The sequence below is a fragment of the Chenopodium quinoa genome, unplaced genomic scaffold (genome assembly GCF_001683475.1).
Source record: "Chenopodium quinoa cultivar QQ74 unplaced genomic scaffold, ASM168347v1, whole genome shotgun sequence".
Classification (NCBI taxonomy): Eukaryota; Viridiplantae; Streptophyta; class Magnoliopsida; order Caryophyllales; family Amaranthaceae; genus Chenopodium; species Chenopodium quinoa.
Genome location: NW_018743955.1, coordinates 3,007,409 through 3,079,497, shown reverse-complemented (window position 1 = coordinate 3,079,497; position 72,089 = coordinate 3,007,409). Strand labels below are relative to the sequence as shown.

At 36.6% G+C, this 72,089-nt stretch overlaps 5 protein-coding genes and 1 long non-coding RNA gene across 6 annotated transcripts; 2 read left to right on the top strand and 4 right to left on the bottom strand.

Annotated features, from left to right (window-relative positions):
- Positions 1–6,759: 6,759 nt before the first annotated feature.
- On the bottom strand, positions 6,760–8,939 carry LOC110689446 (ATP-dependent DNA helicase pfh1-like). Its single transcript, XM_021866236.1, has 2 exons — positions 8,657–8,939; positions 6,760–8,597 (listed from the first exon to the last, which is right to left on the bottom strand). Exons 1-2 carry the CDS (start codon positions 8,937–8,939, stop codon positions 6,760–6,762), a joined length of 2,121 nt encoding a protein of 706 aa, XP_021721928.1.
- Positions 8,940–8,966: 27 nt separating this feature from the next.
- LOC110689445 lies at positions 8,967–9,755 on the bottom strand. Its single transcript, XM_021866235.1, has one exon. It carries the CDS (start codon positions 9,753–9,755, stop codon positions 8,967–8,969), a length of 789 nt encoding a protein of 262 aa, XP_021721927.1.
- Positions 9,756–11,365: 1,610 nt separating this feature from the next.
- LOC110689550 lies at positions 11,366–11,739 on the bottom strand. The gene is made up of 3 exons (XR_002504914.1): positions 11,697–11,739; positions 11,481–11,571; positions 11,366–11,404 (listed from the first exon to the last, which is right to left on the bottom strand). It is a non-coding gene; the product is annotated as an uncharacterized LOC110689550 (long non-coding RNA).
- A 29,775-nt stretch (positions 11,740–41,514) lies between these two features.
- On the top strand, positions 41,515–44,133 carry LOC110689186 (BI1-like protein). The gene is made up of 4 exons (XM_021865912.1): positions 41,515–41,866; positions 43,261–43,374; positions 43,451–43,608; positions 43,700–44,133. Exons 1-4 carry the CDS (start codon positions 41,629–41,631, stop codon positions 43,904–43,906), a joined length of 717 nt encoding a protein of 238 aa, XP_021721604.1. The 5' UTR covers positions 41,515–41,628; the 3' UTR covers positions 43,907–44,133.
- A 1,340-nt stretch (positions 44,134–45,473) lies between these two features.
- LOC110689185 (transcription initiation factor TFIID subunit 7-like) lies at positions 45,474–48,718 on the bottom strand. The gene is made up of 6 exons (XM_021865911.1): positions 48,392–48,718; positions 47,687–47,805; positions 46,968–47,101; positions 46,767–46,886; positions 46,536–46,590; positions 45,474–45,843 (listed from the first exon to the last, which is right to left on the bottom strand). Exons 2-6 carry the CDS (start codon positions 47,799–47,801, stop codon positions 45,680–45,682), a joined length of 588 nt encoding a protein of 195 aa, XP_021721603.1. The 5' UTR covers positions 47,802–47,805; positions 48,392–48,718; the 3' UTR covers positions 45,474–45,679.
- Positions 48,719–55,477: 6,759 nt separating this feature from the next.
- LOC110689444 lies at positions 55,478–63,651 on the top strand. The gene is made up of 3 exons (XM_021866234.1): positions 55,478–55,512; positions 55,588–55,955; positions 63,638–63,651. Exons 1-3 carry the CDS (start codon positions 55,496–55,498, stop codon positions 63,649–63,651), a joined length of 399 nt encoding a protein of 132 aa, XP_021721926.1. The 5' UTR covers positions 55,478–55,495.
- The last annotated feature ends 8,438 nt before the right edge of the window (positions 63,652–72,089 follow it).

The following is a 72,089-nucleotide window of genomic DNA, read 5'->3' as shown; positions in this document are numbered from 1 at the left end:
GCATATCAGCTCTTATTTTTATTTTTTTTTAACAATTTCACATTGCTACAGGTTTATGAGATGTTGACACTTTAATGACATACTGAATTTGGCAGAATTGGTAATTTGTGTTGGACCGTGTCGTAAATTTTGAGTTTAAAAATCAATCAATGTAAGCAAATTTGATTCAATTACAGTAGTTGCTAATTAGTAAAGGTAGAAGAAGTGGACTTTTTAATATAGCTTTATAAAATAGCTAATGGCATCGTATTTATTAGTTGAATGTAATTAAAATGTTACTTTTTTATTTTTTGCTTTTATATGTTATATGTATAGTTTTCAAGGTACAAAGTTGGATTCTATAAGTAATCACTGGTTTTTACTTTTATTTTTGTGTTGCTTATAAGATGGCTATGTTTAGTTATTTATTTATTATATATAGAGGTGTAATATGCTTGGAAATTTTAGCTTAGTCGCTGTCGTAGAATTCCCGAGCTAGGAATAATGGTATTGGATCTAAAGGTTTCTATATCTTCTAAATTAGGTTTATATTTATTTCTGTTTGTTGTATTTAATTGGAATTTATTTTTGGTTTTAGGATTGCAATTATCCCTTAATGGAGTGGGTTTTAAAAGTGGAAGAAGAACATCAAAAAGTTGTGGTATAATTCTACTTTTTAAGAGATGAATGATAGAAGAATATTTATTTCTTAGACTTATTTACAGCTGCTGATTGTTTGTTTTTGTATAGGAGATTCCGTCTTTGTTTTATCATATTTTAGCACATCGCTGTGGAGGCTCTCGAATTTATCGGGGCAATAATGGAGTCTCATGGAACATAGTTATTTATAAAACCTGCATTGACAATCAGATTACTGGTATGTATATTGATGCAGGGTGGAAGGAATTTATGTCAGATAATGATATCGTAGTAGGAGATATTTTGGTAATCTATTTTATGAGTGATTTTGTTTTTCACTCTAAAATTTATACTTGTGATGGAGTGGAGAAAACTCATGTAAACATCCCTAATGCTGTTACTATTCCTATTCGAAGAAGGCTTCCCCTTAGTATTGGGCAAATGGACGCACATTTAACTCAAATGCAGGCAGAATGTCCTGAACCGTCGTTTAAGTATGTATTTGATCGTCAATCTATTCAGCAAGGCATAATTGTAAGTACTGTGTTGAATTTTAAGTTTGTTGAGAGTATTTTGTGCTTAAAAATTCACATTGTCTTATTTATTTGTGCAGCTTGTTCCTGTGCCTTTTTCTAGGGTTCATTTTCATGATATGGATTCGTGTATTATGGCTTTATTATGCCATAGAAAGAAACGGTGGCATGTTGAGCTTCAGTTAATGAAGGAGAACAATTTGATTACTTATAGTTTATTGAAAAACGATGTAAATTGGTTCTATGAAGATCAGGCTATTGTTGATGGAGTTGGGGCCATAATTGTTTATCGACATGGGAACCCTATTTTGTTTGAGTTGATGCTTGGACCAGTTTAGGCATTTAGGTTTAATATGTTTATTTAGGATATAAAATATCTAATAATTTTCTAATGTTAATGGCTTCTATAGTAGTGTGCTTTTAACTCTTGCCTTAGCTTGTATCCGTTGTTTCAACTTATTATATAAAAAGTTCTTTGATTGAATGTGAAAGTCTTATAATTTTAATATATTTTGAGATTCCTTTTATGTTCTTTGTAACTTTTGTATTTTATATCTTGAGCAGGATAATATCATGAAGGTAAAAAGTATATGAATAGCAATACATTTCTACATTTTATACTATATATATATATGTATACATATATATATATACATATATATATATATATACATATATATATATGTATACATATATATATATATATATATATATATATATATATATATGTATACATATATATATATGTATACATATATATATATACATATACATATATATATATATATATGTATATATATTATATATATATATATATATATGTATATAATATATTATATATATTATATATAAATGTACATAATAACATAATTTAAGTTGGGTGTTTGCCTGGAACACTTACTATTGTTAGTGTTCCTAGGGAACCCCTCAAAATATATTTGTCTGCAGCATCTAATTCCTATATACATGAGATTCTAGACAGAAAGCAGAGATTTAATCTTATGTGATGCTGGAGTTCTACATAAGATATTTGGGCAACTAAGTGCTGTACTGATAAATATTTTTATACGCAGTCTCAACAGAAGCAAAATGTTAATAATTGCCCATATACTTATAGCCTAGCAAAAGGTTTAATATTGAAAAGAGGTGCAGATAGTGCACCTTAGGTAGATGAAATTCAGTGCTTCAGTACTTTACTACATATTGCCTTAGTATATTAACTACTAAGTCTCCTTGGTTGAAGTGTATGATGGTGTTTTCTTCACCTTCTCTGTCTTCACTATCACAGGTGTGTCTAGCTTTTGTTGAGGCTGCGGAATCTGAGGTACATCATCGATACCCTCTCTTCCTAGAGAAATTCCAGGGTTTTGACCTCTAGTGTGCTTTTTCTGGGTAATTCCCCCTAAGCAAAGTTTTTTCTTGGCACCGGTTTGTGATGTCTGCAGTTCCAAATCGGTTTCCTGATCTCCGAATTCCATAGGGCTTTTCCCTGATGATTTTTTGCGCTTAAGAGTTTCAGCACTGTCCTGAGGTGATGTAGCTATTTCAGTGTAAATGCTTCCCTCAGTTTGTTCCTCTGAATATTTCTTCATTTTTGGAGTTGGAATAAATGGCTCAGATGGTCCAGATACAACGATATTTTCTGAATTCTTCTCCATTGAATCTTTTCCTTGATCGGTATTGGTTACAGTGTCTTGAATGTTCTGTTGTGTGTCAAGACTTTCTTTGAGCTCAATTGTTTTAAGAGTCCACTCTAGCACATTATTTTGACCTAAGTGTCGAGTAGGCCCTACTTTAATATAGAACGGAGTGCTGCTCAACATGTCTTGAATAGCTCTGAAAGCGTCTTGATCATCTTGTATTGATATTTTAGAATGGTTAGTAACAGAATGTACTCAAAATAGTATTCTTTTTCTTATTTCTATTTTCTGTTCTTGTTTTTTTTCCCTTATTATTCTGGTCTTAATTCATCTATAAAGTTTTGATGCACAAATTTGTTTTGTATAAAAATCATTATAATTAATTAATGTATGGTTTAATTGGTTTAAGAATATGTTTATTTTGATTTATAATTAGTGTGAAACTTATGTTCTGGTGCAATAGTTGTAAGTTATAGTGCATGTGTAAGTTTGACTAAAAGATTCAACTCACCGCTTCTTTCATGGCGTAGATTATAGCTACTGTTTTTCTGAACAATCTTTCTGTGTTATCATTGAATGTTGTGAAGGCCATTGTTCCTGTGTCATCTCTAGCTTCAAATTTGAAAGTTATCCTGATATAATTTTAAATAATATATGTTAGTAGTAGCAGCTAGAAATGAAGCTCGATGTAAATGTTTGCTGATATTATACCTCTCAGTACTGATGCATCCTTATTTGAACATGCGGAGCAAGAATAGCGTTTCTGCAAAGGAAGGTTGGTGCGTTTCCAGCAGTTTGAACATCCAGTATAAGCATTCACCTTTTCTAGTTCTGCGTTTTCAATGGTTACTTCGATCCAGAGGACTTCTTCTTGTAAGGTGTTGCTAGGATACATTTACAATATAATTGATGATGGTTTTGTTAGTGTCACAATATTAGATTAACTGTGAAGTTATTGAAATAGAGTATAGTGCATGACTTTTTACCTTTTTCTGCCTGAGTTCAGCAATGGATAGTATTTTCTTGTTTTCACTTGGATATCTGATTTCTAATACCCTTGCTTGTCTAATTATTACCCTTTGATAGCTAAGGTTAGCCCTTGCAAAATAGTAGTAGCAAAGAAGAAAAGATTAGGCTTGGTAAAATAATAGTAGTAAAGAAGATTATTTATGTATAGAGAATTTTTTTTATAGGTTTAGTTTAACAAATTACCAGTCAGACAGAACAGTTGCTCGATTTCCCTTGGGTTCATATACTATTCGAGTGGACATACCAAAATTCATTGAAAAGCCTATTTGCAGCATATAGTAGTTAATTATTGATAGCAATGAATCATTTACGTAGCTAAACTATAATTATTATTGTCTTAACACGGCGAGTATTTGTCTTAAGAGCCCTGAAACCAATAACCTTAAATGTTTCTGCCCAATTTGATAGCTTATCAAAATATTTTGGAGCTGTAAGGTCATTCCACATTGAGATGGTAAGTGGTTGATCACAGCTATTACAAAAACATGTATTTGATAAGGACTATAATATATAGCTTTTATAAAGAAATGTATATAGTGTTTACACCTGAACAATTAGTTTAATGAGAATGAACCTTTCATCAGTGATTACTATTTCGCGGACCAAGCTTTCTCACTTTCCCTCCCCGGGTTCAATTTTTCTTGGTTCTTCTTCAACAAATAATACAACACCCACTATATCTGCCATTTACAAAAAATTATATAAGTGGTTGTATTTTTTATTTCTAAAAGCACATTGTTAATTTAGAATATTATACCGTATTTTTCATCAGGATCTACTGCACGAGGTATACTTGCTAGTGGCTTATAGTCAGGTTGAACTGGTCCAAGTTCTGGATGAATGGGCTGAATAACAGTTTTACTACCAAAAGTCATTTGGTAAGGAAACTGATCGATCTCAGTTCTCCATTTTTCATCTATGAACTTAATTGGTGCAGCAGAAATGTCGTATTCTCCTAGATATTGTAATGCATCTTCAAAAGCTTCAATTTGATCACCAAATAAAGTACCACGCATCCTATTACCCTACAATATGCATAACATAAAACAATTTTAATGTGCACATTTATGATAATACAGTGGTAGGTCGAAGGTGGTAAGTGTATATATACCCTAATTTTAAGTAAGGAGAATAAAATCAGTGATTTTTTCCATCTAAGGTAGTGTTTATTTTGTGAGGCAATGTATGTACTTGTGAACAATAAAATGTTAAAAAGATTATTTGTAAAGATTCTAACACTATTAAGTCATATATATCATCATTGTAAGAAGAAGTCTTTAACAAGATGCTTATAATTAATTTCTGTTTTTTTTTCTTCCATCATCAGTACCTATTTATTTTCTATTTAAAAAAACCTTGCTTGAAAATGTTTGAAATATAGCATGAAATATATTATGGGCTGTAAAATTCTAATTATGCATGCAGATGTATTTTTGTTTTAATTATAATATTTCAACTATTTAAATGACTTAAACAGAATTAAGTTGCTTTACAGTATTTCTAAGTAATTTACTACACAGTTCATAATTTTGTTTGATATAAGTTAGATTACAGCTAGTCATGCTTTAAAATATAAATAATGTAACAATATCAATCTTTTTTACAGTATATTCTTTCAATTTGAATATGAAAATTGCAGATCTAGGATGCAATGATATCTAAAGCAATAAATCTATACCTTTTCATCTTTAAGAAGTAAAGTTTGGAATCTAACTGTTTTTTTTGGAAGATAGTATGTCCCTTCCCTTCTCAGCAACAACCACTCTTACTATATAAGCTTTGCTTGCTTCATTTAATTGATTCAAGTACACATATTCTGGCTTTTGTCTGACTGCTTTGTATTTGTGTTCTGTTGAAATAAATGTGTCCAGAGAAATTTGTTTAGAACTAACAGGTAATGTAAGTGTATAATTTTAGAATAAACAATAGCTAATCTAAATAGGAAATCATATTTCAAAGAATTTCAGTTAGAAAAAAAGGCGGCAAGCTAATAAAAATATAAAGTAGACAACAATTTGACAAAAAGAACTATACCTTCCATGGCTAATGTGCTCGCTGTAAGTTTGATCTTTTGAGTGAAAAAAACGAATGTTAGGATTGCATTTAGTTTGACATTACTAAGGACAGAATATAAGATTAAAAAATGCAAAACAGTGATGCAAATAATAAGCAGACTAAGGAAAAGCTTTTTTTCAACTTTACTGTTTACACTGTGCAACCCATACCTGTGAAAAAGAATTGTAAGGTACTCTATGTACCTGAAATAATTTTTAAAACCTTGTAGAATGCAATTTTTCATTTAAATAATAGAGTAATGGTAGATTTTTTTTTATGCACTACATATGAATTTAACACAGCCACAATTAGGCAAAAGAATGGGGAACAATATTGCTATTGTTAAGGAATTGGATTTTATACATTGGCAAAGGCTAAAATCGGATTACAGATATTGCATAGGTTTTAACAATTTCTTAACTATTTTTATTTTTAAAAACAAAAAAAGTCATACAAGTCATTTTAATATTCTGATTTTTAAGTATATACGTATAACTTACAAAAATTTGAAAAAGCATACTGGGTTTTTTGTTTTTTTTTTGTTTTTTGTTTTAACTTAAACCTAAACAATTTGTTGCTTTGGCCACATCTAATATTTGCCAAATACATGTTTTTGTCTTCATTAAATGCTACCTGAAATATTAATGAAATGAATTGTCAGCATAAACACAATTTCAAATTCTACTTAGTGCATATAAGATATGCTATTTATAGGTGGCTTCCTAATAAGGCAAAAACGTAACTTCATCTCCAAAAGTTGTTTTCTGCATCATAAAAACGATAAATTACTAATTAAATTATCAACTGACTACGAATAAGTAATGTAATGAAAACTGATATATAATAAGAGCTGAACTTACTTATTCTAGCTACTGCGTAGAAATCTAAATTACTCCTGCCAATTTTAGCACGGTATAGGAGACAATTTTTTTAACACAGTTCTTTGGACATTGGTCAATAGGAGCAACTAATATAACTTTCACTTTGTTGGCTGACCGTGCTCGTGATAGAGCAACATACAATTGACCATGTGAGAAACATGATCGAGGGAGATAAATTAACACTTGATCTAAGGTCTGCCCTTGTGACTTATTAATGGTCATTGCAAAGCTTAGTTTCATTGGAAATTGGCTTCTTTGAAACTGAAAAGGATACTTATGGGAACTTAATGGCCTGAGTTTAATTCTTGGTATAAAAACATGCTCTCCTTGATGTTGTCCAATGGAAATGACACACTCAATTAAATTAGGAAAAAAACGCTTGCATATAAGGCGTGTTCCATTGCATAGACCAGAAGAAGGCAAAAGGTTTCTGAGCAATATTACTGGGAAGTTTTCTTTTAGCACAAGGTTATGAGGACTGAGTCCTCCTGGGCACAATTTATTTAGAAAGTCTGTAGGACATACACTGCCAGTATCATCCAAAATAGTGTCATAGCTTGTATAAGTTACAGCTTGTCCCGGGAATCTTTCAATCATGAAAGAATTAATGTTATCAACATCTTCATTTATCGGTGTCAAAACAGCCCTTCTAGAAAATATTTGATGATCTAAAGCACTTGAATCAAGCTCTAGAAAAGAATCCTCAAGCACCAGAAGCATTGGATTATCATCAGGCTCAAAAGTATACACTATCTGCGCTGGTAACTCAATAAAGTCACTTTCTTTACTTTGCAATTCACCATTTCCTAATGCAAGTAAAAACTGAGAAAATGAAGGATCTTCTCTAGCTCTTAAGTTTTCTGTTAATCTGAATCTTCTCAAGTGGTGCCATATATAAGAACTAACAACGCTTGCTTCAACTTCTTCTTTCTGAGTCTTATTAGGAACAACGAGCAACACTTGTCGGAAGTCTCCACCAAAAACAATTACTTTCCCACCAAACAAAACATCATTATCACATATATCCCGTAAGAGAAGGTCTAGCGACTCTATATTCTGTTTGTTAGCCATTGATGCTTCGTCCCATATTATAAGAGTTGTTTCTTGTATCAATGCAGCCAGGCTACTTTGCTTAGAAACACTACATGCCAATGAATCATCATTATCTACCGGAATTTTAAATCTTGAATGTGCTGCTCTGCCAGATGGAATATTTGCAGTCGCTATTCCAGATGTAGCTGTTGGCAAAACAATTTTATTCATAAGACGGATCTCAGCATGCAACACATTATATAGGAATGTTTTACCCGTTCCACCAGGACCATCTACAAAGAAAGCCCCTGGTTTTCCTTCGACAATATGCTGCATTATAGAAGTAAATATTTCCCTTTGTGCTGAATTTAATAAGCTGCAGCGGTCTATGCATGCCTGAGGAATTGGAGCATCCAATGCATCCTGAATATCTTTTGTTCTATCTATTTCTGTATCGTTGTTGTTTATTAAAACAGCTAGACCACACTCACCTAACGATTTCCTCATGGCCTCTAGATATTGCTCCACTGACCTGACTGTTAGTTTCTTAATTTTTCTTTCAGCACCAGCATACTTTCTTGCAAAATCTTCTGACAATGCAGAATAGTACTTGTACCATAATTGTTCAGCATTGCTCGGTTGACAGAATATGAGAACAGTTGCAAATAAATGACGTAGGGCCACCGGTAGCTGAATTTCAGTAGCTTCAGCTAAACAAATACTTGCAGCATCATCTTCTTCCAAAATACCCGCTGCAAGACAAGCTTCTTTGAAACTTGCATACACATAACCTTTAACTATACGAAGATCTGTAAAGACTTTGGACTATTCGCATGTAATAGGAGCAATCGAAGATAAAAGCGCTCACCTTCAGAAGGGGCCACAAAAGCTAATTGGCCAATCATTGGCTTTTTAGACTGACTCTTATACCATGATTTCTTAGAGGCATCCCACTTGTAGTGCTCTGGAAATTCCCCGTATAAGTATCCTAACCCATTCTCAGTAGCTGCATTCATACAAAAGAACTCTGTTAAAGGAGTCTTAGCATACGCACCACTTGCAATGCCCACATCTAAACGTTCATAGGGGCGTACACAAACTATGTTCATGTCTGGAATATGAACAGAAAGAGGCAAGACCGGTGGATACATCTCAAATAAATCAAACCCAAAAATTCTCTAGGCTGCTTCACAAGGTGAGACCCATCTTCCTGACTGAAATTGAGAAATTTCATCACCACAATTTGCATCTTCAGCTGACACGTTAAAGGCTACCCGATCATGTCCCTTGTAAACATATTTATACAGGTACTTTACTGCTTTTATAGTTGAACATACTTCGACATTTAGATGACAGTCAAAGAGAGCTGTGAGATAAGGATTATATGGCACAACCCATCGGTTATCTAATTGAGCATTTATGACCTTCACTTTTTCTCCAGTATCTGTTCTTTGATAACAAGGATAACCATCCTTATTTTTCGTAGTCTGTGCAGTGTATTGCTTCGGATACCCATTTTTACAAGAAATGACATTGTCTCTCTTTCGCATACAAGGGCACTCTGGATTTTGCTCGCCACATGGTCCATGCATCATATGCCTTGAAACAATTGCACGTAATTCAGGCTGAGTCACAGGAGGTATCTCTGCATAAACATACTTGTCATAATCAGCAGGACGCTTCATCTTATATTGCTGCTGCAAAATAAACATGAAATGAGCATGTGGCAATCCTCTCTTCTGAAACTCTACAACATATATCATTGCTGCCACTTCACCGAAGACCTTGTCTTTCTTGATTTTTTTTTTAAGAGCAATCAACTTTGCTCGGAAAATTCGAGCAACTAAATCTGGCCAATCTTGTGCAGTCTCACCAGGCTCTAATTCCGCTTTTATTTCTGCCCAATTAGCGTTACATGTCATGGTGACAAAGAGATCAGGCTTCCCATACTTCTGCACAAGGGCCATTGCATTTAAGTATCTCCTTTTCATATCACAAGGCCCTCCTATAAAAGATGGTGGCAAAATGAACTTATGTCCAACATTGGTTGCACTTGTCTCTCCACTTTGTACAGTGTCAAGAATACCTTCGTAGAGATCAGCTCTTATTGTATCCTGATTTTGTCGGAAAAAATCTAATCTTGTGTTTTCAACTTTGATGTACATATCTGTGATATATTACAAAAATGCACGACCTGCTCTTAAAAGCATGTTTCCTACTCTGATCTGCAGCTTATAAGCATAATATTCTCTAGCAGAGATATATCTATCAGCTTTTGTTTTTCTTCTACGAGCTCCTACAAAAATTAACAGAGATAAATAACTAAGAGGCACCATATATATAAAAAAAACAACGGTTATAAAATAAATTGCACGATACATCATAAAGTTGCAAGTATTTACGAGTTTCTTCTGCATCAAGAAAATCTTCCGTGTTGTGCACCGTGCACGATTGATTAGGATCAGGTTCACTTGATATTTGTCTATCTCCACCATGAGAGATTTTCTTTAAACCCTGATGCCAGCCACATTCGCCTTTAGGAAAGAGTAAAGGGTACTATAAAGGGTCATAGCACCCATAATAATGGGCAATGCGATGCGAATTTGCAGAATTTGCCGTCACAAGAATGTGTGGCCATGAACTCTGACTTGATGAAACACTATTAGGCCAAATGACAACAACTTCATCTGATGTAGGAGCGTTGTATACTCTCTGATCTGGAACAGTGTTTGAATTAATTATGATATTAGTACTTTCATTGACACTTACTTCTTTCAAAGATCGAAAAAATCTGGCATATAGATTATTCTCAGTTACTCGCATCAATATGTCAATAACATCTTGTCTTAACTCAGGGAAATAGTCTGTTCTATGTTTAAGTTCATTTTGACCATCATAAAAATATAGTTGCAAATATTTCGGGCCATTTTCATCAGGCAATAAATCTGGCACAGAGTGATATATTTGGCCATGTAATTTAAAAACATATATGCCTTTGTAAGTTTCTCTATTAGTTTTACCACCAATTGAACTAAATGCAAATAAGTTATTGTATAATCTAGCGTATTTTCTAAAATGCACTGCATCTTCATCTTTTGCAGTAAAAAGTCTTACTAATTCAAGAGGATATTCATTAGCAATAATGCTAATATCACCATTATCGCAGCAAAAATGTAAAGATTCGAAGGAGAATTTCTTAGCCCCACATTCATTACAATAAGTAGGTGGAGATAATAGCAGGGGTTGTGTAGGCAGTGGCTTTCCTATAGTGGCTGTTGGTATTTCTGTCATATATTACAAAAGCATATCTAAGGAATTTCTAAATTGTAAAATCACATACATGTATATGACTTTTATGAACTGAAATTACACTGCGATTTACCTTTTGCTACATTTCTAAGCTGTTTAGAAGTTTGTGCAGCTGCTAATGGAACTCTAGCAGTCACAGGTTTCTCTGTAACAGAGCATCCAAAAAATGAAGGCAAACTATAAATCACCTAAAATCACATCTACAGATTGAATATAAACTTAAATCGAGAGAAAATATTTACTTGGAATCACAGTATATTTTGAAGGTCTCGATCTAGGCTTTTTAGATTTGGATTGTTCTCCTTTGCTGCGGGAAAAAACAAACATTTTACAGGCTTCTTTGACAAGGATAAAAAAGCACCATATAAAATTACTCATTCTACCTAATGCAATCACCCATAGAAAATACACTTCTTGTTCTCTTTGATTTCCGTCCCTGAGTTGATGGTCTTTTAAAATTATCAGGAGGATCAGCTATCAAAAAAACATATAGAACAATGGATCAGTAACTTGATTCTCATATAATATAATACATCAGTATAGCAATAAGTATAAACACCAAAATCCATCTCTAATAACATATCATTTATATAGCTCACCCATATAATGTTGCTGCAGTCAAAGCTAGTTTAACAACTTGCAACACGTATCAACTATATCTCTTTGTACCTGATTAAAAAGAACTATGCATTACTAACAATACATGTAGTTTAATATGTAATAGAGTTACTAAAAGCACTCATACTGCCATACTACTATCTCCCGTGATTCTAATCGTATTCTGTAACACTCTGTTACCTTTTTTGATTCATCACACTAATATATATTTTAACTAACTGTATTTAGGTGCCGTAATTCTATTACCTAATCCCATAGTCACACCGCATTTAAAATTTTCACATTCCAGAATTCTTTTTTATTAAAGATTTCTCTTTCACACTATTAAGTAAACAATACCCCAAGAAGAATCCAAGAACAGTAGGCTACTATAAGTATCTGTATCTATCATTTCTCTAATTACAACACTGATACAAGCACCCCCAAAAATCTAAAAACATTGTTTAAATGAAAAAATAAACAATCAATGACCAAGTTATAAGATTTTCCTGAATAATTATATTCAAAATAGAATTACATTACATTATATCGAAAATACGCATTACAATGTATTTCAGCTCAACATACAAGATAGTTTGTTGCTGAAATACTTCAACAAGCACTACAACAGACCTAACTTAAAAACCATCCTAGATAATAACAGGAATTTATCCATAGTAAACTTAGACCAGGTAATTCAATAAAGGTCATTCCGTCAAAAATATTAGATGAAGACTACAAACAAGCTAAACGAACTTTGCACGCTTCCAAACAGTCTCTAATTCAGGTATTCCAGAAACCAAAGGCTTAGTGCAAGAAGAAGATGCAGCACTTAATGGTGTTCTTGAGCGTCTTCTGATTGGAGCAGCTGGAGGCAAACTAAGCTTGGGTATTGTAGGGAATATTTCAAGCATTAACCCCTAACTTGAACCCCACTGTGATCATACACTAAAGTACAGTGGCGTCCAAAAGGGAAGAAGATAGAGAAAAAGAGTCGCCAACAAGTTTTAGGAACTTGTAAACCGTTCATAGGATGAAGGTTACACCCCTTAACGATCCAAGAGATCGTCAACTCCATAAGGTCTAGAACCAAATAAGGGTTCGGGGATGAAGGTACAAATCCAACCTAAAAGAGATTGAACATGCCCTAATAATAAGCCTCTACTTTATTCTGATCGTATTCATGTGCGCTTTTTAATTAACATGCAATCAATAGGATTAACCCTAAACCTGTTTATCAATTTTGGTTGAATATTAATGCACAAATAAATCTATTATTGGCGATCACTTGAATTATAATCAAATTAACCCTAACAAGATAATTAATTATCTTATTAAGCGTGATTACAAGTACCAAATTCCCTTTAAACATGCATAAAAGGTGTGATCAAGCAATAAAAAATATCAAGCAACATAATAAATAATCAATAATTAGAATAAACATAAATAATAATAATCATCATCAAAATAATAATAATCATAATCATCATAAATTATGTTAAAGCATAATAGTAAGATCCTAGGCATGATACTAACAAGATTAATAACAAACCCTCGCAATAAAAATCAAATCTTTAACCCTAACATGATACTAACAATCATAAGCATTAGGAAGAACATAGGAAGCATCATAACAATCATATTTAATATTAAAGTTACCCTAGACATGATACTAGGAATATCATAATAACAATATAAACATGATGCCTACATCACAATATCAATAAATCAATTAAAGTACTTACTTTGATGCCTCGTACCTCTTTCTAATTACAAAATACACACGTTAGTAAATTCAAGGAAAATAATAAATCAAACAATTAAATTATCGAAATAGAGATTTGGGACCAAACCCTCAGAAATTAAACCTTTCACGTCTAAGGCGAAGGCAACTTCGAATATGGTGTTTCTAGATCTTGTGAATGCGGAATTTTGTATGTAAAAAGCAAGTTTTAGAAAAAGAGATGAATTAAGAGAGAATTGATGATGAATGAAAACTGATTGTAAGGGAATATTCGTGAGAATTGGTGAATGAAAACGGAGTTTTTAATACGTTATTTATAGAGAAATCAGCCAAAAAGATAAAATAAACAAAACAGAGTCTGACGCATAAAAAACAGAGCTGGCGCAAACCCTGGCTAACTGGCGCCAGGCACCAACACCAGCGCCAGGCGCCAATGGCTAGCGCCAGGCGCCAGGCCTGGTTTCAGGCGCCAATGCCTGGAGTCAGGCGCCAAGCCTGGTTTTAACGCATTTTCGAAAATCAGATAAGTTTGCCGTACTGGAGGATAAAATTGTATAATTTCCTCGAAAATGCTATTTGATTTTAATTAAAACTCTGAAAAGTCAACAAAAGTCAATTTATCAATGCTAATTGAATTAGGAATGAAAAGAACCTTCTAGAAGACTAAAACCATTCCTAATTGCATTAGGAATGATAAATCATATTAGGCCCTCCCCTAGATCATTGGGCCGTATACAAAGCTCAAACCGGACCCAGTTTGGTAAATTGGCCATAATTTCCTCAATATTCATCGGAATTGGGCTTATAATATATCGTTGGAAAGCTCTTGGCAAGCCTTATCCAACTACACTATTATTGGACCCATATCATGGACCAACCAAACTGGATTGGCTGTTTTCTTAAAATAAGTTTTCAAAAACACAGAGAAGAGAAAAGAAAATAAAATTATCCGCAACACTAGACTTTCCACACTTTCACTTCATTCGATTATGATTCGATGTGAAAGGTACTCATCACTGGGTTTGGTTTTGGGGAGACACAAATGGGTGTCTACAGGTATCTGATTTCTTTCAGAAGTAGGAGTCTAACATTCATCATCAACAAACTTTTCTTCCCTCGCAGCTAAGCACCTCTTTAATTGATAAAAACTTTCTTTTAAAGCACTACAAGCATCACTCTTCTCCAAAGAAACACCGTAATTAGCATCAACAATTTCTAGGTTGTATCTAGTCACCAATTAATGTATAGCTCTCTTAGCAGCCTTCTGCATAGCACTATTTACTTCAGGACAAGCATCACTATATATGCACTCCAATTCACCTCCACTGTGGAGACAAGTCACTGTTAACCAAGCTACAAAACCCAAGCCTTCCACCCAAATAGTCTCTAATGGACTTACATCTGCACCTGTTCATGTAACAACAACACCTAAGAAACCTACAAAGTCAATCGTTACATGAACAACTTCATCAGAAGATTTCTTGCCTAAATTTCTCTGTGAAATAGGCATTTCTAATCCTTTCTCAGAACATAACTCAGCAACCTTATGTTTATAAAGCTTGCTGCATAGCTGATACATTCTTACTCTATCAGAGGTAAAATCACTCACTCACACCCCAAAATGGCTCATCAATTTTTGCACAGCTTTTTGAGCTGCCCTTTCTTGTGATTCATGAATTGTATTGGCTTCCCCACCAAAGAACACAAATTCAGATTTGCCATTCTCAATCTTAACACGAACATAGGCATTGTTCCTAGCCTTGTCTATGAAATCATAATTAGGTTCAGAAAAATTTAAACAATCAACCATTTGACCTAAAAGAGGTCGAAATGGAATGGCAATTCTGTTGGACTGAATAGCCATAACCTGTAACCGACAAAAATAAAATTAAACAAACAAATATATCCTCTAAACTAAAACAACTATTAAACTATAACAGCTAGCATAGCAGATTTAAAAAAAACTCAAGCATCATATTAAATTCTAATCCTAATTTTACTAAATATACTTACCAACAATAGAAGTAAGTAATTGTAACAACACAGATAGCTCCAGTTGCAAAAACCTACAGTTTTTGTATTATAATACATTTTTTTCCCCCACAACCCCAAAACAAAAAAAAAAAACACACAGAAAATGAAGATGTTAGCTAGCTGACTAAATCCAAAATAGCACAAAGATATTAAGGTAAGGAAAAATAGAGCCATCAGTCCATCAATGAAAAACTGTAAACTATTTAAGTAATGTAGAACTGCAAGTTTAGTAATCTCAGATCTACTATAGTTCCGGTAAGTTAAGCAATATTGTATTTCATAAATCATTAAGCCGGTAATCATTTCTGTCTGTACAATTCCACCATTATTAAAAAATACATCCACACCAATAATCCAAGGCAAAGATTCATAAAACCAACCTTTATAGTCACAGGATACTAAGGAGAGGAAGAAACTAAAAATAAACCACACTAAAGGCAAGATACAATATATATATATATATACATACATTATTTAATTACATATTATTATTATCAAAAGAGAAAAAATAAATTAAAGGAATATCCAACATATTTTAACCATCTAAAAAATCTACACCACATAAAAGGACACATTCTACATATTTTATTTAGAGAAAAACATATACCATATAAATTATCCCAATTTGAAGATTGCATTTTAAAACTGACCAAACAAAAGGACAAAGAGTACACATTTCATCAATTTTAAAATTCATCCCACATTGTGCTTCAACAGTGTGAATTACTAACCCACTTTTGCATATTAACAATGAATTAATTGCCTAATTAATTTGTTAAATCAGACAATTCACACTGTTACTCATCAAACACAACAATAACTAAAATAATTTTCGATAACAAGCAAAGTAATAATTAGACAAACCTCACAGAAACAACCAGATCCAAAGCTACGACCAAAGAAACTCCATCAAACCACTCCATGAAAGTAACAGCTGCAAAAACCAAAGAAGCTATAAGGACAACAACAACCAAAAAAAAAAAAAAAAAAAAAAAAAAAAAAAGCCTAAAGCAAACACAGTACCTAACAAAGAACGAAAGGAAGAAGATTAAAATGAAATGAAGAAGATGAAAGGCAAAGATGCTAATAGCAGGGGAGACAAGGACATGCGTCAGCCGACATATGACAGATAGCATGCTAATACACAAAGACTAAAATAGCCCTGGAAATTTGGGCAATCCAGTTCAGGGGCTAAGGGCAAGGGCGTCAATCCGTTGTTCCTAAGGAACAGTAAAACTCACTACAGTCCTGGTGCTTGGGACTTTTTAAGGGGTAAAGATTTTTATTATCAACCATTATGTTATGATATGTATATGTTTGATGTTTTATGAGATCTAATATTGAATATTATTTTATTTTATATAGTGAAATATGTCGAACCTGAAAGGAATGGTGTCCTTCGAACAAGTGTACTATTCCGTTAGTGGGTTCAGAATTATTAGAAAGCTAATATATTCAGTGAGGTCAAGTGATCGGAATGCCTGGTTGGAGGCCGCTTCCGATCAGTAATATTAATGAATAATTAATATTACAGCTTAATCTTGACTGAACCCTTCGGGTCACACCCAAGCATTCAACAAACCAAAACGACGAATTAATTCGGAAGGAATTAATGAGTCGACCGAGTAATATTTATTTAGACGTCGAAAATTCGAGCTTAGAGCGTCGAAACCGAGCGTTGGAAGTCGAGTCGAAAAATAGTGAAAGACGAGACGAGAAATAGTAATAAATCAACAAAAGACCAAAATACCCCTAGCATCGAAATGCCTAAGAAAACCGAGTGCTAAGGGCGTATGGCCTAGCATGGTGGCTAGCATGCGCACCAAGCCGAGCCTAGGCTGGCTGGTGCGTGCTAGCGCACCCATGCTAGCATCGCAAGGCTAGGCGCTGCCTAGTGCGTGCTAGCATGCTAGGCACAGCCTTGTGCGCGCAATGGCTAGCAAGCCATGCCGCAACAAGCTGCAGCAGCTAGCACGCTAGGCGCGCCAGCTCGCCACAGCTAGCAGCAGCATGGCTAGGCCATTGCTTGCTGCCTAGCAGCGCTGGCCAAGGCACAAGGCCAGTAGCAGCCCGCACAAGCATGCTGGGCTTGCTGGGCAGCAGCGCCTGGCAGCCCGCATGCGAGTGCTGGGACTGCTGGGCTTGCTGGGCGTGGCTGCCACGGACAACAGCACATGGTAGCCCACCTTGGCTGCCTTGGTGCCCAAGGGTGGGTGCCATGTGGCTTGTGGTCCTTGAGTGTGTGTGGAGTGAGGTGGCCGGTTATGGGAGAGGGAGTGGGGAGCAAGTTTGGACCCCTCCCTTCTCCAAGTGGTCCTCACCTAACCACTCACATGAGCTTGCCACTTGTAGATTTATTACTAGCTTGATTATTAATTTTATTTTAGCTTTAAAATAAAATGGAAAAATCATACTATCCCACATTGATGGGAGAGTGAATGATACTCCCATCATTTCCTATAAATACCCAAGTATGGGCATTGGGAATGATGCTTGAGTAAGAGTTGAAAAAGGCATCACAATTAGTGAAAACCTTTGAACTCAATATAATTACTCGGGTTTTATTGGTCGGGTCTTACTAACCCCAAGACATTAGACCTAGTCGGTTTTGTTGGTGCGGGTGGACTTCGTTGGAGGTCTCCGTGTGAGCGGGACTTGAAGCTTTCAAGTAAGAGCTCATTTTAGAGCGAAGCACGCGTCAAAGGTAATTAGCTTATCTTAATCTTGTGATTAATTTAATTATGTTTATGGTTTTATTTATTACGAGTGCGATCTTATTTTTGGGTTTGTTTCCGCGGTAAGTCGGACTCATCAAACCCCAACAGCGGTATCGGAGCCTCGCTCGTTTATTTTTAAAATCATAATATTTTCAAGGTGTTTTTATGGCTTAATTTTTCTGGTTTTAAGTTGCTAAATAGAATAGTAACTCATTTTTTCCAATTTTTACCTCGTATTAGAGCTGTCTTCAGCTCCCGAACCCAGATTTCGACTCAAAAATAGTGAATTTTGGGTGGAAAAGGAGTTTTGGAAATGGTTTTGCCATTTTAGGGTTCAGGTTTTAGCCAAAAAACGACAAGAAATGCATTTTTCGAGGGATTTTTTGTTTTAATGAAAAGTTTTAAGTCTTTCTAACCTTGAAAATTGATTGCATATTTATGGTGGTTATGTATTTGGTTCTTTCCTTTATTTATATGCAATTTTAGACCACTTTAAGCATGATTACTTGGTAGTAATTGGTGCTTGAAAGTTTGGTTTTATTTTTTCACATAATTGCAAATTAATTGCATTAAGTGTGAAATAGTTGTTCTTTGTTGCTTCCAAGTACTAAAGATTCAATCTTTATTTATGATAAGTGATTCAAACTTTGAGTTACTAAATTCCATGAATTTTGGTTAAACTTTGTTGATTTAATCATTTTTAGTTGATTGGAATCATAAAGTTTAAAACTTGTGATTGAAATTGGTTTATATTGATATTGGAAAATATAATTTTTTCATGGAGTCACAAGTATTAAAGTTGGAGTCTTTATTGAACTTATGTTCATTTTTCCAACTCCCTTTTATTTTGTCAAAATCTCAAGATTAATTTAAAGTGATTAAATTAATAGTGAGAATTGCCCTAATTTATTTTATTACACCAAGTTAAACTAATTTTATTAAAGAATGGTGCTTGGAAATAAATTTGGTTAATTGCATTTGGATGAATTATTTAAGTTGGACTTGTTATTTTTCATTTTTCCTCAAAATTGATTCTAAAATTAATTTAGAATTGATTTATAATGTCACACACAAAAATCGATAATTTTCGAAGCATTAGCACGCAACACGAGGCCTAAGAGCCCCGAGCTAGCTCTCGGCCAGCTGGGCTGCTCACGCAACCCATATCTGGCTGCCGAGGCTGCTGGGCACTTCATTCTTAGGTGCTTGGTGCTGTGCGTGTGTGTGTGCGAGGAAGGGTGTGGGCTGCTGCTCGCTGCCAGCAGCATAGCGTGCCAGCCAACAGCAAGCAGCAGCATGGCGCAGCAGCAGCATAATGATGTGCGCGCTGTGCATGCTGCTACACTTGGCTGGGCTGGGCGTAGCGCATGCGAGCACAAGCAGCCCACATGCATGCTTGGTGTTGCGGGGGTGCGCATGGGCATACTACGTGCTTGTTGTACGGTACGTACAATCCCATAATTGGCACAATAACCCCGGGTTATTAAGGCGATGTTATTTTAAAGTTAATTTTAGCGTTCTTAATATGTAAATAAGGGTATTTTTTTTTGGACTCCAAGTCTTAGTGCTAGGCACTTAGACATTTTGGAATTAGTAATTTTGCTTAAATTGTCGTTTTAATTATTTTAATTATTTTGTTTATTTAATTAAAATTTTTGGAGGCTAGGCCTCGGTTTTTTAGCGACATTTGCAAAAATTAATTTTGGCAAATATTTGGGTTCACCGACTTAATTAATAGGATTAGTTAAGTTGGATGCTGAATTTAGTGGGAGCGTCTCTTAGTTATTTCCATAACCGGTTAAAACAACTTTAACTAGTTTAATTAGGCGTGTTAATTGGATTAACCACCTAGATTAGTTACTAGTTCTCGCGCGTTTTATGCATTGTTACTTGTTTATCGTTGTAAAATGCATGGGCCATTCACAGATAGTGAATGGATGAATGGAATGTAAATTCTCTCACAGGTTTTATGAAATGGCAACTAGTGGGGCCCGATTAGGATAGAAAATACGGACTGTGATCCGTGATGTATTTTTGTAAATCTAAATACTGTCTGCGAACCGTTGAGTATTTTTGTACCTTAATATTTAGATTAGTCCTAATCGTAGATACTAGCAATTGTAATATTTTGGTCAAGTCTTGAAGACGGGGTTCTTAGAAGACAAAGCCATGAAGTTGCAAATGAAGACCTTTTGAAGACTTGAAGATCTCAAGGGGTCATGCTAGGTTCCAAATGCATCTCTATTTATGATTTTGATATATATTTATGTTTATATATATATGAATTATATGTTAGATGCATGTTTAGGATTTCGAATGTTGAGATGATTAATTAAGTTCACTTAAATTAACCAACATAGAAACCCTAGGTCCCTAAAATATTGAGTAAAACTTGCCATTCCAAAACACACTTACCAACCGAACGAGGGTAGTGGTGGGCTACGCCAAAGCGAGGCATCACTACTTCTCCAAGGAACGTAAGGCATACCGGGTATGCAAGGTGGTTTTGGTTATACTCAACGATATGAGTGATGGAGTCCTAACATGTCGTGGGAAAGTGAATAAATTGTTTAGAGAGCATTGGATGTGACGATTTATTCAACCAAGAGTGGCTTGGAGCCATTAGCAAAGCGTTGCTTACCTTAGGAGATTGAGTGTTAAGACAAGCCAAAGCATGCTTAACCACTCTTTGTTTCTTTGGATCTTGGAATCGACTTATTCTCACCTAAAATGGGGACAATCTTTAATGTGTGAATAAGACGTTTAAAATAAGTTTGATTAAAATGCATGAATTCAATCTTATTTAAGTATAATGAATGGTTTTTCATTTCAAATTCTTTCAATTGTAGAATCATGTCTTCAAATAACTCAAACAACCAATTCTCGTTACGCTCAATTCTCGACAAGGAGAAGCTGAGTGGGCCAAATTTTCTTGATTGGCAAAGGAACTTGCGAATTGTTCTCATGCAAGAGCAAAAGGAATATGTCCTTGATGAGGAAATGCCCGAAGCTCCCAATGAGGAGGTGACTCAAGCTGCCCTAAATCGATGGAAAAGTGCCAATCGAGATGTCAAATGCATCATGTTGGCCACAATGTCTCCTGAGCTTCAAAAGACTTTCTTTGAAAAAGAGACGGATTTTGAGATCATTTCTGAATTGCAGAATATGTTCCAAGAGCAGGCCCGAACTGAAAAGTTTGAAACCCACAGGCAGATCCTTGAGAGCAAGCTCAAGAAAGGAGAGCCAGTCAGCCCACATGTACTCAAAATGATTGGATTGTTTGAAAACATGGGAAGGCTTGATGCGGGGTATTCAACCGAGATGGCAATTGACATCATTCTCCACTCGCTGCACAAAGGCTATGATCAGTTCAAGATGAATTATAATATGCACAACATGGAGAAAACCCTCACCGAGCTTCATGGTATGTTGAAGCAAGCTGAGCAAACGCTCAAGGATGAGGGAAAGCATGATATGCTCATGATTAAAAAGGGCAAGCCGTTCAAATTTTCGGGCAAGAAGAAGAAAGGCTTTAAGGGGAAAGGTAAGAAGAAAACTTTTCCGCCTAAGTCTAAAGCTACCAAGGATAAGAAGGTAGCGTCTTCTAAATCTGATTCCGAATGTTTCTACTGTAAGAAGAAGGGACATTGGAAGAGAGATTGCCTCAAGTTCAAGGAAGATAAGAAGAACGGAACCGTTGCTTCTGAATCAGGTACATTCGTTATAGACTTTAACTTCACTAGCTTAACATCATGGGTATTAGATACCGGATGTGGCTCACACCTTTGTTCCAATTCTCAGGGACTAAGGAACGCTAGAAGGCTAGAGAAGGGAGAGATTGAACTCCGGGTCGGCAATGGAGCCAGAATTGGTGTCGTATACGTAGGAACTCTCAGTTTGTCTTTGCCCACCGGGCTAGTTTTGGAACTCGATAATGTTTATTATGTTCCTAACATTACCAAAAACATTATTTCAATTTCAGCGTTGGACGCCAAAGGTTTTGAATTTCGAGTAAAGGACAAAGAATGTTCGTTTTACCTCGATAATGTTTTATATGGTATTGCACATTCTGAAAATGGCCTTTATGTTCTTTCTTTAGACAAATAAGTTTATAATGTGAATAATGATACCAAAAGAGCTAAGACCATAGAGTCAAATCAGACTTACTTGTGGCATTGTCGTCTTGGCCACATCAACATCAAACGCATCAAGAAACTTCTACAAGAAGGTGTTCTTGACTCTTTCGATTTAGAATCGTTTGAGAATTGCGAGGGATGCCTATTAGGCAAGATGATTAAACAGCCATTCTCCAAGTTTGGAGAAAGGGCAAGTGACTTATTGGGTCTTATACATACCGATGTATGTGGACCAATGAGCTCAACCACAAGAAATGGACATCGATATTTCATCACTTTCACAGACGACTATAGTCGATATGGCTATGTCTACCTCATATTGCATAAATCTGAATCATTTGAAAAGTTCAAAGAATTTCAGAGTGAAGTTGAAAATCAGCTTGGCAAGAAAATCAAAGCCCTTCAATCGGATCGAGGTGGTGAATACTTGAGCCAAGAATTCGATGACCATCTGAAAGAAAAGGGTATACTTTCAGAATTGACACCTCCAAGAACTCCTCAATGGAACGGAGTATCCGAAAGGAGAAATCGGACCTTGTTAGACATGGTACGATCAACAATGGGTCTTAGTGATCTTCCTATCTCTTTCTGGGGACACGCACTTCTAACTGCAGCACTAACACTGAACAGTGCTCCATCAAAAGCTGTAGAAAAGACTCCATATGAATTATGGACGAAGAAACCTCCCAGGTTATCTTTTCTAAAGATATGGGGATGCGAAGCATATGTCAAGAAATTGATTTCTGACAAACTTCATCCCAAATCTGACAAGGTTTACTTTGTGGGCTACCCAAAAGAAACCAAAGGGTATTACTTCTACAACAAATCGGAGAACAAAGTATTTGTTGCTCGCGATGGTGTCTTTTTGGAGAAGGAGCACCTTTCCAAAATGACAAGTGGGAGGAAAATCGAACTCGACGAAGTTCGTGAGGATGAGCAACAAAATCATAATGACAGTCAAAGTGCTCAAACAGCATCTGTTGACGCAGGTCAAAATGATCAAAATGTGCAAATTCGAACCGAAAATGCAAATGCTCAATCCATTACCCTACCTAGGTCTCAGAGGCCGAGATCTCAACCTGATAGATATCTTGGTTTAGTATTAACTGAGAATCAGGACATCCTGATTATGGATGGCAACCTACAAGCAAGCGATGGCAAGCACCGACTCTGCTAAATGGCAAGAGGCCATGAGATCTGAAATGGATTCCATGTTTGAAAATTAAGTCTGGGACTTGGTTGACTTACCCGAAGGTTATACACCTATCGGATGTAAGCGGATTTTCAAGTTGAAAACCGACAAAGATGGAAATGTATTCATTTACAAAGCTAGATTGGTGGCAAAAGGTTACAGACAAGTTCATGGTATTGATTACGATGAAACCTTTTCACCAGTTGCAATGCTTAAATCCGTTCGGATCCTCCTAGTGATTGCTGCATATTACAATTATGAAATATGGCAGATGGACGTCAAAACCGCCTTCCTTAATGGTTATTTGGAAGATATTGTGTATATGACACAGCCTGAAGGTTTTGTCGACTAAAACAATGCTAGGAAAGTTTGTAAGCTTAAGAAGTCCATTTATAGACTAAAGCAAGCAAGCAGAAGTTGGAATCTGCGATTCGATGAAGCCATCAGTAAGTTTGGTTTTATCAAGAATCCAGATGAATCTTGTGTTTACAAGAAGGTCAGTGGGAGTGACATCGCCTTCCTAGTCTTATATGTCGATGACATATTGCTCATTGGAAACAACATTCCGTTGTTAGAGTCTGTAAAGGCCTGGCTTGGAAAGTGCTTCTCAATGAAAGACTTGGGAGAGGCTCAGTACATACTAGGCATCAAGATCTATAGGGATAGATCAAAAAGGATGATTGGATTGAGTCAGAGTACTTATATTGATAAGATACTTGCTCGATTTGGCATGGAGGAGGCTAAGAGAGGTCACCTGCCAATGTCACATGGCATAACCCTAAGCAAGAAGCAGTGTCCACAGACACTTGATGAGCGGGTAAGAATGAATCAGATTCCATATGCTTCGCTTATTGGATCGATCATGTATGCCATGATATGTACTAGGCCAGATGTATCGTATGCCTTGAGTGCTACGAGCCGTTACCAATCAGACCCAGGAGAGGCGCATTGGACTGCGGCCAAAAATATCCTAAAGTACCTGAAAAGGAACAAGGATAAATTCCTGGTGTATGGTGGTGCAGAGGATTTAGTTGTGGAAGGTTATACCGACGCAAGCTTCCAGACAGACAGAGACGATTTCAAATCGCAATCTGGATATGTGTTCTGTCTAAATGGAGGGGCGTTTAGTTGGAAGAGCGCAAAGCAGAGTACAACTGCAGATTCTATAACTGAAGCCGAATACTTAGCAGCTGGTGAAGCAGCTAAGGAGGCTGTTTGGATTCGTAAGTTCGTTGGTGAACTTGATGTTGTACCCTCTATAAAGGGTCCAATATCCCTTTATTGTGACAACAATGGAGCTATTTCTCAGGCCAGAGAGCCTAGGGAACATCAGAAGGTCAAACATGTCAAGCGGCGATTTCACATGATTCGAGAATGGAAATCAGAGGGTGAAATCAGAATTTGCAAAGTTGGAACGGATGACAATGCAGCCGATCCACTTACTAAACCTTTGCCTCAAGTGAAGCACAACAAGCACATTGAGGCAATGGGAATCAAGCATGTAGGAGACTGGCTTTGATTTCCTTGTTTAGTGTTAGTTAATTTTGAGAAAAATAAATGTAAGACGCTAAGGAAAACCATTCAAGTTTTGGAGTAATATAAAATTTCATGCAATATTTTATTACTCCGTTATGCTTTTTAATTGTGGTTTAGGATTAAATAATGAGTCCATTCGATTCTGAGAATATTCAAAATAGGGTATCAAGACCGGTCTTGGTAAGGAAACACCTATTAAGTGAACATTGAATATTATAATAAAAAATTATCCCTAATCAAGGTCATTTAAACGATGGACGATTAATGACCGATTGAGATTAGTGTGTAGTTTGATTTATAGCACCGTTTCATGTGCTACAAGGACATGATTGTCATAAATCATTTGCACAGGTATTGGTTTAGAACCATACTGGATCGACCTATGAGAATACTTTAAGAAATTAAAAAAAATTTGTCATAAGTATACTTCTCATTATGGCTATCGGAACCTATTTCCTCGACCATGAGTATTGTGAGTTCTCTTGTTTGAGTACTAGTTCGCTTTGATGTTGTCAAACGTCTGCCGTAATAGGGGATTATAACGGCAACACTCGGGCGACTAGGTCCTCTCAGTAAGAGGAGCTACATTACAAGACTGGGAATGTCCCCTACTAAAATAGGGAAGATGTCTTTGTTGTATACAAGGCCTCTCGTAGAGTGAGACTGTAAAAATGCATGGCCGTGCTCGGATGGATTTTAGAAATCATCTGTTTATTGACAGTCGGACTCGGAATCGAGAAACACTTCTGGACGTAATAAGGATGACAAAATAAATCTTACCTTATAGTTCATGAAGAGACATTAAGCGACATAGGAAAAAGGTTGTACACAAAATGCGCACTTGTCCGGAAGGACAAGTGGGAGATTGAAAGGAATGGTGTCCTTTGAACAAGTGTACTATTCCGTTAGTGGGTTCAGAATTATTAGAAAGCTAATATATTCAGTGAGGTCAAGTGATCGGAATGCCTGGGTGGAGGCCGCTTCCGATCAGTAATATTAATGAATAATTAATATTACAGCTTAATCTTGACTGAACCCTTCGGGTCACACCCAAGCATTCAACAAACCGAAACGACGAATTAATTCGGAAGGAATTAATGAGTCGACCGAGTAATATTTATTTAGACGTCGAAAATTCGAGCTTAGAGCGTCGGAAGTCGAGTCGAAAAATAGTGAAAGACGAGACGAGAAATAGTAATAAATCAACAAAAGGCCAAAATACCCCTAGCATCGGAATGCCCAAGAAAACCGAGTGCTAAGGGCGTATGGCCTAGCATGGTGGCTAGCATGCGCACCAAGCCGAGCCTAGGCTGGCTGGTGCGTGCTAGCGCACCCATGCTAGCATCGCAAGGCTAGGCGCTGCCTAGTGCGTGCTAGCATGCTAGGCACAGCCTTGTGCGCGCAATGGCTAGCAAGCCATGACGCAACAAGCTGCAGCAGCTAGCACGCTAGGCGCGCCAGCTCGCCACAGCTAGCAGCAGCATGGCTAGGCCATTGCTTGCTGCCTAGCAGCGCTGGCCAAGGCACAAGGCCAGCAGCAGCCCGCACAAGCATGCTGGGCTTGCTGGGCAGCAGCGCCTGGAAGCCCGCATGCGAGTGCTGGGCCTGCTGGGCTTGCTGGGCGTGGCTGCCACGGACAGCAGCACATGGCAGCCCACCTTGGCTGCCTTGGTGCCCAAGGGTGGGTGCCATGTGGCTTGTGGTCCTTGAGTGTGTGTGGAGTGAGGTGGCTGGTTATGGGAGAGGGAGTGGGGAGCAAGTTTGGTCCCCCCCTTCTCCAAGTGGTCCTCACCTAACCACTCACATGAGCTTGCCACTTGTAGATTTATTACTAGCTTGATTATTAATTTTATTTTAGCTTTAAAATAAAATGGAAAAATCATATTATCCCACATTGATGGGAGAGTGAATGATACCCCCATCATTTCCTATAAATACCCAAGTATGGGCATTGGGAATGATGCTTGAGTAAGAGTTGAAAAAGGCATCACAATTAGTGAAAACCTTTGAACTCAATATAATTACTCGGGTTTTATTGGTCGGGTCTTGCTAACCCCAAGACATTGGACCTAGTCGGTTTTTTTGGTGCGGGTGGACTTCGTTGGAGGTCTCTGTTTGAGCGGGACTTGAAGCTTTCAAGTAAGAGCTCATTTTGGAGCGAAGCACGCGTCAAAGGTAATTAGCTTATCTTAATCTTGTGATTAATTTAATTATGTTTATGGTTTTATTTATTATGAGTGCGGTCTTGTTTTTGGGTTTGTTTCCGCGGTGAGTCAGACTCACCAAACCCCAACAGAACCTTACCAAGCTTGAATTTGTGGCCCTTGATATTACTGGAAAGAATTATCTATCATGGGTGTTAATGCTGAAATTCACCTAGATGCTAAAGGCCTTGGTGAAACCATTAAGGAGGGTAATGAAGCAACATTCCAAGATAAGGCAAAGGCCATGATATTTCTTCGCCATCACCTCCATGAAGGACTTAAGAATGAATATTTAACTGTGAAAGACCCACAAATCCTTTGGAGTAATCTAAAGGAAAGGTATGACCACCAAAAAACAGTGATACTCCCTATAGCTCGTTATGATTGGTTGAATTTGAGATTGCAAGATTTTAAATCTGTTAGTGAATATAACTCAGCTATGTTTAAAATAACTTCTCAATTGAAATTATGTGGAGAAAATATTACTGATGCAGAAATGCTTGAAAAGACATACTCCACTTTCCATGCAAATAATATTGTCCTGCAGACACAATATAGAGAAAAAGGTTTTAAAAAATATTCTGAATTAATATCTTGTCTTCTTGTGGCTGAGCAAAATGACGAGCTGTTAATGAAAAATCATGAATCACGTCCTACTGGCTCTACTCCATTCCCTGATGTGAATCTGACAACCCATAACGGGAAAGAAACTAAAAACAGAGACCATTCCAGCAGTAGTGGTCGAAGTAGAGGTCGTGGTCCCGGTCGTGGCCAATGGCGTGGTCGCGGTCGTGGGTGTGGTTTTAATAATGGATATGGTAGAGGTCGTGGAGGTCATTACACAAATTCACATTCCCACCAGAAATGGGAACGTAAGGATGATAAAGAAAAAAGTGAGACCAATATATGTTATCGTTGTGGAGGAAAAGGCCATTGGTCTCGTGTTTGTAGAACTCCAAAGCATCTTGTTGAACTTTATCAAGAATCATTGAAGAAAGAAAAGAAAGTTGAGGCAAACCTTGTTCTTGAAGATGGTGAAGGTGATTTTGATTTTGGCAATGTAAATCAAATTTCCTTACTCCCCTGGAAGGGAATAATTTTGATTTTGACAGTACAACTCATTTAGAAGTTGGTGATTTCTTCAATGCTTTGGAAGGGAATAATTAAATTTATATTATTTTGTGTCAACTTTAAGTATTAGACTTTATCTAGTTATTTATTTATGTTATTTTCTATGGTTGTAATAAGGACTTTATATGCTTTATGAATTTATGAACTATTTGGGTGTTTTTATTGATTTATTTGTTTTATCATCTTTATTTTATGCTTAATATTTTGACATATATTTTACTTCATGAAGAACATGGATATTACTCAAGTACAATTTGCTATGAATGGTGAAGAATTATGTCTTGCTGACAGTGCAACTACTCATACAATACTTAAAAATAAAAAAATATTTCTCTCATTTAATGATGAAAAAGGATTAATGTGAGTACCATATCGGGTAGTACAAATATCATTGAGGGCTCCGGAAGAGCCATTATAATATTGCCTTGGGGAACTGAAATTAAAATAATTGATGCTTTATACTCCCCATTGTCTCAAAGAAATTTATTAAGTTTTAAGGATATTCGCAACAATGGTTATCATATTGAGACAATCAATGAAGATAATTAATAACAAATTCCTTCAAATCACAAATATAAATCAAGGCTCAAAACTTGTTTTGGAGAAACTGCCTACATTCTCTAGTGGTTTGTACTACACAAAAATCAATGCTATTAAAGCTCATGCTATAGTAAACCAGAAGTTTACTGATAATTTTGTTGTTTGGCATGACCGGTTAGGCCATCCCGGTTCAATAATGATGCGAAAAATAATTACGAATTCAAGTGGACATTCTTCGAAGAGCCAGCAGATTTTTCATAATAATTTTTCATGTGCTGCTTGCTCAGAAGGCAAGTTAATAATTCTCCCATCACTAGCTAAAATTAATTTTGAATCAATTAGTTTTCTGGAACATATACAAGGAGATATTTGTGGGCCCATACATCCCCCATGTGGACCATTTAGATATTTTATGGTTTTAATTGATGCATCAACTAGATGGTCACATGTGTCTTTGTTATCAACTCGTAACCTGGCGTTTGCGAGATTACTTGCCCAATTGATTAAGTTACGGGCACATTTTCCAGATACTCCCATTAAGACTATTTGGCTTGATAATGCTGATGAATTTACATCTCAAGCTTTCAATTATTATTGCATGTCCATTGGGATAAATGTTGAACATCCTGTAGCTCATGTTCATACACAAAACGGTCTGATAGAGTCATTAATTAAACGTATTCAGTTAATTGCTAGACCATTGCTTATGAAATCCAATCTCCCAATTCTGCTTGGGGACATGCTATATTACATGCAGCAGCACTAATTCGCATTAGGCCAACAAGTTATCACAAGTTCTCCCCATTACAATTGGTTTATGGTCAGGAACCATATATTTCCATTTAAGAATTTTTGGATGTGCGGTTTATGTTCCAATAGCTCCACCACAACGCTCTAAGATGGGTCCTCAAAGGAGGTTGGGAATATATGTTGGGTTTGAATCCCCGTCAATAATTAAATATCTTGAGCCTACAACAGGGGATTTATTTACGGCTCGTTTTGCAGATTGTCATTTTAACGAGTCATTTTTCCCAACATTAGGGGGAGAAAAGAGAGAGCTGGAAAAAGAAATTAAATGGAATGAATTATCATTATCTTATCTTGATCCTCGAACTAAATAATGTGAACTGGAAGTTCAAATGATAATTCATTTACAAAGTCTAGCAAATCAATTAATAGACTCGTTTGCTGACCCAAAAAGAGTGACCAAGTCACATATTCCAGCTGTAAATGCTCCATCTAAAATAGATGTCCCGGAAGGACAAAATAAATTTGCTAATGAGTCTAAACCACGTCAGAAACGTGGAAGACCAATAGGTTCCAAAGATAAGAATCCTCGGAAAAGAAAAGGAGCATTGATTGATGATGGTCAAATTGAAGAAACAATTTCCAAAGGATCTTCAGAAGAGACTTTAGACATGATACAAGAAGAAATTCAGGTACCTGGTAATGAAGAACTTCCAACAAATTATATCATGTCTGGGATTACATGGAACCTAAATCAAATCGACGTCGATGATGTTTTTGCATGCAATGTAGCATTAGATGTTATGGATAATAATGAGGATCATGAACCAAAATCCATTGAAGAATGTAAACAAAGAAATGATTGGCCAAAATGGAAATAAGCAATTGAAGCAGGATTAAAATCTCTTGGAAAAAGAGAAGTATTCAGACCTGTAGTCCGTACACCTGAAGGTGTAAAGCCAGTGGGATATAAATGGGTCTTTGTGCGAAAGAGAAATGGAAGGGTGAAGTTGTAAGATATAAGGCACGCTTAGTTGCACAAGGATTCTCACAAAGACCTGGTATTGATTATGAGGAGACATATTCTCCTGTGGTGGATGCAACTACTTTTAGATTTCTGATTAGTTTGGCAATAAGAGAAGGACTTGACTTACGTTTGATGAATGTAGTCACAGCTTATTTATATGGCCCACTAGATAATGACATTTACATGAAGCTCCCAGAAGGATTCAAGCTGCTAAAAGCAGCAAAATCTAGTTCTCGAGAACATTTTTGTATTAAATTGAACAAATCTCTTTATGGATTGAAACAATCTGGGCGTATGTGGTATAACCGTCTAAATGAGTATTTATTAAAAGAAGGTTATAAGAATGATCCTATCAGTCCATGTATTTTTATAAAGAAATTTGGATCAGGATTTGTTATAATTGCGGTGTATGTTGATGATTTGAATATCATTGGAACTCCTGAAGAGATTTCGGTGACTGTCAATTATTTAAAGAAAGAGTTCAAAATGAAAGATCTTGGAAAGACAAAATTCTGGTTGGGGTTACAAATAGAGCACCTAGAGAATGGAATCCTTGTGCATTTATCAACATACATAGAAAAGGTTCTTAAAAGATTTTCTATGGATACAACGCATCCATTGAGCAGCCCTATGGTTGTAAGATCACTTGAAGTAGAGAAAGATCCATTCCGACCTCGGGAAAATGATGAAGAAATTCTTGGTCCTAAAGTACCATATCTTAGTGCAATTGAAGCACTAATGTACCTTGCAAGTCATACACGACCCAACATATCATTTTCAGTAGTTAATTTATTAGCAAGGTTTAGTTCATGTCCAATTCGGAGGCATTGGAATGGGATCAAACATTTACTTCGTTTTCTTCAAGGTACGAAGGATATGGGTTTATTTTTCCCAAAGTTGTCCAAAGAAAATTTAATTGGTTTTGCAGATGCAGTTTATTTATCTGATCCTCATAATGTTCGATCACAAACTGGATATGTGTTCACGTATGGTGGTACTGCCATTTCTTGGCGTTCCATGAAACAAACCATTACAGCTACTTCTTCCAATCATTCTGAGATTTTAGCAATTCACGAGGCTAGTCGTGAATGTGTATGGTTAAGGTCGGTTGTTCAACATATAAAAGAAGTTTGTGGTTTATCATCTGGGAAAGAGGCACCGACAACTTTATATGAGGATAATGCAGCTTGTATTGCTCAACTTAAGGAAGGATACATCAAAGGTGACAGAACAAAGCACATCTTACCCAAATTTTTGTTCACTCATAATCTTCAGAAGAATGGAAATATAAAAGTATTGCAGATTCGTTCAAGTGAAAATTTAGCAGACTTATTCACTAAGGCTCTTCCGACCGCAACATTTAAAAAGTTAGTTTATCGTATTGGATTGCGCCGTCTCAAAGATCTTTAGTGATATAATAATGAGGGGAAGTAATTGCGCGCTGCAATCTTTTTCCCTTATCCATGGTTTTTTCCCACTGGGTTTTTCCTAGAAAGATTTTTAATGAGGCAGCATATAAGCGCATTAAATCTCTCTTAGATAATGGGCATCTAAGGGGGAATGTTACAAAATAATAATGTATGCCCATTATAGCTTGTAATTATCTCTTTTATGACTACCTTAAGTATGGTCTTAATAGCATCCGTGTAACCCTCCTTTGTCATTAGTCCACATTAACCCTCTCATGAATGGACTCTTCATTGTCCATATAAGTTACAATGTTCACATCTTGTATATATATAGATGGTCATGAAATGGATGAATATAGACAATACAATTACCATCTACATCTCTCTCTAATCTTCTCCCTTTTCCCCTTATTTTATAATATGGAAGTAATATTCAATTGTTATTCCATGAGAAACATTACAGTTATTAAAAAAAACAGTAAAAAACTAAAAAACAAAGACACGTATCTTAGAGACACGTACCACCCTACTTTAGAAACGTAGACAGCGCAGTAAATGGCACATGGAATGATTATTACCATACAAATCAGGGAGAAAATTAAATGAAATAATCCAAATCGAGCATGAAATTTGAGTGCGGCCCAGCTAATGAAACAGATCTTCTTTCCTAACCTAATCCACCCACTTCTTCCTTATATAAATTCAACCTTTTCTTTTTCATCTCATTCAATCCCCAAAAATGGAGAAAATTATCTCGACTATTAAAATAATTCGTAGTATATTCCTTTTCATATTGTCTTAGTTTTTATTTTATTTTTGCTGCTTGCTCTTGATCTTTATTTCTACTCCATAATTGTTTGTTGATTTTTTATTTTTATTTTTTTTATTGTTATATGTTAAGGAACTCTTCTGTTATGCATAAGATAACTAGAATTGCACATTTAGTATATCTTGGAAAATATTTAAATCTCTTTTCAAGATTTCGGCATGTGCGAATATTGAACATCCTATAAACTATGGATGTCTTCGATTTTTTAAATCAATGAAGATGTCTTTTGTTGATAAAGTAGGATGATATATTTTTTTTTTGTTAATTTCTGGAAAACGTGAGTATGTTAAGTAATAGGAGTTCTATTATTTTATTTTTACTTTGGTCATATTTGACATTGTAACAATCCGAAGATTGTACTTGATGAATCAGGTGGATAGATCCAAAAAAAAATACGTGGATGATAAGTTAATTGTGGATAACTGTACCTCGAAAAGAATGAGAAGTTGATGATACTTTATTCTAATTTTTCAGAGTTTAGGATAAACGCTCATTTTGGTCAGACAACTTTTGGGGTTTAGAAATCAGTTACTTCATTTTATTTTTGTTGAATTTAAATTATTTTTGTAGTGTATTTCAATTAATTTTACTGTACTGAAATTATTTTTGCTAAATTTAAATTATATTTACTAATTTTCTATTATACTTCTTCTTTAAGAAAACTAAATTTTATTAAACTAAAATTGTTTTTACTAAACTAAAATTAATTTTACTGTATTGAACTTATTTTTATTGAATTGAAATTATTTTAGTTATTTTTATTTTTTTTCTAGGTAAAGTGAAAAGGCATTAAAGAGTTGCATGATTTGCTGGAAAATTTAATTACATTGCAATTTCTAAAGTAATTTGACTACTGTAATGAGGTTGAGGATCTTGAGGTGGTGAAGGAGTGACATGAAGTATAAATCTTCTATTACGAGAATAAAGATAGAGTATTTTACAATATAAAATACTTTGTTAAAAAACAATATAAAATATGATAGCAAATAAATTTCTTATTCTGAGATAATTTTAAATAAATTATATTTTTTTCATTTATTTTAAATAAGTGTATCACTTTTTTTATTTTTGACAATTTTTTTAATTTATATCACTCTCTTTTTAGAGTTTTTTTTTAAAAAAAAAATTAACAGAAGAGTTTTTTTGTAAAGAGTTTTTCTACATTATAACCCTCTAATTTTTCATTTTTTACGATGTGTCCTCTTTTTTGAGAAATACACCCAATAACTCAAAACTACCATTTGTAACACCCGGACTTCAAATAAATTAGGAAGGGGCATAATGTCACGAAATGCGCATCAAGGGTTAATAACTACCCTCACATACCAAAACAAGTTCTTCCGTATGTTGTTCTCACTCATGTGCACCCTGAGAAAACTTTCCAGGAGGTCATCAATCCCACGACTACTCCCAGTCAAGCAAGCTTAATTGTGGATTATTTTGGCAAATGAGCTCCCTTAAAGGAAGATGCACTTTATTAATATGAGTAGTATATCAAATTCCTTTAAAGCAATCATGAGGGGTATTACATTTTAAGTGTTACCTTTAAATTATTTTCAACTTTTTACGTACGGTGTAATTACTTCACGTTATTGGACCTGTACTTATCATAACTTATTAGACCTTATTGAACTTATTGGCCTTATTAAACTTATTAGACCTTATAAGCTTATAGTAACTTATATGTACTAATATGAACTTATTTACTGTTATTAGACCTTAAACTTACTTTTATAAGGTGAACTCCTTAAGAGAACAAGCCCGAATTAATTTAAATTTTTGAATAATTAATCAATGATAGTGATTATATATATTAAATAATAATATTATAATAACTCTCGGCAATAATAACAATGATGTTGACACATAGAGTTATATTTATTACTAATTACAATAGTAATTATAAAAATAACAATAATAAATTTAACTATTTGAGCTTGATGCCTTGACCCAAAGTTTCGACCCAAACATGACCTAACCATAACTTGACTCGACAATTATACTCGAAGATTGACCCGACATTTGGACCTGAAGATTGACCCGACCTGAAAAGACCCGACTCGAACTTGACTTAAAGTACAAGTGTTGACCCGATATCCAACCTAACCCGAATAATCATTGACCCGAAATCCGAAACTAACCCGACCCAAATTGAACCAACCCGAAAGACCCGTTTGTCAGGTCTAATTTACGTGTTGGAAATTGTTCGTTAAAGATTTTGGGGGCTATGTTGGCTCTTAAGAATCCAAATCGAGCTCAGATTTGGCCAAAAAATAATGTTAATGCATTGTTTTGCATATTAAATGCGTAAACATGTAAATCGAGACATTTCTTAATTCGACCATTTAACAATATACGTAGTAAAATACTTTGTTAAAAAAAATATAAAATACTGGTAGCATATAAATATGTTAAGTAAATTTAAATTTATTTTTCTAAGATAATTTAAAATAAATTACAACCTCCATTTTTTTTGGTTGACATCTTTCTATTATCACGCTTGCCCACGCAAGTTTTTAATTCTTAATATCTATAATTATCAAGTAAAATTATAAAAAGTGAATATTAATAAAATATACATTGAGACAATTCAAACAAGATCCCACACGGCTATATTTTATCGCATCTATAAATCACAAAAGCAAGTCAAAGTGTAGTGTGTATATAGTGTAAAAGTCAAACGATGTTGAATAAAAAAACGGAGGTAGTATACTTTTCGTTTTTTTAAATAAATGCATCACTTTTTTTTTTCCAACCATTTTTTTTAATTTATATCACTTTCTTTTTAAAGATCTTTTTTTTTACAGAAGAGATCCTCTCTTTTTTAAAAAAAAAATTGTTTCCGCTCTTCATATAGGCCTTGTTAAAATGTTTTTTTTACTACATTAATTTTTTTTTTAATATTACTTTTTTTTAAGATGGAGTGAACATGGCCGTTAATTAATTATCATTGATGTATAAGACATAATATTATAATGTGCGATCATGTTGGATTCATCTTATTATATATTTGATTAATACGTTTTTATAATTTTTACCTGCATGGAAAGGAAGATATACAAGACTTTGTTGATTGTGTGGCTGGAATGAATTTCGTTTTAAGACATGTTGCGAATACTATGAAGAACCAAATGGAAAAAAAATAGGGACATTTTTTTTGGGAGTAATAAATTATAACTATACTATCTCTTTTTTTTTCAACAAACCTCACTCATACAATATATTTTAATTCATTCAACTCTTTCTTTTAAAATTCCGTAATAGTTAAAACAATGCACTTGAAAAAATAAAGGGAGTAAAGTCGTTAAATTAAAGTGAACTAAACATAGCCTTAATCAAAGGAAGATGATCAATACATTGCTAGTGAGCGAGCAACCACCAATAGTTTATCTAAACATATGTGTTACTTTCTTAGTTTGAATTTGATTGACTCAAATTATTTGGGCAGGTTTTTGAAGACTGTCTAAATATTTTTGTTTGCTAATTTCATATTGTCCTATTATCTTATGTTGATAGTTGTTAACTATTTAATCAGTTGTATATCCTCGGTGCTTATTTGCTTATTATGAGAAGAACTATTATATCATCAAAAGTTACTTGGCTTGCACAATTCCTAGGAAATGACCATGACATGTTTTGTTGACACTATCGACATTTCCTCTTACAAAAAACTACTGTATTGAATAAGAGGTTGGGTAATTAAATTCTCATATTTTTTAAGAAGTTGAATTTTGTAAGAACTTTTAATTTTATTTTTAAGAGCCAACTTAATAATTATCCGAAAGTGAATCAAATAAATACTCATAAAAGTGATAAAGAGAAAGATACGTCAATGACTTGCAAATTTGCCTTAGGTAAACCATTAAGTATATTATGTCAATGAGTTAAACAAACAATGACAAAGGAATTGAAGTATTTTTCTAAGCTAAGTGCTTCTTCGTGACATCCTTAGCAATAAATCACACTATTTTTTCCTTTCTAATGATTGGAAAGTGTAGACATCTACTTTTGGCCTCTTGTCCCAACAGGAAGTGCAATGACGATAAATAAAACCATCTTCGTGTTGGATCAACGTGAAGAATACTTATGGGTGACTGATAAACCGCAAAGACACAAAAAAGACTAGCCTAATCCAAAAACAAATGCAAACAAGGTCCAATTAACTAAGTCCGATCATAATTAGGCTTAAACTCGTGCTTAAGACCCAAAAATGACGGATTTAGAGGCGCTTAGGTTGAAATTAATGCTGCCGCAGAAAAAGTCGCACGCACCTCAATGAGTCGCGCTGGTCTGGCGCGCGCAACTAATTCAGTTGCGCGCGACACCCAGTGGAACTGCTAGTTATGCGCTCGCGGAAAATTTAGAATTTCTTAAAAATATAAAATCGAATCTTACCATAATGTTGCGCGCAAGACATTTAGTTGCGCTGCCCATAGCAGCGCAACCAAATCATTTGTGTTGGGATGCCACGCGCAACTCATCAAGATGTGCGCGACACCTATTGCGATAGAATGCTTAAAACCATAATCGCACCCATTCCCTATAAATAGAGGCTTAATACGAGGCTTAAACAGACAGAAATTAACCTAAAACTCTGGCAGAAACTTTGTGAACTTGTGTGCTACCAAAACTCTTATCCTAAACACTCGCCCCTTTCATACTTGTTACTACGGTGGAGGTTCCCGAACAAGAAGGAGCCCATAAGTGTTCTAAACGGAGATCTAGCAAAGAGAAGTGGTAAAATCCCGAGCACTTAGATAAATCATATTTATTTTTCTTGTTTAAAAGAGCTTTAATCAATTAATTAGTGTTGTTTAATCACTTTAAAAGGACTTTTAATTAATCAATTCCACATAGTATCTTGTGTTAAATAAGATTAGAATTGAATAATTGATTGATTGATCACTTAAGCCAAGGCGAATTTTGTTTACTTTTGTTCCTTTCACAAATTTGAATTAAATAAAGAATAACGACCTTGCGATGTAATTCCTACGTGATTGAACATGTAAATAAAATCAACTAACTTAGTTTTAGGTATCACGTTGCATACATTGTTTGGTGATGAAATTGTGAAAAAGGAAGAGCTAGTAGAGGCCGCACTAGGGCTAGAATAGCGATTCCCCTCTAAAGGGAACGTTATTTTAGTACCCTCGCTCCCGAACTCATTTCTGGTTTATGTAGATCAATTTGGGCATGGGTAAACTTACGATTCGTGCTAATTATCCCATGAACTCCACATGGGAGAAAGGCATGAACGAGGTTTATGAGTTTTACTAAAACTCATTGGAGACTGCCTACTTGTTTCTTATAAAAAAGTGTGATGACAAGATCAATTCTAATTCAAGATCCCCCAAACAGTCAGGAATTCAAATCCTAATACACCCTAACAAGTGTAAAGTCCTAGGCTTTTAAAGAGCCATGGGCATCTAAGGAGAAGGATCCCCTACGATGGGAATACCCTCCTTACAGAAAGCTTCTAACACATAGATTATTATTACTTGACATCTATAGGAATGACCCAAAGTTAAAAATTATTTTTACTAATTATTCCTATAAAACTTGTGACATCCTTATTAGCATTAAATCACACTATCTAGCTATAGTTTATGACTTTTGAAAGTAAAAGACACTAGTATGTTTTACATGGATTATATAGAATTTTAATGGTAAGGAGAAGGCGCGTCGTAGGAGTGATGTTTTAGGAAATTAGCAATTCAATCTATCTCAATAAGCCGAGGAAGTCTTATTTGTTGTTCATCTTTTCATTGGATTGCACGAAACTTTGCTTGATTCTGCCCCGCTCCTTTCCCGGACTCCAAAAAAGGTAGAGAAAGCAAGCAAGGGGTAGACAATCACTTTTTTTTTTTTTTTTTTTTTTTTTTTTTTTTTTTTTGCAGGTTTATGGCATTTTCCTTTGGGAAAGTCAAGTGCGAAAGATTGGCTATTTGTTTTCTGTTGCTTTGCAGTTCTATCGCTTAATCTGAAATGTTAAATTGAGGAGATTTAACTCCTGATCTCACGCCTTATAGTTGGAGATCTAAATAACTACTTCTAACCTCCCATCTCGAGGCATGGTAATCCTATCTTATGAAAAAGTTTTACTATGACATGGTATAATTTTATATCATTGGTGCATGCATGGTAGAAATATTTTGCTAAAATTTCATACCATGGTATGCATTTTATATAGAGGTGATCGTCAATGGTACAACTCACTAGCCTAATCAACCTCAATGTAATTAGAAAAAAGTTTGGGTTTAGGCAAGCCTTAAAATGTATTTTGAGTTCAAAACTCGAGCTTAGCCTAAAAAAGCTCAAAAAACTACTTTGACCAATAAGCCTAACATTATTTGTGGCCTTTGGCATAAGATTTTATACAAAGGCTGGGTCTGGCTTGATTTTTTTCACGTCTACATTTATATCGCATGTTATATAAGGAAAAGTATCTATGTAATACCACCTTAATATCATAAGACCACTTTTGTGAGTTGTTACAACATGTGATATAATCTAGTTTCTTTCTTTTAGACAACCCCACCATCTTCATATGCATGGATTTAGGGGATTCCTTAACCCTAAACTCTATATTCAAATGATGACGTATGTAGCATCTTCGAGAGAAGTGCCGATTTAGTAGGATGTTTCTCCTTACTAAAAAAGTTAGATAATTCGTCCAACACAAAGGTGTTTTGTCTTTGTTTTTCACGCTTTAAGCCAGCTATTTCAAAAATAAACCAATGCTAGGGGCTTGTATAGAGGATACAATTGTAGCTATATATATATATTCTTGGTGGAGCTCATGGGGTTCTAACAAGTATTTGTTGATGTAGGGATCAAGGTGGAAGGTTAGGAATTAAATAGGTTAAACGTTTGAGTATGGCTTGATGTGTGGTTGCTAAGTTCTTCTAAAAATGTTGCCCCATCTCACGATCCTACTTATGACTTTGATTTGCGTGTGTAAGAGCTAATCGACCTTGAATACAGTGATTGGAAGGTGGGACTAATCTAGAAATTATTCTTTAAATATGAAGGTAATCTGATTTTACAATTTCCTCTATGTAATGTGTTACCACATGATGTGTTTTATTGGTCACCTATGAAATTCGGAGAATATAGCATAAAGTTAGGGCATTATTGGTTAGGGAGATCATGCCACTTAAATGCATAGAGCATTGATAAAATAAGAGAAGAAGCATGGGGGCATGTCGTGTGGTTTGGAATCTTGAAGGCCTCCTGAAATTAAGCCATTACATACATGTTGGTTTCATCAATATTGATTGATCCTTCTTTCTTCCGAATAAGGGGAAGGAGAAGGATCTTCCAAACCTACTCCATTCTGGGTCTATAGAAAAAAATGCTCAAAGGTAAGATTTTCTCACAGGAGGGAGGAGGGATTGCCATCAAAAGAACCAATTGTGGAACTTCAATATCCATTGGCGAAAATTGCTAACAAGCACTTGACACCCCATTGCTTGGGGTCTAAAGTACCTTGGGGTATGCCCCTAAGGGTTACTATTCCTGCTTGAGGAGATTCGCTAAATCAAAAGTAATAATATAAGAAACTATCAAACAAACAATTTAAGAATAAATGAAGACTAGAACAAGACTTGGAAAAGAAATACTTCCTCTGTTTCTTTTACTTGCAACACTTCCCTAAAAAGGAAATGTCACACTATAAAAGGAAAGTTACTTTAGGGATAAACTATATCATTTCCCTTATTTAAAGCACATGGCCCATTAAATTACACTCCTAACAACCAATCATCCTATTTTAAAGTTTATTATATCATGTAAACCCCACCATTCTTAATTACCGCGTTAAAGAGTGTGTTGCATTTAAAAGAAAATGGAGGAAGTAGATACGAAGTATATTATTTGAACATTCTATTGAAATGAGCACATACACAAACAAGTCAACAAGATACATTATTTAGGCTAGAGAATTAAGAGACATCGTGATAAAAGAAAGGTTATCTCTAGCTTTCGCCTAACCAACTGTGAAACATTAAAGATAAACTAAAATGTAAAACTATAAATAAGACCTTATCTGGTTCACTTCAAAAAAGTACATTAAAAAAAGTTCTGTTCAGTAATAACAATTTCAGTTCAGTAAAGTAATTTTATTTTAGTATAATTAAAATTTGTTCATTAGAAATAATTTGAATCTAGTATAGGAATAATTTGAGTTCAACAAAAATAAGGTAAGAGAATAAAATCTAATCAACAAAAATAATAAGCAACCATGACATTTCGTTAGTGTTATAGGTATTTGATCAGTATTACAAGAGTTCCTTTGTCACTGTATATGAGTTACTCGATCAATGTTATATGGGTTACATGGATTACTTGATCAGTATTATAGGGATTACTTTGTCCGACCACATGGTATAGCTAGCCACACATAAAAACGTGATTTGTTGATAAATTATTTTTAACTTCATAATTTACTATTTTACCACTTTGTTATGATAAACTTGTAATAAGTATTTTCATTTTTGTCACTTGGTAAGATAAATTTTGTCTACCTAATTTTTCCCTAAAACAAATTAAAATAATAATAATAGAACCCGTCAAAGGAAAGATATTATACCAGAAAAACAGTCGGTCATTCTTCATCTTCAAGAAGATCAAAAGTGACAAACAGAGATCTGAAGAGAAAATTGAGAAATTTGGGAAAAATAATAAAAAATGTATTCAGGCTTAGAAGTAAAGGGTGACATCGAAGAAGGAACACTTTACCCAGGTTTAGGTTATGGCGAAAATCAATTGCGTTGGGGTTTCATTCGCAAGGTTTACGGCATCCTTTCTGCTCAGCTCGTCTTGACTACTCTTGTTTCTCTTCTCACCGTTCTTTATTCTCCCATCAATGAAACTCTTCGTGGGAATTCTGCTATTCTTCTCTTCTTCACTTTCATGCCCTTTGTCTGTAAGTCTTCTTTTTGGGTTTTCTTGTAAGATTTCATTGTTTGATTGATTTGGGTGTTTTGATTGTGTGATTTTGTGGTTGAATTTGTGGTGTTTGTATGCTATTTTGTTGGATTTGGATTGGGTTGATTTTAGGTGAGCAATTTGATTATTTGTTTGATTTGGGTTATTTGATTGATTAAGTGGAAAGATTGGATTTTGAGATAATATTGCTGTTAACGAAATTGTTGGTGGTTTTACTTGTTGAATTGGAGATATTGAGATGAAATTGAGATTTGGTGGGTACAGTGCAATTTTTGAAATCTTGGAAATTTATGTTTGTCTTGGTAGATTAGATTAGGGATTTTAATAGGTAGTGAAATTTCAGTATGAGTATTGATTGCGGTGTGTATCAGGAAGAAATAGGCGATAAGAAGGCCACCGTTAATGAATGGGAAGGATCATTACGATATTTAGTGTGACTTCCATGCTTTCTGATTATCGGAATTGTCGTATGAGAAATTAAGAAGGTGAGACTGCTAGTATATCACAGAATGGAAAGAATCTTTGTTTGCTGGATTTAGGAATTTTGTCTATCTAGGTAGATTAGGATGTCAATACTCAATAGCGTGTATCAGCATGAATATTGGGGTGCGTATCAGGAAGAAAGAGATGACGGAGTATGAGGCATTGGTTAATGAATTGGAAGAGTCATTAAAATATTCGATTAATACCTTGAATCAGGAAGTAAGAGGGCCATGAGGCTGGCACTAATTGAAACAGATTGCTCATGCAGTCATGCTCGGCCAATTTTCAAACTAGAGTGAACTTTTTGTATGATCCAATAAGCTAACAACAGCTACCTGATAATCTGATATGGTAGGAGGTGGTAATGCTACTTGCAACAGATTTTTCATATCCAGCCCTACGTCCTTTTTTTTTTTACTACAAATCCTTTTGGATAGAGATGACATACGTTTAAGTTCTTTGATTTGAGGTCTGCAATTATGTTAAAACCCCATGATTTTTCATAGTTGCAAGGATGAGATTCTTAATCTCAATTTTAGTGAAGAGGGTCCTTGGTCCAAGTGTCCTACATCTAAGCTATCTCATGTCGATAGGTTTTTATAGCTTGCTTGTTCTTTCTTGTTTAACCAATAATTATCTTTGATGTATCCTTTCAAAACAGAAAGAGTTTTTGGCTCTGGTAATCTAAGATAAGTACTTCGTATTACCTGTTGCTGGAATCTTCTTAAAATGTAGAGAGAAGTCATGAATTGTATTTTTTTTAGCATGTCAATTTGTTTGGATTTTGAGCTTTGAGTGTTTTGCTGTAAACTATGATCAAAATCATCAATTTCTATTTGGTAAAATTATACAGTATTTTTCATCATTATCTTTTGTGGTTTTGTGCAGTGTTGTGGCCGTTATATCATTACCAGCAAAAGCATCCTCAGAACTTTATATTCCTTGGACTATTTACTGTTTGCTTGAGTCTTACTATTGGAGTAGCATGTGCAAATACTGAAGGTATGTGTGTCACTTTAATCAGTTTCTGTTTTATGTGACTTGAGTGTATTGACTTTTACATATGGGATATGTGCAGGAAGAATTGTGATTCAAGCATTGGTTTTGACGGCTGCTGTTGTTTGTTCCCTAACTGGTTACACCTTCTGGGCTGCTAAAAGGGGCAAGGATTTCAGCTTCCTGGGACCTGTCTTGTTTGCAAGCCTTGTTGGCATCGTTTTTGCTGGACTTCTCCAGGTATTGCTTGTTGTATATTACAGAGGACGGATTTAATTTGTTAGTTTTTATACTTAGCTAATGGTTATGCACCTTTTCCATGTCTTTGTAGGCATTCTTCCCATTTGGGTCTACATCTACTGCCATCTATGGTGGACTTAGTGCCATAGTCTTCTCAGGCTACATTGTTTATGACACCGATAACTTGATTAAACGATTCACTTATGACGAGTACATTTGGGCATCTGTTACACTCTACCTTGACATCCTGAACTTGTTCCTTACCATCTTGCGCATGTTGAGGCAGGGGGACAATTAGATACTATCTTTTCATCAAGGCATCTGTACAATGCTGTCTTGCCTAACCACAAAATTGCGTAGATGCGTTTTGTGAATATAAGATTTGTTCTCTATACCTTGTGTAAGAGCTAAGAGTTGATTGGATTCCGAATATGGTTGCTTGTTAAGTATACTTGGTATGCTGGATGTTATGTGTTACTGTGCGGCAAACTCTATAAAATTACCAAGATTATTGGATTTTGTTCAGCTTGTGTACAATTCATATGTATAGTTAATATATATTGACTAATGACTGAATAACTTTAGCTGGCTTTCAGATGAAGGGACGCTGGTGTATAGATAATAAATATGATACTACCTCCGTTACATATTATTTGCAACGATTTGACATAAAGTAGAGAAGAAAAATGTGTAATCGTTGCAAATAATATGAAACGGAGGTGGTATTATGAATAAGATGCTGCAACACCAGCAAGCCATATACAGACTGCGTATACAATTAGAATCACTTTTATTAATTTGGCAATTTCAAATAAATACCTGAATTTTCAAATTTTTTTTTCTTCCCCTTTTAATATTGAGGCATCACTTATTCTTTGACAATGGTTTTATGCTTTTCTGCATAATCTATCTTTGATTTGGTCATCTTTGATCTTTAATGTTATACAATATTGGGGTGTGACCGTGTGACAGTCTAGTGAGGTGATCATGGATTTGGATCAAGTGTTGCTTATTAGGGATAGATATTGTGTATGACATAGGCAGGGTGATTTCGGGTCACGAGTAAAATGAGGTCGGGTCAACAACAGAGTGGTTGTGAACACGTAGGGTCAATTGAGTCTCGAGTTGTTATCGGACTGGTCATAGTCATATTAGGTATTTGTCGGGATGAACAAGTTTTGGGTTGTTAATAGATGAGCCTATAACATATAAAGCCTGTTAGGTTCTCCCTTTAGATTGGATTTATACCGAGCCAAGTGCTATTTTGATGTTTTAGGTTCAGATCTAAGATTATTGGACTCATCGATTTAAACCTTTAATCTGCAGAGTTGAGGAACTAAAGAGGGATATAAAGGGTTGCACAAAGGTTTTTCTAAAGTGCCGTGGTGTACTTGGGTTTGGAACATACGGAGTATATAACATTCCCGAACATCCTTTTATTGCCTGGATGAAACCAAAGATATACAGTTCCTATCTGTTGTGTGGTCTTGCTTATGAGTCATCTCTTCTCATGTTTTTGTATAGACTTCTTTATTGGCCTTCCTTTTTTCTGCTACAAGACTTTATGTTGTATATTCCCCAGTTTTTGAGCTCTAATTGATTACTTACTACTTCACAACAAAGAAAAAATAATTAACTACAAATTTGCTCACGAACCTACATAGATGTAGCCCCCAAACTTCAAAAGTTGACAGCAACCTGGACGCTCTCTCTTTCTGTCTCCCTCTCTTACAGAATCTGGGGGAAACATTACCAAAGTTAAGGAGCAATTCTTCCTTACCCGTTATTGGTTGATCTCAACCTCTGCTCTCTTCTTCGATGTGTCAGCAAGGTAAACTACCTAGAATGAACCGAGCTTTTCAATCTTTTTTTTGGGGAGAATATAGAATATTTAAAACTGGAATTTAGCCATAATATCCATACAATCAGATAGAGAGATCATGAACATACATTTGGCTCACTTATAACTTACAGTATACACAACAGTACATAAAAATCCTAATATTTGGTGGGTGGGAGAGTAGCCAAACAATCTAAGAACCTGCAAGCTTGCATATTATGCAGGTTTTCACTAACTCGACTCATCAGACTCATCTGAGTCACTTCCTTCAGCCTCGCCAGCATTGTTAGCAGGATCTGGTGTATCAGGCTTGGTTTGAGGAGTAGGAGCAGGTTTCTTGCTAGCATTGCGTACATTTTCATCAGCATCTTCATCCTGGACAGATGCTTCAGGACGTTTACTACAGTCAAGGTAAAACAGCAATACAGCTAATTGATGGATCACAGCACAGTATATCTGAAATCCAGGACTTGCAGCTATAAAGTTTCTATTTATATATATTTTTTTGGTTAATAAAGGGAAACAATCTTAAAACCATTCCCATATTCCACCTCCAACTAACTGCTTTGACCTTCAAAACCTTTCTATAGAATATTTAGAAATAGAAGAGGGGTCATGCAACAAAGAGGGAGAATAATGGAGGATCATGAGATTGTTCACAAACGACCATGGCAAGTTGGCAACTATAGTGTAACACAGCACTTACTGGGAAGTTACAAACCAAGGAAATTAAATTAGCCAAGTGATAATTCCATTCCCATTACCCCTCACTGGTAGATGTTCAAATAAAGAGTACAACCTAGAAGATGAGCAACATGCAAATGTATTCAAGCCAAAGTAATCCATCACTTCCCAACTAGAGAACACTAAGCAAGAAGTCCAAATAAAAGTATGTGTACTCTGTGCAGAAATTAGCAAATGACATGTTGGCAACCCATAAACACTAAAATGGAAAACATAAATGAAAGTATCCGCAATTGGATCATTCACTCCTAGCAAAAGAAGCAAGATCCACAGGCCTCTAATAAAAAATACTGGTAGAAAAATCTGAATTACACATGAGATTTGTGATGTAAAAAAAGGATATCTCTGCTTCGCATAATGTTGCAAAGATCATTCTCCACGCGCTGAACAACCTCTGGCTGCAAAACAATGTATAAACCTGAGACATACATCCAGTGAAGACAAATCCAACAATCTAGCCGATTAGTAATGATGGGGAAAAGACAAAGCCTTAATTATACATTTACATCCACATCAGTCAACCCAAAGGCTGATGCAAAAGGGTTAACAAATGAAAAGTCAGGAAGTAACTTACATTTAGATCTGGTTCCCTACGAAATCTGCGACGTCGAGCATCCCTCATTGGAGGGGTAAGGCCATGTCTATACTCCACAGTATCAGGCGGATTGTCATTCCCTTCTCTCACCAAGATCATCTGATCCAGCAGCAACGGTCAACATTGGATGAAAATCACATACTCAAGCCAAAAAAATGGTGTTCACTAAATTAACTTTACTTGACCAATGTCTGCAGTTTTGATCAGCACGCTATCATCATAAGTTTTGTATGACTCCGTGACACATGGGAGATCCAGCAAAGAGGCAGGAAATCGTTCATCTCCAATCATAAAAGTACCACTCCTTCCATCCTCTAAAAGATATAGGACCAACGATAAGTTTCAGAGAGCATTAACCAAGAAGTAAAATTGACATCCAGATATCAGAGTTTTGAAGGGCATAATGTAAGATTTCCATATAATTCTAAAATGAGGGGCTGATATTAAAACAACACACAAGTGGTATGGTCTGAACAAGATGTGTATGATGCAATAAGTATCAATACAATACATCTTCATTAGTTCTCTTTTTATGCCTTTTTTCTATTAGATATATGTTAATATTTGTCGGTTAATAAAAATCACAACATAATTTCATACAAATGCAAACATCATGTTGTAGAAGGATCATTTTGTGTGATACTCGACAGTAAGAAATTTGATAATCAGTTGCATTTGACATAACATTCTAGTCCTTCCCCATGGATGAGTAACTTAAGTGAGAAAAACAAGGATAAACATGATATAAACTTCTTTCCTCTCTATTACAAGACACTAAACCAAACATTACCACCAATGTCATTCTATTCCCTCCCCACCTGCAAACCTTTGCCAGACTATAGTTAGCCCTACACATAAGATTAATAGAATTACGTCGGAGAGGATGTGTATGATCGCACCTGTGAAAGACAAATCCAACGACTTATCCTCAGAGGAAGAAGGATCTTCATTCAAAAGTTGTTCAATTTGTTCAGCAATGGAAGGCGGAACTCTCAAAATGAACTGTTCCTCCATCCCTCTACACATCACATTCAAAATATCACCATATAATCCCTCAATTAGGATAAATAAAAACTACAAATAACTTCGTATAGCAAAATTCTTGAAATTTAAAGAGCTGGATAGCATCCACACCCACGGGCGCACACGCCTAGGGACCGGGGTTCATTACGGATACTAAACCTTCTACCTGAGCCTATACAGGCGTAGGCTCGGCTCGAACTCAACAAGCCTCAAAACCCAAACTTGGCTCTGGCTCGATTAGCCTCAAATAAATTTAGGTTCGATTAGGCTTCGATAATGCAGCACATTAGCAACCAAATATGACTATATAATCAAATTAGCGTAGAAAAAATCATGTAAAATCGAACAACCATTTAACAAATTGTAAATTGCAAATAGCAAATTTCTAGCAATAACATCAATCGTTATAACCATTTGTAATTTAGGAATTATAAACAATAGTTGAACAAACCACCAAAGAAGAACCCTAAATTGAGTTCAAAGGCAATTAAATCAGCTATAGAGTGAAATTAAAACCCTAGATTAGGAAATTCACATAATTTACATTTGATGATTACCAAAAAAAAAAAAAAAAATCGTACCACAGAAAGAAGCCGCTTCAATAGAGGAGAGAAAACTCAGAAGCCGGTTCAATGGGGAACTCAGAGTACGCTTCAATGGAGGAGAGAGAGGTGCGGAAAAAATTTAAAGAGAAAAAATTGAATTCGTGAGAGATAAGTAGAAAAGAGAAGATGGGGAAATTGGGAAGTTCTCAAGTTCTGGAATTAAGAATACTATTGCTTTATTTTTATTTATTTTTTATTTATTTCTTATTTATTTTTTATTTTTTACACACTAGAAAATAATACTATTAAAATTTTGATAGATGTTATCATTTTTTTTTGTCGAACTAAAAATTATTTTTAATGATTATTTGTTATATTTATTCTTTAAAATTATTATATTAAATTAAAATTAATTTTGCAAAACTGAAATTATTTTTTTAAGATAAAGTAAACAGGGTCGAAGTACTTCTGTTAGTTGAGACGAACACTATAAGAGGGGGGTGAATTGTAAGTGAGTTCCTATTACTAATTTTTGTAGAAATTAATTAAACTGTAAAGGAACTTGCACATGCACACAAATTTTACAAGGAAACCTTATAGGGCCCAAGTTGAAGTAAAACCTCGACCCTTCGATTTCCAAACCAAGTTACTCCACTATAATAGGCAATACCAAATTACAACCTATTACACACAGACCTTTACTCACAAGTTCCACAATGAACTTGCTACCAAGTAGGACCCTATTCTATCCAATCTAAGTCCCAATCTTAGATTCACTCGTACTCCCAAAGTACACTTACAGCCTCACCTAGACGCTAACTCTATGTATGCAAAATATAATTACACACTCACCCAAGAACCCAACCAATACACAATATAAAGCACCTAGAATATGTTAGGCAAGCAATGCACGAAACCCAAAACTAATATGACAAGATGATAAGCTTGGCAGACTTACACAAATTATGCTATGAGATTTCTTCACGCATAAACTCACAAAAACTGGTAAAATGAAATTCTCTACTATTTATACAAGAATAACTTGTATACCTAGTAAGGTTTTCAAAAAGATAAAGATGTTAATTATCCTAATCTCAAATACACGGTTTTAAGTAAATTAGTTTTGAAGAAAATCTTTTCAAAAAGATAAAGAAAGATATATTTAAAAAGAATAATATCTTTTTATCAAACCGGTTTTAAGAAATAAAACTTATAGAAAATCTTTTCCTAAAATCTATCTTTTTATCTTTTCACTTTTTTAGATTATTTGCCAAGCAATTTGTCACGCTTCTAATAGATTTCTTGCAAACCCTACTTAACATATTTAACAACCGATCTAGAAGATAAAATCTAAAAGAGTTGCTGCGCCGATTTATTCTGCACTTGAGGATTACTTGGGCTTCACGCAGACCAGGACAAGTTCCTGTTAGGGAACGTTCTTGTTAAAGAATTTAAATAGTTCTTGTTAGAGAACTAAGTTCCTGTTAGGGAACTTTTCTTTTATCTTGATCACCCTTCTTTAAAAACTTCTTCTTCACGTTCTTCTTACATAAGGCTACTTGTAGGGAATAATTTCAAGCCTTTAAAATCCCACTAGCTTGAACCCCACTGTGATCATACACTAAAGTACGGTGGCGTCCAAAAGGGAAGAAGATAGAGCAAAAGAGTCGCCAACAAGTTTTTTAAGGAACTTGTAAACCGTTCACAAGGTGAAGGTTACACCCCTTAACGATCCAAGAGATCATCAACTCCATAAGGTCATGAACCAAATAAGGGTTCGGGGATGAAAGTACAAATCCAACCTTAAAAAGATTGAACCTGCCCTAATAATAGACCTTTACTTTATTCTGATCGTATTCATGTGCACTTTTTAATTAACATGCAATCAATAGGATTAACCCTAAACCTGTTTTATCTATGTTGGTTGAATTAAATGCACAAATAAACTATTATTGGCGATCACTTGAAATTATAATCAAATTAACCCTAACAAGATTATTAAATATCTTATTAAGCGTAATTACAAGTACCAATTCCCTTTAAACATGCAATAAAGGTGTGATCAAGCAATAAGTAAGCATCAAGCAACATAATAAATAATAATATCATGATAATAATTATCATAAATAAAATAATCATCATCAAAATAATAATAGTCATAAATCATGACAATTATAATCATAATCATGATCATGTTAAAGCATAATAAAAATAGCAAGATCCTAGGCATGATACTAACAAGATTAATAACAAACCCCAGCATGTCACTAAGCAATAAAGATCAAATCTTTAACCCTAACATGATACTAACAATCATAAATATTAGGAAGAACATAGAAAGCATCATAGGAATCATATTTAATATTAAAAACACCCTAGACATGATACTAGGAATATCATAATAACAATGTAAACATGATTTCTACATCATAATATCAATAAAATCAATAAAGCACTTACTTTGATGCCTCGTATCTCTTTCTAATAAAAAAATACACGCGTTAGTAACTTCAAGGAAAATAATAATCAAAACAATTAAATTAAATAATTGAAATAGAGATTTGGGACCAAACCCTCAGAAATTAAAACCTTTCACGTCTAGGGCGAAGGCAACTTCGAATATGGCTAGGTGTTTCTAGATCTTGTGAATGCGGAATTTTGTATGAGAAAAGCAAATTTAGAAAAAGATGAATGAGAGAGATGAATGATTTAGAAAACTTGATGAAAATTGGTGAATGATTAAGAGAGAATTAGAGAATTAATGATTGCGAATGAAAACTGATTGTAGGTGCATGAAAACGGAGTTTTTAATACGATATTTATAGATAAAATCAGCCAAAAAGATAAATTAGACAAAACAGAGTCTGACGCGAAGAAAACAAAGTTGGCGCCAACCCTGGCTAGCTGGCGCCAGGCAGGCAGGCACCAGCACTAGCGCCAGGCGCCAGGCCTGGTTCCAGGCGCCAAGGACTGGGGTTAGGCGCTAAGCCTGATACCAACGCGTTTTCGAAAATCCGATAAGTTTACCGTACCGGAGGATAAAATAATATAATTTCCTCAAAAATGTTATTTGATTTTGATTAAAACTCTGAAAAGTCAACAAAAGTCAATTTATCAATGCTAATGAATTAGGAATGGAAAGAACCTTCTAGATGAATCTAGAAGACTAAAACCATTCCTAATTGCATTAGGAATGATAAATCATATTAGGCCCTCCCCTAGATCATTGGGCCGCACATAAAGCTCAAATCGGGCCCAATTTAGTAAATTGGCCATAACTTCCTCAATATTTATCGGAATTGGGCTTATAATATATCGTTGGAAATGTCTTTGCAAGCCCCATCAAACTACACTACTATTGGACCTATATCATGGACCAACCAAACTGGATTGGCTGTTTTCTTAAAATAAAGTTTTCAAAAACAGAGAGAAGAGAAAAGAATTAAAAACTTTCCGCAACACTAGACTTTCCACACTTTCGTTTCATTCGATTATGATTCGACGTGAAAGGTACTCATCACTGGGTTTGGTTTTGGGGAGACACAAATGGGTGTCTACAGAAGCCCCCACTTTGACTGAGTTTGGAGAAACGCAAGTTTCGAAAACAAAAGTCAAAGTAGCAATAGGGACAGAGAATGATTTAGAACGTTCTGCGATCCTAAATCACTCTTGTAACGCCGATACCTGCAAAACTAGCATGAGTTAAACAGATAAAAGAGTTAAGAAACGCGTATCTTGCACCGTCGAGCACACGTCTCTGAAAGTAACCGATTGTTTTGATGACCTCCTGCAAGCTAGAGAATGCCATCCCGCTTGAAAACCGCTACGGCTGTAACTGCTTCCAAATTTGGAAGATTGCTTCACCTGAAACGATCCTCCTCCGCAATGATAATATTCCACATCCTAGGGAATACTATTGAAGATTGCTTCTCTTGAAACAACCTCCATCCGCATTGATAATATTCCACATCCTAGGGAATACCATCGAAGATTATTTCTCTTGAAACAATCTCCATCCGCATTGATAATATTCCACATCCTAGGGAATACCATCGAAGATAACTTCGCCTGAAATTACCTCCAGTTGTTCGTAACAACTTTCCGCAAGCTAGGGAATGTCGTCGAAGATATCTTCTCTTGAAGTCACCTTCATTTGATGCGATAATTTTCCAAAGGAAATTACCGAAGATCCACGCCTGTCGATCTTTAAAAGTTCGCCTGAACTTTGCTCCCGCTATGCCTGTACGTCGGCGCTTCCGTTGCTTTGAATCTGTATGTCGGCGCTCTTTTGCTCTTGAACCTATATGTCGGTGCCCTTTTTTTTTTTTTTTTTTTTTTTTTTTTTTTTTTTTGCTAATGAACCTATGCTTAGGCGCTTTAAGCTAAGTGAGACGATCTCTTATCAGGTCGATCACTTTATGTAATCAAGCCGATTACTAAATCATGTCAAATTGCTTAGAGGGGCTAACTGGTGTACCAAGGAACCCAAAAATATGTTGCAGAAGACTAACACTACCTCATCAGGTGGCTGTGGCGTCGCTGAAAAACCATCAGCGCCAGCTTATTAGCATTAGCGCCAGGCACTGATATTGGCGCCAGGCGCCAAGCCAAATTTGTGACGCCAATGCATAGGGCCTGGCGCCAGCACAAGGACTTCCTTAAATACCCCTTTCCTCTTCATTTCGCTACTTTGTTCGTCGCGAAACTGCTCGAAGAAACCCGAAAGCTTCAACTGCTCATTGCTTGCTCGTTTCTCAACCGAATTCGCTCAAATTTGTTGCAAATCAAAGCTCTTTTCATCTATTTTCCTGATCTATGTAAATTTTCTTCAAACTCACATCAGTTTTTATGAATTTTTAGCATGTTTATTCACGAATTTCATGAAAATTCGAAATTTATAATGCTCAATTTGCTTTGTTTGTTAAGTTTTATGCCATGAAATTGCTTGATTATGTTTGTATATTGCCTTGGGAGTAATTTGAGACTTGTTTGACTCAATTTGGTGAAGAAATGAGCAATTTGCCATTGTTGGACCTCTTAAGGTCGTGAAGAACAATGTGGCTCGTTCTTGATGTTTTTGCTAGCAATTCTTGTTCAATTTGTCACAATAATCACTATAGTGTTGCAAGAAATTGTTTGATTGCTTGAAAAAATGCTGTCATGCTCAATTTGAATTTGTGCTCTGTTTTAGTACTACGTACTCTGTTTTTTTTTGCGAACATAGTATCATGCGGCTAGGCGAACCTTAGATACTATAGAACCTTAATTCTCGATGATTTTGCACAATGTAGCATGGCTAGACAACGAGGCTTGGGTTCACGGTCTCGAAACACTAGACGGGAGCATGAGCCCGTAGAGGATGACATCACACCTTCCACTTCGCTTGGTCGACTTCCAGAGTGGGATGAGCGGACCTTGTTCTTTGCCCCTGTCCACCACATTTCCGAGAGGGTGAGACGGGGCACCGAGCCTGGGAGGACACGACATCACGGCTCTGGCTGTGATGGTTTAGGCGATTTGTACAGGATGTACATCGCCAGGGATCTTGAGACGAGACTCCTATGGGAGTCTTGCGGACTAGCTACCCTGTTCGAGACCTTTGAGGCTATGGTTGCCTCCAGCGGGGGTCACCACGTAGTGCGCGCTTTGGTGGAGTTCTTCTAGGACACCACCAACACCTTCCATTTCCCCTGGGGCGAGATGATGGTCACCCCTACGGACTTCAGTCTCATCACAGGACTGGAGTTCACTTCTGTGCCATTGTTGTTTAACAGTGGAATCGACGTCTTCTCTTCGGAGGTCGAGGACTTGTTGGGGCCGATCGCTATTCAGGCCCGAGCTGAGGTCGAGACGAATCAGTTTAGTGCTAGAGGAATTCGCCGCTCGACGCTTGCAGCGACTCTTGATGACGGTGCGACCACCCGAGAGCAGCGGGTGCGCATCTTTGTGCTGATGTTGTTGTCAGGGACATTCTCCCCTGACAAAGGTAGTAGAGCGTTGCTTTACTATCTTCCTGCTGTCCGTGATCTCCACCGGATCGGAACTTATGACCGGGCCAGCTTGGCCTATGCTGACTTCGTTCGTGCGCTGAGGGACTCGTGTCGACACCGATCCTTTGGGACGAACGTTGCTTTGTCTGCTTTTTGGAAGGTCGTAGAGGTAAACATTTATTCCCTATAAAGTTTAGCTCTGCATATTAGTTAGCATTTTCTCACACTTTTAGCTCTTTGTAGATCTAGTTCTACGAGTACTTTCCTTCTGCTGCGCCGGCGAGACCATCGCCGCGGGGATTTCCAGTGTGTGCCTCTTGGGGCAGTCATCATGTGGATATGTCTACTATACATGTCCGGAACCGGATCATCTCGGTACGACTTTTATCGTTTATCTTGCTCTTCCGCGGTGCTTTAGATGTATTCTTGCCTGATTGATGCTTTTTATAGGGACCTGAGGTGATATACCGGCCGTGGGGCGGTTGGATAGTCCCTGGATTAGCCGCACAATATTCTGCCGAGCGTCGCTATTTTCTAGGGACTTATGGAGCGGTCGCGTACTTAGGAGAGAGGGTCGCTAGACAATATTCTTCTAATGTCTTCGTCGTTCCTGCTGCTCCACCACATCATATGTTCGACGAGGCGCGGTTGTCGAGCATGTCTGAGGGAGCTGGCACCCCTTGGCGGTCCCATGTGATCCTCGGGCGGTGTTTTGCTGAGGAGCTACTACCTTTGTTAGCTCCAGCCCCCGTACCGACTGAGGATGTGAGGGTAAGATTTTCTTAGCTTTACTTTTCACTAAGTAGCCCCCAAGTAATGCTTTACTTATTTTTTATGTTTTATCAGGACGGTGTTGCTGAGTTCGTGCCACCCCGTATGTCCATCCACTATCAGGGGATGTATGGGCCGATCGAGGAGATGATTTCTCCAGCTCCCGAGGGCGAGCGCTTCGTAGAGCGGTTGATTCCTCGCCACCAGACTAGAGTAAGCCTAGTTTTTTTTTAGAATTTTTGTGTTCATATATCATGCATTTTTACTGACTCATTTCTCTGGCAGTTTTCACGCGAGGTGGTTTCGGCGATGGCGCGATGCATAGATGCCTTCCGGAGCCGGCTCGTCCGGATGAGGAATGCGGCCACTTGCCGTCGGGATGACGTCATTCGAGAGGTAGCCTTTCTTTACTCATTATTTTTGCATTGCTGCTTCAATTTTATTTTGTTTCTGATTTAACTCTTTTTGCAGGGTCAGCCTATTGCTTCTCACACCCGCGCGAGACCTGAGGGGCGGAGGGATCCAGCGAGGTCCAGCTCGAGACGTCGTCGCACTTCGTCAGGGGGTAGAGGCTGCTCGAGCTGACGTTGCAGAGGGCTCGGGATCTTCTTCTGAGGGTGCTCATGCTGCACCGGTAGGAGAGGCTACCTCGGTTTTCAGAGGTGGTGGGATGTACGAGGTTGGCTCGTCATCGCAGCAGCCTCCGCGGCCTCAACCTCAGGTTGATCCTGGCTGGAGTGGTCCTATATTGAGTCTTCCTCCTCCTACGGAGACTGGAGCTGGAGCTGGTGGAGAGGTGACTCCTCGTACGGTGCAATTTTATGACATGATGGGCCTACGTCCTCCGGCGCCGTAGTTTGTTCCCGTGTATATTTTATTTTGACTTTTTTTTATAGAACTTTGCCTTTGACTCATTATTTATAGACACATTTTGTATATTTATGTTATCATGAATTTATTTACTGTTATTATTATGTTTGTGTGTGCAAGAAAAGTGTGACAACAGTTTTGCTCAAAAATTCCGTCATTTTTATTATTGATGGAGGGTATCCGACTTTCTCCCCCAAAAAGAAAAAATAAAAAAGGAAAAAATTGAATAGAATGTCGGGTGTTTGGAATTTAAAATAAAGTCCAAAAAGAATAATATAAATTAAAAAAATAATAGCTATATGTAATTAATTAGGAAAAAGGATAGAAAATGATTAAACAGAGCCATAAAGTCATTAACCGACTCGAGTCTAATATTAAAAACGCAAGTTGAGCACGCGCGGCTGGTCTGGCAACTTAGCGCCAGCTGGCGCCACACTATGGCGTGTGGCGCTAGGCGCTACACTTAGCGTGTGGCGCCCAGCGTTGGCGGTTGGCGCCAATCACGGGATTGTGACGCCAATTGATGCGGATACCGTGTTTCAGTCTGATTGAAATTCCTCGCAATTTGTGTATAAAAATCCCTCTGCCCAGTCGATTCTTCTCATAATTCCAGCGAATAAATAATTCTCTTCTTTAGAAAAACAATAATTATGTCTTTAGCTACCAAAACCTTCACCCAATACACTGATGAATGGTGTTGATCTCTTAATGATAGGGAGAGAAAATAATTAGATTTATTTCACCTGGGGGGAATTTATGGCATCAAAGGGGTAGATCTTGACCTAGACTTCATACATACCGCTTTAGATTTTTGGAATGTTGATACTCATTGTTTCAGAATAGGGTATGATGAGATTAGCCCTTTGTCGGAGGAATTTGGTGCTATCTTAGGCTTCCCTGCAATAGACCTTATAGCAATCCCTAGAGTAGACGCATACTATTATAAGGATTTTGAGCGCTTCTTTAATTTAAAGGAAAGGGATTTATCAAAAATAGTGGATGGAAACATAGTTAATTTGAAAGAATTTGCACGCCATTATTTTGATAAACCTCTTTCTGAATCTTTTCATATATATAGAAGAAGGGCGTTCCTATTTTGCATGCTTAACCAATTTTTTCTTAGTAGTGGTAAAAATAATGAGGGTCAATCAATTATAACCACTGTTTTAGAACAAATTGAATCAGGGAGGAATCCAATGCCACTGATAGTTGGAGAGACTATGATTAGTCTAGATGAATTGAAAAGGGACCCAAAAGCGCCTTTTCGCGGCTCTTCAATTTTATTACAGGTAGAAAAATAATATTTTTAATTACAGAAATCAAAAAATATATTTTTGTATTGTAATAATAATTTATTTGCATTGCAATTTTTTTACAGATGTGGCTAATGGAGAGGCTAATTAGCCCTCCGGACGATATTGAAAAATATACTCCCAATTGCTTCGTGAGAAGGAAGAAGCGCATCCCTAAATTTGGGCGCCATGGGTGGAGAAAAGTCTTTGAATCACGTGATTTTGCTATCAAGTGGGTCATCCCATGGCGGAAAATAGAAAGGATGGTTGGTGTTAACAAGCAACCTTTCTGCCGTCTTCCAAGCTTGTCTCGTGTAACTTATTATTACCCCTGCAGGGTAAAAAGACAATATGGCTTGCTTCAGAATATTCCTTCTGGGGATCTTCGTCCTCCCTATGAGTACCCTGTATCTCAAGAAGTAGATAGATTCGATGCTTACTGGAGCGCTAGACCTTTATGGGAAGTGATACCCAAAAGGTTCCTCCTTCTTTGCCCAATGATGTAAAGAAGTGGTTGCTGAAGAAATCTTCGATTGATCAGGGTAGAACCGATGTGAAGAATCGTCTAGGTGACAGGGTGACTCCTGTCAAAGAACGCTTAGGTGCAAGAATTGAATTCAAAACACCTACAATGCCTAGGAAGAAAAATACTACAAAGACAAAGGAAAAAGGAAAGCTAACACCACAGACAAAAAAGCTTGGGTGGAAAAGAAGCATGGAGTGTTAGCTGAAGGGGAGACTATCTACTCCAAAATTGAATGTAGGTCCTCTAAAGGATGCCTACTAGCTAAGGTCATGGATGAAGAGGAGGAAGCAGACAAGAATTGGAAAAGAGCTAGAAAGGAAAAGAAAGATTAAGAGCATTGCTTAGCTTTAGATTTATTAGACTTAGATTGTTATTTTTATTTAAAGTTAATTTATTTCAGCTTTATTTTAATTCCATCAATAATGTAATTTTATTTTATTAATGAAATTTTATCTTTCAATTAAATTATTTACTTCAAATTTTTTTTATTAAAGCAATGAAAATCGAAAAAATTAATTTTCCAGAAATTCTTCGAGTACGGAAGTCGAAAATTTTCCGAAAAACACCGAAATTCTCCTAGAGCTTATTTCCAGATTGGTGTCATTTATTGGCATTTGGCGCCTGCCATTGAGGTCTGGCGCCAGGCGCCAATTCCATCGGCTGGCGCTGATGACTTCTGGCCGGCGCCAGGTTCTGTTCTGCGACGCCAATAATTCGCCGATTTTCTGTTGAATTTTTAATTAATTTTGGAACGCGGAGATGTCGAAAAATAAAGTAACCGCACCCGTAAAGGGTTGCCTACGTATCCTTTCTTAAGGAATCAGGCCGAAAGTAGCTCTCTTGAGTATCCTACTCAAGTAATTATGGGTAGTATTTCTTAAGTTGGTCAAGATTTGTCATGTTTTAGAATTCCTTGCCATCCATATCAGTTAGTTTTGTTGCACCTCCTGATAGGATTGTCTTGACAATGTAGGGTCCAGACCAATTAGGTCTAAATTTTCCCCTTGGGTCTAAAACATTTTTCCTTAGTGCTTTTAATACCAAATCTCCTACTTTAATATTTCTTTTCTTGACCTTCTTATTAAAATGCCTAGCCATACGATTTTGGTAACACTGAGTGTGATGTAGAGCTTCTAGTCGTTTCTCGTCAAGTAGAATCAATTCTTCATATCTTGCCCTAGTCCATTCAACTTCATCGAGTTTACTCTCTAACGCGATGCGTAGAGATGATATTTCTAATTCGACAGGTTGTACGACATCCATTCCATATACCAAGGAAAATGGCGTATTTCCTGTTGATATACGGATTGACGTGCGATAACCCCGCAATGCGAAGTGAAGCTTGTCAGGCCAATCCTTATAATTTTCCGTCATTTTCTCGATGATAGTCTTTAGATTTTTATTAGCTGCCTCGACTGCTCCGTTTGCTTGAGGTCTATAAGGGGAAGAATGATGATGTTGAATGCCGTATTTTTGTAGCAATTCTTCACATTCGGCTTGAAAGTGAGTTCCATTGTCACTTATCATTTCATGTGGGACTCCATATCGACAAATGATATTTCTTTCGATAAAGAGTGCTACATGTTTTGTAGTGAGTTTAGAGTATGATTACGCTTCGACCCACTTTGTAAAGTAATCAATTGCTACTATAATAAATTCATGGCCTCCTGTTCCTGGAGGAGTGATTTTGCCAATGATGTCAATTCCCCATGTAGAGAATGGCCATGGCGATGTGTAGGTGTAGAGCAAAGATGGAGGGACATGTTGTAAATTGGCATAAGTTTGGCACTTAGGGCATCTTTTTACGTATTGATGGCAATCCCTATTCATTGTAGTCCAATAATATCCTTCTCGCATTATTTTCTGGACTAACATTTTGCCGTTTACATGAGTGCCACAGATTCCTTCGTGAACTATTCTCATTACTCTTTGTGCATCCATCTTTCCTACACATAAGAGAGCTCGACCTTTAGGTACCCTTTTATGTAACTCGTTGTCTATGAGTACATATTGAGAAGCCAAAAGTCTTAACGCTCGCTTTGCTCTTTTGTCAGCATGAGGAGGGTATTCTCCATTGGTGACATAATTGAGTATGTCTGTGTACCACGGTTCTTCTTCTTCTTCTTCTTCTTCTTGGACTAAGTCGTCGTCTTCTATAGCCTGGATATATGCTGGTTTGTGCCTTTTTTCGATAGTTAGAGGCATTTGCTCGATTTCCGTGGGAATCCTAACCATTGAGGCTAATCTTGCCAAGGCATCAGCAAATTGGTTTTCTTCTCTAGGTAGATATGTGTATTCTACCTTCTCTAACTGATCGGTAAGAGTTTCCAGATAGGTTTGGTAAGGGGCTAGGCTTTCGCACCTTACTTTCCACCTTTTTAATATCTGATTGATGATCAAAGAAGAGTCTCTGAATATCCTTAACTTCTTTACTCCTAATGCCAAAGCTGTTTCAAGGCCTACCACGCATGCTTCATATTCAGCAGCGTTGTTGGTAACGTCGAAATCAAGCTTTATGGAGATTGGAACATGCTCCTCTTTAGGTGATACTAGTAGTACTCCAACGCCACATCCCTTTTGGTTTGAGGCTCCGTCGAAATACAAGGTCCAAGTATCATCTTCAGTGACCATTAAGTCTTCATCTGGAAATTCATTTTCTTGTATTGGCGTCGAGTCTTCTATTGGTAAATCTGCTAGAAAGTCTGACACCACAGATCCTTTAATAGCTTTTTGTGGCATAAACCTTACATCGAACTGGGCTAGATTGACTATCCATCTTGAAATGCGTCCATTGAGTGTAGATTTCTCGAAGAGATACTTGAGTGGATCTAATCGGGAGACTATGAAAACGGTATGCACCAACATGTAATGTCTTAATTAGTTGTGGCCCACACCAAGGCGAGGCACAATTTCTCGAGCGGTGTATAGCGTGTTTCGTATTCGAGCATCTTTTTACTTAGGTAATAGATTGCGTTCTCTTTGCCTTCTACTTCTTGTGCTAGCATGACTCCCATTGTCTCTTTGGTAACTGTCAAATATAACCTAAGAGGTATTCCGGGAAGTGCTGGCGCTAATACAGGAGGATTTGCGAGATAGGCTTTGATCTTTTCAAAGGCTTTTTGACACTCGTCATCCCATATTATTGGTACATTCTTCTTGAGCTTCTTGAAGATTGGTTCACATATCGTCGTCAGTTTTGATATGAACCTACTTATGTATTGCAACCGGCCAATAAATCCTCGAATCTGTTTCTCAGTCTTGGGTGGTGGCATTGACATGATTGCTTTAATCTTGGTTGGATCTACCTCTATTCCTCTAGAGCTTATGACGTATCCCAAGAGCTTGCCTGAGGTGACTCCAAAAGCACATTTTGATGGATTCAACCTCACGTTATACTTTCTCAGCCTTTCGAAAAATTTCCTTAAGGCTACTTGATGGCCTGGACGGTCTTTTGATTTTATGATCATGTCGTCGACATATACTTCGACTTCTTTGTGCATCATGTCACGGAGTAAGGCAATTGTTGCACGTTGGTAAGTAGCACCCGCGTTTTTCAACCCGAATGGCATTACCATGTAGCAGTAAGTGCCCCATGGTGTTATAAAGGTTGTTTTCTCCATGTCTTCTTCTGCCATGAGAATCTGGTTGTAACCTGCGTACCCATCCATGAACGAGAGAAGCGCGTGATTTGCCGTGTTATCTACCAGAATATCGATGTGTGGCAAAGGGAAGTCGTCCTTTGGACTTGCCTTATTTAGATCTCGATAGTCGACACACATCCTTACCTTTCCGTCCTTCTTCAAAACTGGGACGACATTGGCGACCCATTCGGGGTATTTGGATACCTTGATGAAACCTGCAGTTATTTGTTTTTGAACTTCTTCTTTTATTTTAAGTGCTACGTCGGATTTCATTCGACGCAACTTTTGTTTTACAGGTTTCATTCCTGGAATTAGTGGTATAGTGTGTTGAGCTATTTCTCTGTTAATGCCTGGCATATCTTCATATGACCAAGCAAATACATCGATAAATTCTTTAAGTAAGTTAATTAAATCGGTTCTTTCTTGTTTATTCAATGTTAATCCGATTTTAACTTCTCTTTTATTAGTTGAATCATTCGAGATGTCAACTGTTTCAGTTTCTTCAATTACCGGTGTTTTCTTTTCGAGTGTTTCCATTGCTTTAATAATTTCTTTGTCTTTTTCATCGTTAGCTAAGCAATGCTCGTCATCTTGGGTTAGGGAGGAACACAAGAAGTAAGGATAATGAGAAATATTATTATACTTTGAGATCATTACATTAAAGAGTGATATGTCCTTAGGGACTGGATCACTAACTATCCTAGGAGAAGAAATAAGAGGGGGAGGTGCTATTACTAAAGACTTAGAAGACTCTAAAGGGAAACACTCTGACTCAGACTCTGACTCAGGCGACTCTTCAAACATCGGTCCCTGCCCTGTCGTGATTGATATCTTCCTTCCGCTTGGGGTAGTCACTTTGATAGTCTTGCGCCACCCTTGTAGTGATCCTACGGCTGGAGTAATTAGCTTCGAGGGGTCGAAGCTTTCACTTTGTAGGACCGTTTGAATGAGTGAGAAGTTATCTTCTTCATAAGTTGGCTCATTCTTCTCTCACCCAAACAGTAATCCCATGACGTTAAAGTCAAAGCATGGGGGTGCTTTCTCCTTATGGACGGGAGTTGGGATTTCATCAGTGAAGTAGCAATCCAAGAAAATCTCGAATCCCGGTTGTCTTAGGCCGTTTACAACAAATGGCTCGGGAAATTCATGGCATGGATAGTCCTCTCCTTCTTTTATGAACTGACCATTAAGCGTAAGAGGGTACTGATCCATTGGAATTGCTTTCTTTTGAATGCGAGCGTCCCTATGTGCTTTCAACTTGTCCTAGGCTCGCTTGAGATCTTTCCGAGTCGGTTCAAAATCAAGTCCAAAAGTGTCTAACTTAGGGAGGCCAAGTGACTCCAGCGGTTTTGCCATTCCTTTCTTCTTTCCTAAAGTCATCCTAGGAAAGTGTCCTTGTTTCTTCAGCATGGCGTTGACAATCATGTTGGAATGGGGGTCATGGCAAAGAGATGTCCTTTCATCCTCCTGGATTAAGGAGACTTCTTCGTTAAAGCCCCATAAGTCTTCGTCATCTTCGTCGTGCTCTACGTTAATGATTGGATTCTCTATGGATTTGATTCTCATTAGCAAAGCATCGATGGTGATTGGAATTCCTCCAACTATAGCCTTCACTTGTTGGTGGAGAGATGAAGGGATGGCCTTTAGAACATGAAGCCAAGGGCGTCCCAACAATAAGTTGAATGAAGCTTTGATGTCCACTACTTGGAAAGTAGTAGCATGTTCTATTGCTCCTGCCGTTACATTTAGGGTAATCTTGCCAAGAGCTTGACGACGAGTATTATCGTAAGCTCTTATTCCTTGTGTGGACGGAGTTAAGTCTTCATCCCTTATGCCGAGCATCCTCGTAGTTCTAAGTGGACATACATTGATAGCCGATCCATTGTCTACAAGAGTCATAGGAACATTCATTCTTTTGCAGACTACCGTGAGGTTTAATGCCTTGTAATGTTTGTCACCTTCTGGGGGTAAATCTTTGTCAGAAAAGGTGATCAAATTAATTAGACTAGGAAGGTCACTTGTGAGGAAGTTGGCTAGTCCCTCAGGAGTAGTGTCAGAGTCTATCCCAATTTTATCCAAGACATTCATTACAGCTAACCTATGCTCTCGAGATGTTGCCAGGAGTTTCCACACATTCATCTCAACTTTTGTCTTCTTAAACTGTTTAACAATGTCGTTGTCTTTGATGATAGGTATGGGAACTTGATGTATGGTTGGCATAGGTTGTGTTGAAACGGGATGTTGCATTCTCCCAGATCTTGTGAGGACGACTATCGATGAATCTTCTTCAGCCCAAATGTCATCTGTGGTGTATAACACAGAAGGTGAAGGTCCTACTATGTCCTTTAGATAGACATCTTCTTCATCACTGTCCCAAACTCCATTAATGGTTGTATCCTCTTCTTGTTGAACTTGGACTAGTTTCTTTTCATCAATCATTTTTTGTATCAAATCCTTGAATTTGAAACAGTTTTCTATAGTGTGACCCCCTGATTGATGATACTGAAAATAATATCTATATGTCCTTTTTAATGACTCAAATGGTCTTGGTTCGAGAGGTTTGACCTCGCCACTCTCGGAGAGCATTTTGAACATTTGCACATACGGGATCCCAATCGGAGTGTAGATTCTATTGCTCTTCTTGGGTTTTTCAGTGACTTGTAAGGGAAAGTGCTTTGCCTCATAAGTCGTTCTCACTAGTTTGAATTCTCTTTTAGGTTCTTCTTTTGGAAGTGGAAGCTCATCATATTTCTTATGGAGTTCGTTCATAACTTTGAGAGCTTCACGTAGTAATTGCGATGTCTCCTTCATAGACAGTGTGAGCAGTTGTATATCTTCCTTATTCGCCGGTTTTGGAAGACTATCCTTGACATCGAAAAAGATCTCCTCTTCTTTTTCTATGGCACTGATTTCTTCAACAGGTCTAATGAGAGAGGAGGGGTCATCCTTGTTTTCCTCATTGGAGATAGCTAGGGTATGAGCTAGAGGTGCGTTGTCGATACTTGGCTTCTTACTGGCAGGGGGAAACGACAGTTTGTTGTTGTCAATTAGGTCTTGGATATCTTCCTTAAGCTTCCAACAGCTTTCGTTGGAATGGCCCCTACCTTGGTGATACTTGCAGTGTGCATTGGGGTTCCAGTTAACTGACCTCTTCTCAACTGGTGGGTCCCCAAATGGTCCAATGGGAGTTATAAGACCTTTTGCATTTAATCGATCAAATGCGGTGTCATAACTCATGTCAACAGGAGTGAAGTTCCTCCTAAATGGTTTCTTCTGTCCTTGGTTGTTCATGGCAACCTTCTTATCGATACCTTTGATACTCATTATTGTTTCAAATGCTCTGAAATGAAAGTAAGGGTTATCAATTGCTCTGAATTTTGGGATGTCGTTGGTGTTGAACTTCTGCGGAAGAAGATCTTTGTCCACCGAGACCCCTTGTGATGTAAGCTCTTGAAACTTGTAGTCGCTAGACAACTTGCTTAAACTCTCTTGCATGAGGTCCATTTGTTGTTGCTTCACGGGATCGTCGATCCTAAGTGCAAGAAGCTTCAGTGTCTCAGTCACAGTAGCCAGTTGGTTCTTAAGATCATTGACTTCTTCTTGAGTTGCCATTATAACCCTAGCTTTCCTCTTGCGAGCTATAGGTTTGTCGAAAAGTTGGACTTGTACGAAGAGGTTATCTTTGATTAATCGTCCTTCCTTTCTTGACCACGCGTTGTAAATTAAACCCTTTTGAGTTTTAATTACTTGACTCGAATCATTTTGACTTTATGGTTTATTTTAAGGGAAAAAGAAAAAGAAAAGGGTGCATATTTTTGGCAAAAATAATGTACATATTTTTAGGGAACTAAGTATTATTTTTATTGGAGGATCAATATCCGACTTACCCCCCTAAAAAAATGTCGGAAAAACGCGCACACAAGACTCTCTTATTCATGGTCAAAGTATGTGTATGGGTGTGTGCGTTGAGTGTAAGTGACATGCTTGGACTCTTGTGTAAGACCATGAGACTTAGTGCCTAAACTCGATCATTGATTCAATTAAACATTATTGACAGCAAAAATGACCGAATTAAATAGAAAACTGATTAATTAGACCTTAGGTGATGACTCGACCAATAATCCGAACTGTCGGCCAAGTGACAGGACTGGCGTCACACTGTGGAGCTTGGCGCCAGGCAACATGGCCGTCGTCAGGCGCTACACTCCATAGCGTGGCGCTACAGCTCAGACCTTGGCGCCAATATTGGAGCTTCGGTCTGGGACTGTTTTTGGTGTTATTAGTCAACTAGGGTATACCTAAAGTCGTAATAGGTCAATTCCGATTAAAATATTAGACTTTATTGACTCAAATTAATTAATTGATTAATTAATTAGGGAAAGTTCTTTAAGTCATTAATTGATTTAGTCTCAACACAAGTCAACAAACGGTTAAGAGAAACATAGAATATATATGCACAACAAATAATGCACAATTAGTCAAGTAGGCACAATATGATGCAATGAGTTCGCAACCTAACCATAGCTCTAGTTCTCTAAAGTTCGGGATATGGTTTAGTAAAAAAGGGTCCATGGTTAATTGTCCGGATGCACTGCGCGGAAGCCTAACTGTGAAGGGTTGGCGCGAGTGGATGGGACACCGCAAGCTTTAGAAAAAACTCGCTTCCATGGTTTGGTGAATTCAACATCTCGGATGTACCCTTTGTTGCACGGAGCGTTCAATCGGGTAGATGGAGCATGAATTCCCAGAGGGTTATGTCCATATGTAGAACACATATGGGTTTCAGAAAAGTGAGAAAAAAATTCAATCAGGAAGTAGGATCGAGCAAACAATACGAAAAACCGATCGAAATTAGAACACATATTTTTGGCTCGGTATTGGGGGAAATTGGCGCCAGCAAACAGAGACTAGCGCCAGTTTTTAACTGTGGCGCCTGACGCCAATGCTGGCGTCTGGCGCTATAACTAAAATTCTGGCGCCAAGCTCTGGCCCCTGACGCTACTTCCCACATGCCTCAGCAGCTTTCTATGATCGATAAAATTTTCCAGTTTCGCGCGGTGTTATTTCAGTCCTAGTTGTGAAAGACGTTTCTCAAATTTCCTACGTGTAAAATCCTATGTTTTTAACTCATTACGGATGGTCTTTCCAATGAGATCTTTTTCATGCATATGACAATAATGTTAATCAAAATTACGCACGTGAATTACTTAGAAATTTTCGAGTCTCATCCACTCATTCTAAATCATTGCCGAAACAAATTCAGGAATTAAAATAGAAATCCTCCCCAGTGGAGTCGCCAAAAACTGTAGGGAATAATTTCAAGCCTTTAAAATCCCACTAGCTTGAACCCCACTGTGATCATACACTAAAGTACGGTGGCGTCCAAAAGGGAAGAAGATAGAGCAAAAGAGTCGCCAACAAGTTTTTTAAGGAACTTGTAAACCGTTCACAAGGTGAAGGTTACACCCCTTAACGATCCAAGAGATCGTCAACTCCATAAGGTCATGAACCAAATAAGGGTTCGGGGATGAAGGTACAAATCCAACCTAAAAGAGATTGAACCTGCCCTAAAAATAGGCCTCTACTTTATTCTGATCGTATTCATGTGCGCTTTTTAATTAACATGCAATCAATAGGATTAACCCTAAACCTGTTTATCTATGTTGGTTGAATTAAATGCACAAATAAACTATTATTGGCGATCACTTGAAATTATAATCAAATTAACCCTAACAAGATTATTAAATATCTTATTAAGCGTGATTACAAGTACCAATTCCCTTTAAACATGCAATAAAGGTGAGATCAAGCAATAAGTAAGCATCAAGCAACATATTAAATAATAATATCATGATAATAATTATCATAAATAAAATAATCATCATCAAAATAATAATAGTCATAAATCATGACAATTATAATCATAATCATGATCATGTTAAAGCATAATAAAAATAGCAAGATCCTAGGCATGATACTAACAAGATTAATAACAAACCCCAGCATGTCACTAAGCAATAAAGATCAAATCTTTAACCCTAACATGATACTAACAATCATAAATATTAGGAAGAACATAGGAAGCATCGTAGGAATCTTATTTAATATTAAAAACACCCTAGACATGATACTAGGAATATCATAATAACAATGTAAACATGATTTCTACATCATAATATCAATAAAATCAATAAAGCACTTACTTTGATGCCTCGTATCTCTTTCTAATAACAAAATACACGCGTTAGTAACATCAAGGAAAATAATAATCAAAACAATTAAATTAAATAATTGAAATAGAGATTTGGGACCAAACCCTCAGAAATTAAAACCTTTCACGTCTAGGGCGAAGGCTACATTCGAATATGGCTAGGTGTTTCTAGATCTTGTGAATGCGGAATTTTGTATGAGAAAAGAAAATTTAGAAAAAGATGAATGAGAGAGATGAATGATTTAGAAAACTTGATGAAAATTGGTGAATGATTAAGAGAGAATTAGAGAATTAATGATTGCGAATGAAAACTGATTGTAGGTGCATGAAAACGGAGTTTTTAATACGATATTTATAGAGAAAATCAGCCAAAAAGATAAATTAGACAAAACAGAGTCTGACGCGAAGAAAACAAAGCTGGCGCTAACCCTGGCTAGCTGGCGCCAGGCACCAGCACTAGCGCCAGGCGCCAATGGCTAGTTCCAGGCGCCAAGGCCTGGGGTTAGGCGCCAAGCCTGATACCAACGCGTTTTCGAAAATCCGATAAGTTTACCGTATTGGAGGATAAAATAATATAATTTCCTCAAAAATGCTATTTGATTTTGATTAAAACTCTAAAAAGTCAGCAAAAGTCAATTTATCAATGCTAATTGAATTAGGAATGGAAAGAACCTTCTAGAAGAATCTAGAAGACTAAAACCATTCCTAATTGCATTAGGAATGATAAATAATATTAGGCCCTCCCCTAGATCATTGGGCCTCACATAAAGCTCAAACCGGGCCCAGTTTAGTAAATTGGCCATAACTTCCTCAATATTCATCGGAATTGGGCTTATAATATATCGTTAGAAAGGTCTTTGCAAGCCCCATCCAACTACACTACTATTGGAACCATATCATGGACCAACCAAATTGTATTGGCTATTTTCTTATAATAAAGTTTTCAAAAACAGAGAGAAGAGAAAAGAATTAAAAACTTTCCGCAACACTAGACTTCCCACACTTTCGTTTCATTCGATTATGATTCGACGTGAAAGGTACTCATCACTGGGTTTGGTTTTGGGGAGACACAAATGGGTGTCTACACTACTCTTCCACCACCAAGGTCTACTTCACCTGTTGCTAAGTGAAACACTAAAAGAAACCTTTAGTTAAGTTTGCTTGAGTTTAAGTCTATCATCATCAAAACCTTAAGCTTCAACAATTTCCCCCTTTTTGATGATGACAAACTTAAGCAAACTCTTTTAGAAGATCAATTAAAACAAAAGGTTCGTATTTTTTCATTTTTGATTTTATATAAAAAAAAAATACAACAGAAACAAAAGCAAAAGTAAAAAAACAGAACACAAAACTAAGTTACTAAAGGCATCAGATCAGAAATCAGAGGTTTCTGATATATGAGAAATCTTTGATACTTTCTCAACTTGAACCCAGAACAACTTATCCTCAAAGTTTGATTCTTCTTTTCCCCCTTTTGGCATTATCAAAAAGTCCTGTTTTTCAAGTTATTAAGCATCTATCCACAACCCCACAAGCAATTCATCGAGTGTGGGAAACTATAGGCAGCGCTACTAACTTCCTTTAAGTTAGTTCCACTCTCCTGCAAAAGGTTTCATAACATACAAGTACACACATATATATGCTAAGTTCCAAAACATTCATTAAAAGCAAAAGATAAGCATCCTGCTAAACAATTTAAAATATTACAAACCAAAATTAATTGTTCAAAAACCAGAACAAAAATTAAACTTGTTCATGACTAAACATGAAATAAAGAAAGGGCTAGGCAAAAGTAGGCTAAAATGGCTGGAATAGGGCAATGTTGGGCTATATCTGAAGAAGCTCAAGAATCTTCTTGTTATCCTCCAAGTTCTGCTTCACATATCCCTCCATTTTGTCCTCTAGACTCTTGACAGTCTTATGGAACTCCAACCCCTGCAGTTTGAGACTGTTTTCAAGTCCCTGAACTGACTTCTCCAGCTTCTGAACCTTTCCAGCAGCCTCCTTCAGCTTATTCTCAGCCTGTTCTAACCTCTCTGTAAGCTCAGTCATTTGTCCCTCAAGGACCTTACTCATTAGTGTCTAGCTCCAGAGGTTGCTCAATGCTGGTCTATGGAATAGAGCTGGTAGATAACCTTCTGCTCTTTCTCAAAGGTTGTTCTGGTGCCTCTTTTACTTTTCTTTCCGCAACACTAAACTTTCCACACTTACACTTCATTCGATTATGATTATTCGACGTGAAATGTACTCATCACTGGGTTTGGTTTTGGGGAGACACAAATGGGTGTCTACAGTGTGTATTCTTCAATGATCTGGTTCGCCCGTGGATTAGGAGCATTGAGCTCTTCATTAAATCCTTGGTGAGAATTTTTTTAAATAAATATCACCCAATTTGCTAATCCTTCTACCACATTCAAGAGCATGGCAACGACATCTTGCAGTTTTCGAACGTCCTCTTTTAGACTTGACAAGTCTTCCCTGGTATTATCTAAGAAAATACTTTCATCCTCCTCAATCATGGCCACTTCATCAAGAGAGATTATATAATCTGTCTCGATCATGGGATCACCTACAGGTGTGATAAGGAGTGAAGGATCGAAGGATGTTTGATCTTCTGCGATGGCTAGAATCTCGGAAGTTTTATTGTCATCAATCAGATCTTGAATAGCTTCTTTGAGTTTCCAACACTCCTCAGTGTCGTGACCCTTTCCTTGGTGATATTTGCAGTGCTTACTAGGATCCTACTTGGTGGCCTAGCTTTTAGAACTGGATGTTTGATAGGCCCTATGGGCATGACTAGTCCTTTATGGTGTAACTTTTCGAAAGCTGCTTCATAACTTATGCCAAGTGGAGTGAACACTCTTTTCGACCTTTGGATTCGTGGTTTAGAGGCGTTCGTAGCATGTAATTCATTAATGGAAGAGGAAGAAGAAGGATGGTCGTTCTTCTTTCCTCTCGCACTATTATCTTTCAGAAGGCCATCTTCAATGGCAATGCCTATATTATACACAGCCTTGAAAGTATTCAAGCTGTGTTGATATTTTAAGTGCTTTAATTCACTAGTAGAAAATAAGTGATGGCAAGCGGTTCAAACCCCCTAATGGGAAGCGGTTCTGAAACGCATGCCTTTAGGGGGCTTGCCAATTGGTCTTTAAAATGGCAAGCGGTTCAGAACCGCTTGCCAATTGTAGTGAAGGGGCAGCGGTTTTGGCGCCAAACCACTGCCCATTAGGGGTATTAGAATTTTTTTTTTTGGTTTTTTTCTATTAAATTGATATATAATCAAACCATATGTAAATAAATTAATATTTTTATTAATTAATTTTTATAATATTATAGTTTCTGATTTTTCTTCAAAAATAAAAAATTACAATTTCTGATTTTCAATCTTAAAAAAATTAAATTAACAAAAAATTAATAATAATTACAATTTTGGTTATCAACCACCAAACACCACCAGACACCACCACCACATACCACCAGCCACCATTCACCACCCTACACCACCAACCAACAGCCACCAGCCACCAGCCACCACCCCACACCACCAGCACCATGACCCCCAGCCCAAACCACGACCCCCTACCCACCAAAAAAACCCCTCACCGAAACTAAAACCCCTAGCCACCCACCCACCATGACCCCCACCCAAAACCAGATCCCCACCCACCACAAAACCCCTCACCGAAACCACGACCCTACCCACCAAACCAGATTCCCACATGTAGGGAATGGTTTCAAACCTTTAAAATCCCACTAGCTTGAACCCCATTGTGATCATACACTAAAGTACGGTGGCGTCCAAAAGGGAAGAAGATAGAGCAAAAGAGTCGCCAACAAGTTTTTAAGGAACTTGTAAACCGTTCACGAGGTGAAGGTTACACCCCTTAACGATCCAAGAGATTGCCAACTCCATAAGGTCATGAACCAAATAAGGGTTCGGGGATGATGGTACAAATCCAACCTAAAAGAGATTGAACCTGCCCTAATAATAGGCCTTTACTTTATTCTGCTCGTATTCATGTCGCTTTCTAACTAACATACAATCAATAGGATTAACCCTAAACCTGTTTAATCTATGTTGGTTGAATTTAATGCACAAATAAACTATTATTGGCGATCACTTGAAATTACAATCACAATTAACCTAACAAGATTATTAATTATCTTATTAAGCGTGATTGCAAGTACCAATTCCCTTTAACATGCAATAAAGATGATCAAGCAATAAATAATAAATAATATGCATATCAAGCAACATAATAATTAATCATGATAATAATAACCATAAAAATAATAATCATAAATAATAACAATTATAATAATTATCATGTTCATGTTAAAGCATAATAAACATAGCAACATCCTAGGCATGATACTAACAAGATTAATAACAAACCCTAGCATGTCACCAAGCGATAAAAATCAAATCT

Coding starts and splice junctions, on each gene's coding strand:
- LOC110689446 (XM_021866236.1), bottom strand. CDS start 8,939: ATGTATCCACCGGTCTTGCCTCTTTCTGTTCATATTCCAGACATGAAC. Junction 8,598..8,656: donor TTTTGTGGCCCCTTCTGAAG/GTGAGCGCTTTT, acceptor AAGTCTTTACAG/ATCTTCGTATAGTTAAAGGT.
- LOC110689445 (XM_021866235.1), bottom strand. CDS start 9,755: ATGGCCCTTGTGCAGAAGTATGGGAAGCCTGATCTCTTTGTCACCATG.
- LOC110689186 (XM_021865912.1), top strand. CDS start 41,629: ATGTATTCAGGCTTAGAAGTAAAGGGTGACATCGAAGAAGGAACACTT. Junction 43,375..43,450: donor AGCATGTGCAAATACTGAAG/GTATGTGTGTCA, acceptor GGATATGTGCAG/GAAGAATTGTGATTCAAGCA. Junction 43,609..43,699: donor TTTTTGCTGGACTTCTCCAG/GTATTGCTTGTT, acceptor ATGTCTTTGTAG/GCATTCTTCCCATTTGGGTC.
- LOC110689185 (XM_021865911.1), bottom strand. CDS start 47,801: ATGGAGGAACAGTTCATTTTGAGAGTTCCGCCTTCCATTGCTGAACAA. Junction 47,102..47,686: donor GTTGGATTTGTCTTTCACAG/GTGCGATCATAC, acceptor TATATCTTTTAG/AGGATGGAAGGAGTGGTACT. Junction 46,591..46,766: donor GTAGGGAACCAGATCTAAAT/GTAAGTTACTTC, acceptor ATTGTTTTGCAG/CCAGAGGTTGTTCAGCGCGT.